Consider the following 72,089-nt stretch of genomic DNA (forward strand, 5'->3'; position numbering starts at 1 on the left):
TTCATGTGGGAGGAAATGAGATTTCTATCAAATGGAGAAGAAAACAAAAACAAAGGGGGATGCATTACATTAACTCCCTTGACTCTTGTTCCATTTCAATTCCTAGTCTTTATGTTTTTAGTTTTTAGTTTTTGGTTTTAAGAAAAAAAAACTTGTAACATGTTAATGGTGGAAACACTTGCTAGTTTCTAATAAAATTTCTTTCTTTCTTAGGTAATCAAGTTGTTTTACATTCCTTTCTTTCTTTCTATCTCTTATTACTTATCTATCTTGTAACTTGAAACAAATCCAAGGATCATGAGTTGAAATCCTCCAAGGTGGAGGATTAATGAAGCTCATGAGAGGATTCGTTAAAATTTCTTAGAAGTAGGATTCACTGCCTAGACTTAAGGGCACATATAGCACACTACCCCAAAATGGTAGTTTCCGGCCAAACTTGAGACCTGGAAATTTGTAAGGACTCGCGTGCGCTTCCCTTTTTATGCCTGGGCTAGCCGCTTGCGCAAGTTATCTATAATCTCTTCTTTTCATAGTTAATAGGATTATGTTATATGAGACCAGGAGTTGAGATGGGATTTCAGAGATGAAATCCCAGTTCAACTTCTTATGCTAGGGAAATGGACTTAGAGATGAGTCCATTTCGCTAGGGATCGACGCTCAAGCCCGTTCGGGTTTGATAATGAACCCTAAACAACTTTTTTTTTTTTTTTTTTTGCTAAAGGTAATTGATTAATTATAAAAGAATAAGAGTTACATGGTACCAATAGGAGCATAATAGAGAAAGAAATATAAATATAGGGTTGCACTAGAATATGATTATCTAGTTAACAAATCGAAAATAGGTAGTATAGTGGTTCTCCATATGAATCATGAAAGAGGGTCGAGAAATCCACCATATACTGTCTCCTTGTGTTAAAGCTGCCCCCTGTCTGGCACAGCTGTCAGCTCCCAAATTAGTCTCTCTCCATGTTGGAGTGACATTTATCCATGCCTCTTTTTCCTTAAGAGATTGCCATATTTCATTAACTCTCCAATGCGTTGTGTTGTTCTGGAAAGCGTGAACAACTGAAGAAGAATCGCATTCCACCCAAATATAGAGCCATCCCAATTCAATCGCCTGCTTAATAGCCTATACAATTGCCATTGTTTCTGCCATGTAGTTTGTGGAGATACCCATTCCGCCAGCAGCAGCTCCCAGAAATTCTCCTTTGTAATTTCTAAATACATAACCCCATCCTGACCTTCCCAACATACTAGACAAGGTAGTAATCCAATTTTAAGAGAAATTAATAAGACCTCACATGAGTAGAATGATCTTCCACCTTTTCATTCCCTTTGAATATCTTAGGAAAAATACTAGGTTTTTACCGTTTTTGTTGTATTTCGCATGTTTAAGGGTCCGTTAGGATTTAAATAACATAACTAATCTTTGCTAGTAATCCAAAATGAATCTTACTCACTAGTTTCCCTACTTAGAGCACAATAAAGTTGTACGTTGTCCTAGTATTTAGGTTGGTTCGAATCCTTTCTCGAATTAGACGCATGAAGACGTGAGTAAGGACTTGAGTCTACACCGAACGAAAACAAGATTTCGTATCTTTAGACCGCAGAAGTGTAGAGATCAAGCAGATAACTCAAACTCCCTCTCAATACCAGCAACAATCTTACCGTAAATCGCTTCCTCCAAAACTTTTGTGGTTTTGAGGGGACAGTAGCATTCACAGCCAAAGAATTAAGGTCAAGATTGGGTAGACAGAGACTCAATGCACTGCTAGCAACATCAAGAATTGCATCAACATGCACTGGCCCACAACTCCTAAGAATGTGGTTCTAAAGCTCAGAAGTTTGACAATGGGAGGCCACGAAAGCAAAAGTAGAGACATCAGAGGCACAATAGATACCTAACCTACCAAGACGTAATGGGAGTGTCGATAAACGCCACTGCAGATCACCGAAGCTAGAACCATTAGAAACCACAATACCCAGGAGAACATTGCGGAGATGCCGATCAAAAGTCTTAGCTACCTCTCTGAAAAGTGATGGTGGACAAGAACGAATCGCAAAGACCAACTTAGAGAGCCCAACACAAGCTCGTAAAAGCGCTAACTCACATTGAGGATCTTCCAAAATAGCTAAACGGTCCATCAAAGTCATAACCTTTGCAACACGCTTTCGAGCAAGGACCCTGACAAAGGATGGATCAGTGCTGACCGCACCTCCAAGCAACCTGACCCCCTGCTAAGGACGGGACAGATTTGAAGGAAAGAGACCGGGAGTGGAGCGACGTGGATCAAGTGATGGCCAAAATACCTCAGTTTTAGCCACATTAAGAACCAACCCATAAGAAGGTCCTTCTTCCTGAATCATACCCAAAGCTGTCGCCACCTGTTTTGTATCTCCGATCCATAGAATCAGAGGATGCAGCACCAGTGCAAAGCGAAGGGGACCCAAAAGGTCGCCTTGCTGGACCCTAGTAGCAAACCATATGTAGCCATCTCCCAAATATAACCTTGCAGGTTGACAATATAAGTACTCGACCTAAGGGGCAATAGCTGGGCACCGGATACGAACCTCTCTTAACATGGTATTCCGATCAACCATGTTAAAGGCATTCTAAAAATATACAAGCAGCATCGAAAGAGAGGTATTGTCCCTATTATCATACACGGTTGACAGCATGCAAAATTCCTTATGCTCCACTAGAAACACCAACCCCATATTGAAAATCTTGTACGTACCCTACCACATCTTTCAAAACTCCTTTCATTGCAATCTTAGAGACCAGACAGTGCCAAACCATGCCCACAGCTATAGGACAAATACTATTATCCGGCTTAAGAAGTGGAGTAAGCGGAGCACTCACAATGAACTCCACTAAGGGCTGTAGACATCGTCCCTGTAACCAAAGATTCACCATAGGGGTCAATGCATCTAGCATATCAGATGATATAGCTACTGCAGCACCACTAATGGCATCCAACAAGTATTGAGCTCGAAGATCATCACGGCCACAAGAAGTACCTTTCAAAAACGACCTAATACATAATAATAGGGCGTCTCTCTCTACCACTAAAGGGGTCTTAGCGAAAGGAATAGTTGGTCTTACAGGTGTTTGTCGCATCAGGTGCTTCTCCTCTAATGCACATATGGTCTATGCAGTATTGGAGGCAACTCCTGATGAAGTCAACACTTTTACTACTGCAGCAAAATATCCATCAACAACTTTCTGCAAGCACCGACGCACATTCTGAATGGGGACAGATCTTTGGGGTGGCTTGGAATGAAGGAGGCTCTATTACAAACTCTAAGAGACGAAACATCCCACCAGGCTCATTCCATGTCGTCAAAGCATGGAGAATCTATTTCTGCTGAAGGTTTTTTCTAGTACCAGAAAGACGTTCCTGTCGATTCTGTGGTTGAAAAACTTGCAGAGTACAGCGCAGCAGAAGAAGGAGACGAACCCAGGGCATAACTGAACCAGGATTAGCCTGTAATATCCCTAGAGAGCAGATTTCAGTGTACCAGAAAAAGTCAAACGACAAGCACGTGGTATAATTTTCACAGTACGAAAAGGTATACGGAATGCACTATCAAGTAACGTCTCATCAAGATGCGAAACATTACCAAGCTGATTAGGGGTATCACCGTCACCCCTGTGTGTTGTGAGTGTAATATCCGTAGTGTTGGTGGTTGAAACAAAATTGGTGATGATGATGTGGTTTGTTGAAGCGATTTATAGTGGTGGATCATTTTTTAGATAAGAATCTAAAAAGTATGGCTCTAATTAATACCAAGTGATGGGGGACAAGAGTGTAGATTTGAAGAAAAGATATGAAAATCCTTGATAGAAGAATAGAATGAAAGAGAATAAGGAATTATATGAATAAAGAATTAAGATTGAAGAAGAGGAAGAAGAAGAATACTTTGGAGAAGAAAAATATTAGGTTTGAGATTATTTTGATAATTGATTTGATTGAATAATTGAATACTTTGAAACAATAAATAATGGTGTCCTTATATAGATAAACCAAACTTGATAATCAAGAAACCTAGAGTTTTAAAAAAAAAACAAAAACAAAAACCTACTAAATCAACTCCTAAAAGTGGATTTCTCATCATGCATCAAAGACACAATGCTTAAAGCAACCATATAAAATCAGTTTCGATAACAATTCAATCCAAGTCCCGGTTTTGACTTTTGGGCATGTGTCGCTTGAAGACCCGCTCTTAACGTCTGCACTCATCTTCAATACCCATCGCATGTGCAGCCAATCTCGACTTTGGTTTTAAACCTACCATCATCGAGGGTCATCGTATTCCAAGAAATGAGGTTCAGCCCCTTGGTTCTAACTCGGTTGAGTATAAACGCCTTCCCATCGACCCATATCACATAACCTCCCTATTATTTAGGTCTCGTTAAATAACCGCCCTATTTTCCAAAAAATAGATAAAATTTGGTCTGTTTTTATTTCCCATTTTATCGTATTTTCTTTTTTACCCTTTTGGGATTGAAAATTTCCCGACTATATGTAAATGTATTTTTACATAGTCATATATATACATAAAACTATATTTGCAGTAATTGGAGCTACAAAAACTTAAATTTACATAGTAACTTTTGGGACTGAAAATTTTCCGACACCTGACAGAATATATGTAAATTTAAGTTCTATTTTCCAAAAAGCAGATAAAATCTGGTCTATTTTTATTTCCCATTTTATCGTATTTTCTTTTTTACCCTTTTGGGATTGAAAATTTCCCGACTATATGTAAATGTATTTTTACATAGTTATATATATACATAAAACTATATTTGCAGTAATTGTAGCTATAAAAACTTAAATTTACATAGTAACTTTTGGGACTGAAAATTTTCCGACACCTGACAGAATATATGTAAATGTATTTTTACATAGTCATATATATGTAAAACTATATTTATATAGTCATTGGAGCTATGAAAACTTAAATTTACATAGTAATTTTTGGGATTGAAAATTTCCGACGACACCAGACAGAATATAAATTTAAATTTTTTTATGAAAAAAAATTTCATATGAAAATTTAAATTTAAATAGGTTGAGAAGACTGTGTAATTTTATATTGTCATATGTAAATACAACTTTACATAGGATGACGTCAGCCCGGTTTGTCCTCAAGCCGAAATTATAAGTAAAGATTGATGACATCAGCCTGGTTTTCACAGGGGTATTTTGGTCTGTTTTGGCTTTGATGCTATGTTTTAAATAATAGGGAGGTTTTATGTATTTGTTCACTTACAGAGGGTTTTTGTGCAACCATTTAAGTACCAGGGAGATTAAATCCATTGTCTGCATCGTATTCTGAATTTCAAGCGTAAGAGGCACCATGTTCCGAATACATTTTATTGTGTTCCTTGGATCTTGATTCTTGACATTAAATCTTGCCTCAAAATGAACTAAAGTTCAGCACCCATAATAGTCATGTTATACCCTGGTTCATCACCAAAATTCTTCAAAATATACAATCATATGTTTCATCCATTCGGACTGATTCTAAAATTGCCATGAGCCTTCACAAAATCGAACGCCAATGCCCAACCATACTTTATTTTTTATTTTATTTTATTGGATGGAATTGATTGATTTAAGGTTATTTACTACTTTCTTAAGTAATAGTTTCAATTTTGTCCTCCTCAGCAGCAATATACATAAGCATTGAGCTTAGAGGATGGAGGAACAAAATATTCAACTACACGATCAGTGGCTATAGAAGAAAGGTTATCATCAGCTCTATTAGCTTCCCCATATACATGAATATACACATGAATTTAGTTGACACTTACATACAATGCAAACTGACTAGGAATCACTTTTATATATCAGCTGTAGTGTCTTAAATACTTGGTACTTCCATGTTGGTCTCTGAATATTCTTCAAGATGGTCCTCGTAAGAGCATTCCAAATGCAGGTGGATATGGTGGGAATGTGACAATATTCACCTTTTTATGGTTCAAAACCTTTGCCCAATGCAAAGGTGAATATGGTGGTGACTATTTTCTCAAGTTAAAATTAGGGTGAAACCTTCAACCGAGATAGTGGCTGAGTTGTGAACTTCGGACGGGATGTTGGATTTCGCCTGGATTACAAAACTCATCAGACGGAATCCAACATCCCGTCTCGCTATATCCACCTGCTGGAAGAAGGTGAAAGTGGGTCGTTTCGAGTCTGTTGATATTAGACTCACCAGACGGGATGTTTCATTCTGTCTCATTATAAAATACAAGACGGGATATTACATTCCGTCTCGATCAGAAAGCCTCCAGACGGAATCCAACATCCCGTCTGAGATTTTTTTTCACCTTTGTATTGGGCAGCCTCACCTTGCTTTCCACCAAAATGGTGGAAAAGAGAGGAAATACTGCGTACGTGGAGGTGAATAATAGTGGCTTGCATTGGGAATGCTCTAAAGAATTAGAAGTAACTTGTACCTTTTGACTTGAATATTTCAGAGACTTTTGCAGGTTACATAGTATCGTTTTTAACTAGTGAAAAAACTCGGATTTTGTCCAACAACCCGCTCCAGTACAAACTAGTAGTACTTCTGCATAAGGAATCTCTAATTATTCCTCCAATTCAACACCCAAAGTTCAAACCTCAAAAATGTGCTACAATGCAACTATGTAAGGCAATGTTTATGTAATTTAATATATAAATAAAGGGTGATCTTGGACACACCCATAAAAACACAAATAATTCTACACTGACACAGAGAATTTGACACAGTTGACCGACAGAGTGGCGTGGCACTGCAACATCAATGTTGCATTATGAAAAACCACCACTACAACATCAATGTTGTATTGAGAAGTACCACTGCAACATCAATGTTGCACTATGAAAATCACTACAACGTGAATGTTGCACCAAGAAATATCACTGCAACATCAATATTGCACTATGAAAACCACTGCAACGTGTATGTTGCACCATGAAAATCACTGCAACATCAATGTTGTACCATGAAAAATCAATGGAATGGATGGTTTGCTATGAAGAAAAGATGAGAATCACAAAATAAGAATGGAAAAATGATAATGGAAAGAGAAGAAGTGTTTTAAAAGAGAGAAAAGAGATTTTTGCTTTTTATTTTCACCACTGCAACATTGATGTTGCAACATGCCACGTCACTGTGTCTTGACTGTGTCATTTTTCTTGTGTCAGTGCAGTATTACTCATAAAAACACTCTCATACTCCAACTTTAAAATAAATAAATAAAATTGTTTTAGACACATTTATGTTTCTAAATTATCATTTTTTTTATTAGGCGTACTCGGCCCAAGACAAAACATTTCATTTATTAGAATATATTAAGGACCCAATATTTAACCGTAGATATTCTAAGTTTTTCACTTATAACTGAAAAAAGAACAAGAACATGTTGTTCTTTTTCTATTAAAAAAAATATTATATTGATTTCTTATCCAATAACCTCTTCTTTAGCAATATTTCTCTCACTAATAGCCATACAAGTACTCATTTTTAATTTGAATCAACCATACCAAAGTAATGGGATGAATACCAACCTAATAAGGATGAAAGAAAAAAAATCGAAATCAAATTTTGACGAATGGGGAAAGAAGAAAATTGCTGAAAAAAGGGTTTATTTTATTTTTTAATTTTTTTTATTATTTTTTTTCCGTATTGGAAATACCTCAAATTAATTTGGGAGATATTATTGGATTGAGGCGGTTGTTGGCATACAACAAAAACGTTAGTTAGTTATGGGGTACGGGAGTATTTTTATGGGTGTGTCAGATCACCCTAAATAAATTGACATAAATATGTTAGTTTTTAAATGTAAATCCAAATTACACTCACAAACCTAGAGGGATAGGTACTCATGAAGGACTCAAAATGTTGCTTCAAACTTAAAAAGAAATGCTGAAATGAACGAAACATTGATCAATTACTTTCAGCAGAAACACAATATATAATACGCACGCAGTTTTAATCAATACAAGATGCATTAGCTGCATCAAATGTAATCTCGAAATGACGAACACAATGTAATTTGTTCCCGAATGAGTTGAAGTAAAGGGTACCCGGCCTAAAGTAAATTAAATACTAAGTTAACAAGAAAACAGAATTTAATAGTTCACTATACAAAACGTTTGTAAAATCCTATCACGTCAGAACTAAGGGTCTCAATAGGTACCCGTTTAACCAGAAGCGTAGAAAAAATCATAGTTTCGGTTCCTATTTTAGGAATCGTTTAAAAATGGCTATATAGAACTAGAATCAAATGGTTCAAAAAAACCGGACCAAAACCAGAATTAGAACCGAACGTTATCATATTTTTAACATAAAAAAATATCGAAATAAAAAATATAAAAACTCAAAACGTTAATTTATATATTACTAAATTTTATTTATTAGTATAATATGTAGTTTTCATAGTATTTAATGTTATAAATAATATAAAAATATAGCTTACAACTTTAAATATATGATATTATTTAACTTATTATTGAATGGACATAATTGTTTATATCTCCTATAACATTATTATTATATTAATAAAATATCTTTATTTGTGTGCAAAAAAAGACATAATTGTTTATATTAATATTTAAAAAACGATGATTTCGTACGGTATTTTGTGTTTTTAGTACATATTTTTTTAATAAGACCAATAAAAAATGTATGTAAATAGTGAACCTCTTAAGAACCGAAATGAAAAATTGGAACAGAAAATACCGTTAGGAACCGATGATGATTATAGATATAGTTCCATAATTTTAAAACCGCAATCAGACCCCAAGCTGTAAAATTAAATAGTTTTTGATTTTTACGACACTAACAACCACTAACAACCGGACCGTTGACACTGTAGTCAGAGCGAACATCAAGAAGTAAAGGTTTTTAAGTTGAGTCTAGAGCTCGTGGTTGCAAAATCATTGAAAATAGGCCTCTTGGTAGTTGAAATTTTCATTTTGTCACTTTCTTCGCCTGGACCAGACAAAATACGGGCACTATTGTGTAGCATATGCTTAACTGTTTCTCGACGCCGAAGAGGTGATGGACTCGCACATCAATTTCAGGACGAACATCGTTGACTGGGCTGTCCTTTCCCAGACAAATGTACTACCCCGCTCTCCTCTTTGTTATTTGCCGCTGTCATTTGTCCGAGAATTGCTAGTGTCCCGCCCTTTTAAAGGTAGGACCTAATAAAAGACAAGAAATGGTGCAAACTACTTGTAAAAGTTTATGAAGTTTTAAAAACTAATTGAACTCAGATTGACTCTTGAGCCTTTATTCCCAATTTCCCTCAAGCACCACTACCACCACCACCGCCACCAACTATCACCGCCCACTATCACCTGTAACCGCTCCGCATCACCGCTGCCACTCTTTCCTCTTTGTTGATATTTCTTTGTCTTCACATTTTCTTTTGCTTTTTCTTCTCCTTCTCAACCCCTCTTCTCTCTCTACACACCACCACCATTTTGATTCCGAAATTGAAAGAAAGTGATGTCTCTTAGAAGTTTGATTGCTCTAAATTTGATGAAGATGTTTTTCTTATTTGTGCTCTTAATATGTTTTGCTTTTGAGATTTAAAACTCACTTAAAATTTTTCAAAAAATAGAGTTTTTACTTATTGTTTTGGGTCAAATATATTGTTTTATTTGGATAAAATATATTGGCTCTTTATTGATTTACATCTCAAATTGGTATGCATCTTTGTTTGATGATATGCTTTTATGTTCTCTTTCTAATTTCACGTCAAAAATGTTGTATGGGGATTATTCTTTTTTTTTAATTGATAAAATAAACAAAGAAATAAATTGCTTGATCTGAATCCGGCGATTGGAGCCGGATAGCAGCGTTGGGGCCTGGTTAGGACTTGGGTTTGGTTGTTGTTTGAAAGATGAGAGAACTGAGTCAACTCAAATTTAATTTTCCTCTTTAGAACTTTCAGACTAGGTAAACAAGTAGCAATTTATTGTTTTTATAGGGTTAGGACGGTCCTTTTAAGATACTGAAGGGGCCCTAATATTAGGATCAAAACACTTGATTAACTAGTATATTGCAAGTCTGCAAAGCGCGAGAGTGAGCAAAGCTGCGGAGTGATCTGAGAGAGAGAGACCAAACAATATTTTGGGCCACATACCCCCTTCTGCCCAGAACATTCGCTCCGCTCACTTGATTAATAATCTCTCACCATTAGTATCTTGTCACATTAAACCTAAAGAACATTGCTAATATGGAAACCCTTGATAAAATGTAATTGAAGTGAAATAGGCCGGTAAACAACCAACAGGAAAATTTGTTTGTATATATGGAAAGACAAACATGAAAGGGAGGGGCGTAAAAAGTGTATTGACTTAAATAAAGGAAGATATATGTCCCTCCAAAAAACCACTATATTTACAAAAAAATTCTTTGAAATCATTAACATAGATCAAAACGGGATCGGCTATATCTGGCCATAGCAAAACCTAGGGCTAGTCATCGAGTCGAGCTGTTCCAGAGTAACTTGAGCTCAGCTCGTCGAAGGCTCGACTCAAACTCGCTCATTCAATAATATGAGTCGAGTTTGAGCACATTTTAAAACTCGAGCTCGAACTCAAGATGCTTGCGAGCTACTCGCAGTTCGTACTTATTTGAGATAATTATTTATGTTAGTGTGTTGGATTATAATTACTTAGCACATATTGATTGTATTTATAATGTGCACACCTTGAAATAGTTGTTTGATAGTGGTTATTGTGATATTAGTAAATTGTAGTTGCATTTTAGTATTTTATTTAGATGAGTTTAACAAGTTATTTTGGTATTAAGGTAAAATTTAGAGTCTATTAGTGCTTAATTATCTCTAGTTTGTGGTTGAAGCCGAGCCTATACATAATACAAGTCAAATCAAACTCTAGAGCCTATGATCGAATTCAAATTTGTAGTCTAGAAGAATAGGAATCTAGACTCATTTAGCTACTCGAATACTCAATGAGTTAAGCTTGAGCAAGAAATAAAGCTTGAACAAAATTTGAACTTGACCCGCGCTTGACTCAAGATATACACGAGCCAAGCTTGAGCACCCTAGTACTCGACACGAGTAGCTTGATGACCAGCCCTAGAGCCTACAAGGTGAATGATGTGCTTTCTGTTGAATATGACCTCACTCCCATGCAATGCCCAAAAAAATTGAAAACTAAAAGCATGATACATTATATTGTACCCCCGTGGCTTCTGGATATATATATCTACATCGGTATATTTAGATGACCAATATTTCTATTTCTAGTCAAAATTGGGAAGAGAAAGGCGGTAAAAGTCAATTTATATATATTTGGAGCTATCTATATAATTATCTCATACCATTTTCTAATATATTGGTGATCCATGATATTTTAAGCCATGACCCCAAAAAGCATTAAAGGCTGTCCTCACAAAAATCTGTTAGGAATATACAACTTAATTGTACTTACTCTTTACCAATTATCAAACTATACAAACCTTTTGTCTTGTAAGTGTCTTGTACTTCTTAATTAAATCCGAGCCTAGTGTAGATACACTATGTCCTTAAGACAGATTTTCCCCCTCACGGTGCTTGAAGGTTGATGGGAAACTATCTCCCAAGATAGAACGGATTTCCTTCTATAGAAAGCTAGCACTTCAATTCTATAGACTCGTGAATAACACAACATAGTATTTGACTAAGAAGGAGGGAGAAGAGAAAGATCAGAACTCTGTGTGATCTCGTGTTTCTTTTTTCTCTCCAAATTCATCCACTATTTATAGGTGAGTGGTGCCTTTTAAAACAACACAGTGACTCTTGGGAAAAAGTAAGCAACTCTTTGAAAATTCACATGTTTGAAAGGACACACCATTTTCGGCATATATCAACTGTTTTGAACCGGTGCCTATTTCGAAAGGTTGCACCTTTTCGGCATGATGCCTTTGTTTCAAACCGGTGCACATTTCGAAAGGTCGCACCTTTTTCGCATAATGCACTCGTTTCAAACAAATGCATCATTTTGAAAAGGTTTTTCTCACATTACGCATCTTGTTTCAAGAAAAACCCATTTCATCTTAAGTGGGGTAACTTGGGAGACAAACTACTCATTCATATTTAAATGGATTTGAGCAAATCATTTTTCTAACAATCCCCACATGAATGAAAATTTGGCTTCTTCTATCATAAACATCGGATTTCGTTCTTTTACAAATGAAAAGATACCGCGATCGTCAAGTAGCATGGGAGGCCTTGAACTTGCCTTAGTGAAAGACGATCGGATTTAATTGGACGATCAGTAGACTTCAATTAATGTCCTTGAACTGTCGCCACCGTTTGTATAAACCTAGACAATCATCTTCACGCCAGCATCGCCTCGTCTCGAATCTTGTTGGTTCTCACGTTTTGTGTTCATTTTGGCCTTGAACACTCTTTGGTTTGAGATAGTGCTTTTGAGACATTTGTCTTTAAAATTCTCATAGAAGCGGCCCCACTTTCGCACTAACATAGGTGATTTCTATAAAGAATATCTTGCAATACTCCACTTGGATAACATAACTTTCCAAGATATAGTAAATCATTAAAAGCTTGACTTATCTTGGTTCTCCATGGCAGATATGCACCGCCTTATATAGGAATGGGTTAGAGTATAATATTACTCTCGGTGCTAACCGAGTCACAAACATAATTCAGTTGGCCCATTGAACCTAGATCTTGGGATCTCCAAATAACTAGGTTGGTTTTTCCATTATGATGACTCTTGGTTGATTATCTCAAAAGCTTTAAGCCCATTCCCCTTGATAATCTTTCTACTTTCTCTCTTGTTAAACCTTTTGTAAGCGGATCCGCAATGTTATCTTTTGACCTTACATAGTCGATTGAGATAACTCCATTTGAGAGCAATTGTCTAACGGTATTATGTCTACGACGTATATATCGAGACTTCCCGTTATACATGCTACTCTGTGCTCTACCAATAGCAGATTGGCTACAACAGTGTATACACACTGCTGGCACAGGTTGAGCCCAGTTTGGAATATCCTCTAAGAAATTTTGAAGTCACTCAGCTTCGTCTACAGCCTCGTCCAACACTATGAATTCTAATTCCATAGTGGACCTTGCTATGCACGTTTGCTATAAGGATTTCTTTGAAATTTATGCATCTCTCCTAGAGCAAAACACCACATTTGATGTATTTTGAGTAATGCTTCAACAAATTTCCAATTTTGAATTGATTAATTCAAGAAGATACATAATCCCCCACATTTTTCCAATTTCTCATGACAAAGTCAATAAATTGGAAAACCATTTAGATATATGTTTTTCAAGTGAGGCTTCTTGTTAAAGAATGTCACATATCATTCATATAGTGTCGAAAACACTTCTAAGACCTCAATTTTGCTTACAAGTATGCTTATAAAACAATATCTTAAGCAATCTTCTTTATTGACACTCTTTGGCACAATAGTAAAACACATACATCTTACAAATAATACAATATTTTTATAACCCTTTTAGCACCCTCCATTCCTAACATCTGGAATGAAGCAAGGATTCTCGGAATCTTGGATCATAATTCCCCCCAAGTGTGGCATTACCACCACCTTGTTTGCTTTCAAGAAGTCCATTCCAAGAATGACTTGAAAATGGTCTAAGCGAAGCTACCATCGGTTTACCTTTCCTCGCCCGGTTATTGCATCTTAATGTCAACTTCAAAAGCGAGTCCTTTCACCGGTTCGGCTTCTTGGTTCAAGCCTCTCATAGAGCCTGTACATTCTGCTAGTTTCAATCAAATAGCCTCGTATACATACTCAGAGATTAACGTATGAGTTGAACCAGTATCTACCATTGCTAGTATACACCCGTAGTTATTGAGTTCCACTTCTACGAACATAAGGTCGTTATCGGGGACCAAAATGTTCATACCATTCAACGAACTAGTAGGTCTAACAAATGAAATAGGAACAACATGAATAGGAGAACCTGGTGGTGTTGTCATTTCTATTCTAAAATAGAAGCACACCTTCGTTATTTCCTTAAACCAAAAAAGAAAAGAAAACAAAAACAAATTCTGTTCGGTAAAGAAGAAGAAGAAAAAGGAAATCTGTCTTAAGTTGTTAGGAATATACAACTTAATTGTACTTACTCTTTACCAATTACCAAACTATACAAACCTTTTGTCTTGTAAGTGTCTTGTACTTCTTAATTAAATCCGAGCCTAGTGTAGATACACTATGTCCTTAAGACAGATTTTCCCCCTCACGGTGCTTGAAGGTTGATGGGAAACTATCTCCCAAGATAGAACGGATTTTCTTCTATAGAAAGCTAGCACTTCAATTCTATAGACTCAAATAACACAACATAGTATTTGACTAAGAACGAGGGAGAAGAGAAAGATCGAACTCGTGGTGATCTCGTGTTTCTTTTTTCTCTCCAAATTCATCCACTATTTATAGGTGAGTGGTGCCTTTTCGAAACAACACAGTGACCCTTGGGAAAAAGTAAGCAACTCTTTGAAAATTCACATGTTTCGAAAGGACACACTATTTCGACATATAGCACTGTTTCGAACCAGTGCCTATTTCGAAAGGTTGCACCTTTTCGCATGATGCACTGTTTCAAACCAAAGGTGCACATTTCGAAGGTCGCGACCTTTTCGCATAATGCACTGTTTCAAACAAATGCATCATTTTGAAAAGGTTTTTCTCACATTACGTACTGTTTCAAGAAAAAACCCATTTCATCTTAAGTGGGGTAACTTGGGAGACAAACTACTCATTCATATTTAAATGGATTTGAGCAAATCATTTTTCTAACAAAATCGACTCATATGATGGATCACAGATTGATAAACGTACAGGTATCCTCCCAAAATCAGCCCTAGCTAGTTCATATGCTCATCGTTTCATCCAATCCTTTAAACAACAGTTCTGTCTTTCAGGAAAGGCTCCATTCCATGGACCTTAACAACAAGATGGAAGAGGGCAGCTCAAAAACTCGATCACTGGTGCATCTCACGTACATTGCGAGAGCCCAATTTTGGTGCGGATGCGGCTGCCAAAAAGGGAGCTACTATGATTATGAGAGAAACAATTTAGAGCACAAGCAGACCCCTATTCATCACCAGTATAGAATGTCCTCACAGGACTTACTATAGATTTGATTATGCTGTTTGTAGTCTTAAGTTTAACCTGTCATGTACTCTCGATGTTACATTAATATATTCTTAAATTCTTATTATTCCCTACTTGTGTGTGAAAAAAAACAAAATGTACTGTAGTTAATAAATCAATCTTATGTAGGTACTTATCATCTCTAATTACATCTACTACTATTAAATCCAAGAGACAAATAAAACTCAAAGGGTAAATGACAAATGAATTTAAATTTACACAAATGAACTAATTAAGGATTTTCCATTGAGATGTTCTGCTCTCCAATGTAATTTCCTTCAACATCCAATACTAGCAAACAACTGGATCAAAAAGGTATTCTCCAGAGAGAGAATAATCCTTTGACGTGTTTATGTCAGGACTTATGACAACAATGTAAGAGAAAGCCATTAACCAATGTAAGCTAACATTCATCAATCAGCAAAGAACTAAAATTGCAGCTCTAGGGGAAACCTAGTTAACTCGACAACTAAGAAACTTAACTGGGTTTTAGTTTAATTAAAAGAACACCTAGGGTTTGTTTTGGGCTTTAAATTGTAGAACCTATTTTAAGGTTGCTTCGGCCCAACGAACTCAATGCAAGGTGCACTAATTTGAACCTCCCATATATGTACATGTGCTCAAGTAGTCAAGTAGCTGACCAGATTTTTTCTTTTTTCTTTTTAATTTTTTTTTTTATTAATAACTGTTAGTACTTTACACTCTCAACCAATCAGTACAAACCACGTGTCCAATATTATATTAATCAAAAGTCTAGTATACGATCTAGAACTACTCCAAGAGGGATATATAGATTGAGCACACGACCTAAACATATCAAGACATACTCATAAACCTATGGATATCTACACCAGTTCGACCATCATTAAATACTCATTAATAGCACAAGGAACCGAACCAATCTCAACTAACAGACAACTCAAAGGCCAAACTTAATGGACGACAATCATTAAAGGAAAGGAGAGCAAGAGTTCAATAGGTCATTACTTTGTAATGACTTCATATAGAAAACGAAGACACAATCCTACAACTATATATAAAAGGGAAGTAGGAACTATGATTGGCTTGATTTGAGTATGGTAGAAGACTTGATAAGTATGCAACTCTTCTCCGAAGGAAGAGTGCATCCACTTTCTTACTATTACAACCTTAGTTTACAAGTAGAGTTTTACTCCTTTACAATAACCATACACAACTACAGTACAAGTATTGGAATAGTTTTCTAAATAATTCTTTTACACCACGTGGGATATAAATAATTCTTAGAAGTACATACTTATTTTAAGTTAAAATAAGTATGCAAATAAAACTTCATCTAGAAAATGAATTCAAACTCAACTTTTTGTGGATATCATCTAATCACCATAAAGACCATCTCTACAAAATTTCAGCTCATTTGGAAATTTCTAACCTAGATAAAAATTATTGTTATCTTTAAAAATAAATCTAACGGTCCAGAAAATAGTGTTTTTGCAATAATCTGTTGCCTAGGTCAGAGATTTCTAAATGAGTTGAAATTTTGTAGAGATGATGTTTATGGTGAGTAGATGATATCCACAAAAAAATAGGATTGAATTAATTTTCTTGGTGAAGTTTTTACTTATCCACATAAAAGATAAAATAAGTATGTACCTCTATATACTTAACCTTCCGTTCTCTCGCTAGGGTTTAAACTAAAAATTCAAACTTTCTATCTTTTCTGATCATGACGAATCCAAATTGGTCACTTATCAACTTTGGAGATCTCTCTTCCCTAGAACTGATCAAAGAGAAATTTCCCATCCCTTCTAATATTGTGCTTGAGTGGGGAAAATTATCTGACGAGTTGGCCTACAAGGAGGTTGCGCTCATCACAATTGGTCAACTTAAGGCTGGTCTCACTCTTTCACTCTTCCTCTCCACCCATTATTGAGGGAGTGTCTGATTTACTTCAATCTTGCCCTTGGTCAAGCAGTGCCCATGTTCTACAAAACTGTCATGTACTCTGCCATACTGGCCAAGAAACATGGATTTGTCTTGAATTGATGGGTGTTTGGGTATTTTTATAAGGTCTGTCCATCGCATTCGGGACCAATCTTACTACTACCTCATTACCAGAGACAAGAATACTCTGATCGACTTCTTCGAGGGGAAACACAATGACAATGGTTGGGCTAATCACCATATTCGGGTGTTAGGTGATGAGTGGGACGTTTGTCCTCTAGATGATGATGGTGAGCCAGTGGGAATTCTTGTTCCCAAAAAACATACTCATGCCCCGACCAGTAAGTATACTTTCTCATGAATTTTACAAATCATCCATAAGTACTCAATTGAGTTCTTTTGTTATTATTCCTTAGATGACTCTTCTCCATGGAACCAACTTATCACAACTGATGCTGCTACTGTGGATTTCATCAACAAGATCTCCAAAGACCAGAGGATGCCCTGGGTGGTAGTTCTTGATCCCACCCGCCTCCTTGAGTATTTCAACATGTTTGGCTGAGGAACTGCTCGCACTTGCCCCCGACTTTTCTCCTTTTGGGATTAATACTGTGAACTCTAGGCGCACATTACTCCCTCCTCCTGTGGATCAAGATGCTAGTCTTCTTCTTCCTCCATTTCAAGATGAATCTTCTCTCAGGTGTTGAAGAAAAGGAAACCGCAAAGAGAGGAGTTATGTCGCAACTTCCAGTGATGTTGCCACATCGGGTATAGTTCAGGAGCTTGATGTCAGGGATGATTGTGTAAACACTGGTGGGAGGGGCCCTGAACTGCCTCACAAACTTCTGGCTGCTAGTAATTTTAAGAGAGAAGTACGCGCGTCTAACTATTCAAAGTCGAAGAGAACTGATCCTGCTCTTGCTCCTGATGCTACACCCTTAAGTAAGAGAACCAAATTTCGTCCTCTATCTATGGATGAAGAAACATCTTTTAAGGTTCCTATGACTATTCCTAGTTTTTGTAAGTTTTTCGAGAAAGTTGTTGCACCCCTACCAGTTCCAGACCCTCCCCTAAGTTCTGAACAGGCTAGTGATCATGTACCATTGACTATTAATCATTCCCTCCCCGATGACTGAAACGGGAAAGGCATCGTTGAGATGACCATTGTAATTGTTGCTCTCCATCCTACTCGATCTGGGGATGGACATAAGAGGAGGAGGAGAGATGATATGCCCTTCTTGCCGCAATCCCCATATTCTCCTAAAAGGGAGATGGTCGTGGAGATGAGGCATTGGGACCGACCTGATGAGCTTCCTGTTACCAATAAACACTCAGTTAATGATGTTGACATCATGCTTGGAGTTCTGGAAGTTGTGCGACTTCCTGTTGATAGAGTTAAAGCAGTATGGCTGGTAGTCTGGATCTGTCATTCCATAGATTTATTGTTTATCTTGCCAAGGTAAGACTTCTTTCTCTGTACAATGTCCTGCTTATCTCATTATGTTGCTTACACGTTCTATATTCTTTTTCAGTTAGTGAATAATTTCTTGGCCATGAAAGAACCAATCTTTATTAAACCCCGATCTGTGCGTGATGACATGGCTCTTGGTGAAATTTGAACTAGGCGAAAGAAATTGCTGAGAAAAGAGCTGAGGAACTGCAAACCCAAGTTAACCAGCTTTTGGCAAAAGAGAAGAAGTAAGATTCTGGTTTCAGGAACATGAGAGAGATGATTGCCAACCTCCGAAACTCTCTAGATAAGGCCCAAAAAGGAGTTGCAGATGTTGCCTCTTGTAAAGTAAAGTTCTTGGAGCTGCGCTCCCAATACACCACACTTCAAGCAAAGAATGACTAACTCCAGGGTGAGCTTAACCATTGGAATGCCTAGTTAAGGACACAAGGCCAGGTCATTACTCATGCTAATGAAACTATGGCAGGTTATGAGAGGGATCTCAAAGAGAAGCGTCTACATTCTGTAAAGAGGGTTGATGATCTCTTGGCAGAGACCTCTGAGTTCAATTCCAAGGTGGTGCAAGAGGTGAAAAGGAGGTCTGCTGACAATGCTATTCGTTTTGCCTTAATTTTGTTTTGGATGGAAATTGAGTAAAGGGTGTTTTTTTTGTTGTTATTCTTGGCAACTTAAAGGACGTCCGATTATACACAAAATCAAACTCTTGGTCTTCATTGCCTTCAACTTCATCTTCAAACTATCGGTAATCAAAACTCCTCTTTTCCATATCAACTCACATATGATTTTCAATTTGGAATTAAGTGCAATATGTTGCATGTGTTGTTTGACGTTGTACGTACCAACAAACTGATTGAAGTTGTAGTTTGATATTTGACGTACGTTAGATTAAAGTTAGTATTTTTTTAAGTTGGGCTTTTGTTTTTTCACTGTTAGTTAATTGAGTTTCATTTGTTTGATTTATTTATATGTGGATGTTGCTATTCTCACTGGTTTAGTTCGGTTTGAGATTTGAGTGCTTGATTTGTTTGTTTATTTTAACTTGTATGATTGATGGTTTACTGATAATTGAAGATGGTACTGTTAGTTTTTGATGAAAATAAGGTTGAAGTTTGTTAAGTTTTGATCATGTTACTGCTTTTGAGTGTTTGCCTTGACTGTTTGTTACATGGATGTTTTATTAGAGAGCAATTTTTTTTCTAACTATATATAGTATTAATATATAACTATTAAATTACTGATTCTTTGTTAGTTTGAAACATATAGATAGAAACATATTTAATTGTTCGCATTATTTTCAACTCAAGAAAGTACGCCTCAGTGCTTATAGGGTTCTCTTGTAGCGTTTTACTTACTACGGAGGTGAATTGTCAAACTATTAAATGTATTTTGTTATTGGTTGTATGAGTGAATAAAACAACTATGTGAAATGGGTTTATTTAATTTTCAATTTAGCTCATTTGGATATGCTCTCTTAATATATTTTTTTTTCTAATCAATGTGACCTCCCTAGATGGCCAAGTTTTAGTTTTCTTAGTTTGAGCATATTGCACACATTTATTTATTTCAAAAATGGATTTACATTGATATTTGTTTGGTTGCTGTCTCTTTTGCTTTATCTATTACAAATATTTTTTTTTCATTACAAATTGCTTAGGTTTTAAATACATATTTATGCGATTTTTGCTAGTCCGGTAAAAATAATTCATTTTTAGAGATTTTGTTAATTTGGTTAGACATTTTTGCTTGAGATGAGGGTTTGGGATAGGTGTATTCATGAATGGATCATGCTATTTATCTTGTATATAGTTTGAAATTTTGAACTTGTGTGATTCTTGTTTATTTGTAGATACGTCATGGAGGGTTTTTCTCCAACTGATAGAAGTAGTTGGGTCATGACACCCACTTTATAAATGGGGTAAACTATTTTATGGACTTTGTTGGAAAAAACTACCATAACAAGCTTTTAATGTCATGTCCTTGTCGTGTGTGTAAAAATGGAGGGAAAGCAAAAACCTACGAACTTATGAGGCATCACATCTATAAAAACCGATTCGACCCAACATATTTAAACTAGATATTTCATGGTGAAGAAAGACATGATCTGAATGTGGAGTCCCATGGGAACTTTAATCTGCATGAGATGAATATAAATGATGCATTTACTATCGTGGTTGAAGAATTTGGTGGTGAAGAGTTAGATTCATTTCTTGGAGGTCTCGAAGTTGATAATGAAGAGGCACCGGGCTTTGATGATGTTGAATCGGTATTGTCAGATAAGAACTTTGAAGAGGCCATGAATGCTTTGTACCCTGGTTGCAAGAATTTCACTGTCTTAAGGTTTGTCATAAAGTTGTTTAGAATCAAAGTTACACGTGGGTGGTCTGACATAAGTTTTACCGAGTTGCTTCAGTTAGTTAAGGCAGTGTTACTGACGGATAATAAAGTTCCGAAAGACACGTATCAATCTGAAAAATTAGTTATGGAGTTGGGGCTAACTTATGAGAAGATCGATGCATGCCCAAATGATTGTATTTTATATTGGGGGAAGAAAAATGAATTGTTGCAAGAATGTCCTACTTGTAAGGTGTCGAGATATAAAATTGCAACAATTGAGGAGAGAAAAAACCGTGTAAGACTACCTGCAAAGCAGTTATGGTACTTTCCAATTGGGGATAGGTTGAAGAGAATGTACGGTGTCGGTTGGGTAGCCAAAGCTATGTGTTGGCATTCCACAAATAGATTGGGGGATGGTGAGTTGGGTCACCCAGTTGACTCATCATCTTGGACACACATTGATAGGACATACCCAAGCTTTTCTTCCGAGCCACGTAATGTTCGATTGGGCCTTGCCACTGATGGGTTCAACCCTTTTGGAATGCAAAGCACATCATATAGTTCTTGGCCAGTGATGTGTGTCACATATAAGCTCCCTCCCTGGCTATGTATGAAACCATAATTCACTATGCTAGCACTGCTCATTGAGGGACGACGACAACCTCAGAATGATATAGATATTTATTTACAGCCGTTGGTCCATGAATTGCAATCCTTGTGGGATAAAGGAGTGCTAGTCAAAGATGCTAATAGGGGTGATGTGTTCAATATGCGTGCAGTTCTGTTATGGACAATTCACAACTTCCCAGCTTTTGGGAACATCTCTGGATGCAGGACTAAGGAGAGATATCTTGTCCCCCTTGTGGTCTAAATACATTTACTGTGAGACTTGTTCATGGGAGAAAAAATGTTTACCTTGGTCATAGACAATTTTTGCCGCAATTAGATCCAAATAGACTTGATGTGAGAGAATCTACTTTCAACAAGGAAGAAGAGCTCAAGTCACAACACCTGCGTTTGTCTGGGGAGAAGGTTAAAAAGTTAACTCAAAATCTCAAAGTGAAATGGGGAAAGTACAAGAAAAGGAAACGGGGAGGTGGTGACTCCGAGGATGAGGAAGATATCGATGGGGAAGATGTGGACAGTGATTCTAGTTTTCTAAAGCAGTCAATATTTTCTAAACTTCTTCCATATTGGGAAGAACTCCCCGTTCCTCATAATATTGATATGATGCACACTGAGAAGAATGTATGTGAAATTCTTATTGCTTTGATGTTGGATATGAAAAAAACCAAAGATGATCTCAATGCACGCAAAGACTTGAAACTTTTGGGGATAAAGAAGAAGTATTGGGTGACAGACAATAATCGTAAAAAGCGTGGAGTGTTCTGTCTTACACCTGTCGAGAAGTCTTTATTTTTTACCACCTTAAGAAACATGCGCGCACCACTACACCAAAACATCTTTTTTGTGACGCCTATTTGGCGTCATAAATAATATTTGTGACGCCAAATAGGCATCACAATTTAGGCGTCTCAATTTGCATCACAAAAATTTATGACGGCATATTGGCGTCAGTAATTTGTGACGGCATTTTGGCGTCAGTAATTTTGTGACGGTATTTTGAATTTGTGACGGCATTTTGGCGTCAGTAATTTTGTGAAGGTATTTTGAATTTGTGACAGCATTTTGGCGTCAGTAATTTTGTGAGGGCATTATGAATTTGTGACGGCATTATGGCGTCACTAATCATATTTTCGTTTTGCTTTTTAAAAAAACATAATAATGCACCTGCTGCCATATATTTAGAAACTACTTGCAAATGCTATAATCACTACTATACAATTGTTTCCATCCACATCTGATTACCACGTCACACAAATAAAAGAATAAATCTTGTATTAAAAATATTTAATATATATAACATTGTATTCTCAACAAACAATATAATTGTAACCTTGCTACATACGTAGTCCCACATAGTAAATTTCATTCAACAATTGTATTAACACGCCTACACTTACAAAGAACCAGTTCTAACATTTACAAAGAACCAGTGGACAACGATTTATAAAACGACAAGAAAGACTAGCCCACCATAGTTTGTCTTCATAGCCTTCCTTTGAACTTCTCTCAGCCAAGCTTAATGTAGGCTCACTGCAGATTCTAACATTGAAGAATTGACTATATACATACTGCCTTGTAACAAACTTGAATTGCAGAAGAAGCTTTACAGATCAAAGCTTCTCTCCTTTACGGTTGAAGACTGCATCAAAATATCAAGCTTTTTCGCATTAGTGGGCAGAGACCAACCGTTTTACCTTATTTGCATCCTAAAGCCCTGGATTTGTAAGACGGGTAATCTGGGTCAAGAGAGAAGAAAGAACAATGAATATGAATAGTAATGAAATGATCAATAAGGGCTAGTACAGAAAAATAGAAAACAGACTTAGTATGAAGCCAACATAAGAATATACCTGATTTTTGAGATCTGAATGGATATCAAATGCAGGCTACAAAACGAAGATGAACAAAAATATTAGTCTTCAAATCTAAATATTTCAAAATTAAAGCATTCTTCTAATGTCAGGAGAAAAGGATTGTTTATAGAATTTGGCAATGACAGCACGTACCTGAGGAAAAACAAAATCATGGTAAGCATCTAGTAAAGATGGTACAAGAACCACTCGAGCAACATAACCCATATATTTAGCATAATCTTGTAACTGAATCAGACAAAAGAATAACGTGAAAGAATGCAAAACAGCTTCCATCCGAGAGTTTAAAAAACTTGTAAGACTTTGTAAGTCTAAACCTACTTTGCCCTAACTAAGGCACAGTACACAATATGATACTTGTAACAAAAAATCTAAACTTTAAGCAACAGTAGCTATTTAATGATAATAAGAGGATTACCATCAAGCCTTTCAACCGCTTTCTGAGAGTCTTCGCTATACTTGTACTGAACAAACGCAAGTCCACGTGAATCTCCAGTCCTAATTCTAATGAAAAACAAAATTAAATTAACAACAAATTTATGGATTAACAACTGCCACGCCCCTACAAGAAGATTAAATTAAAACTCATATTACAGGTTATAAAGTCAACATGTTTAGCAGTTCCATGGTAGCCGCGAGGGCGCAAAAACAACAACACCCAAAGAGCGACGCACGACTCCATCCAACAAAGACCAAACCGTGCTAGAGCAGGCAGCAGTAACACACACTCCATCCAGCAGCAACAACACCACACCGCACATCACCACACTCACAAACTACCACCTGCACACACTCTCACATACACCACACTACCAACACTTGCCAGCACACAATCACACCACATGCCAGCAGCACCACCACACTATGAACACACCACCACAGTATCAGCAAGTTGGTATGGATCCATCTTGTACGAGTGCAAGTCGGTACAAGATCAGATTAAACAAAAAGTTATTATAAAGTATAATAAGCCCTATCCAATTCTACTACTTGACTAGGCATTTGGTAGAGCGTAGTGAGCATTCCTTGGCCTTTCGGAAGTAGTTTAGTAAGCAACGATACACCAAACGGTTAGAATACTCACCAATTTGTTGATCCTGAGTGCTTATGCCTTTTTTTTCGTCGAATGGGCTTGTGTTAACCTAGCAACAATAAAAAAATCGAGAATAGTAAAATCTCTTTTGTAAATAAATTGAAAGGTTACTCAATTGCCTCAAAAAATAAAACACAAAAATCAAAATATCAAGTGATATATGCAGGAGAGACAAATTATAAGTGGTGGACTTATAAACAGCTGCGAGTTTGCGTTGACTACTCTGTCCGCTAGCAAACGTTAACACATGCATGCGGTTCAATTTGCATTGAACAAATAAGCATAACCCAATATATTGAGATCAGACAACTTATCTAGCTTGGTATAAAATGAAGATGAATGTACTAAATCCAAAAATGGAGGGAAAGAAGATACTAATCCATGTTGTCTTAGAAATTCATTGTTGAATCAATATAATTACAGTGTGTGGTGTTCCATACCAACTTACCCTTTACTAGCTACCTGGTGGAAATCAGAACTTAAAACAAGTAATTGACGTAAACATGAAAACAAAATAATCAAAATCATACATTAAAAGATACTTATCTTGTTGATGGTTGCTCTGTAGGAAATAGCTAGGAAAATGAATGTCCATGCGTCCCCACTTCTCTCTTTTGTGACTCAATTAAGATTCCTTCCTACTGAGAATCCCCCACTTCGAGAAAAATGGTAAGCATCCTCTTCAAGATAAATTGTGGCATGTTCAGGGAAGAGGTGGCGTCCCTACTTCTGAAGTCGTTGCTTGTTCGAGAGAACCCAAAAAGGTGCATGCATGCATAGTACAAAATATTAGGATATGGATACTTATCGATATTCAATTTCTGGATATGTATCGTGGATATATCCCCTTCTTTGGGGATATTTGACATTGTTTCACATGCAAATATCCAAAATATCGTGGATATTGTGGATATTTCTTGATATATCATGATACATTATTTATATTTATTTGAAATATAATGGTAAATATTAAATAAAACTGTTATATACACAAAATATCGCCAAATATCACAATTATCGTCGAAATATTACCGACATTTATAGTCATATATATCTTTGAACATATCGTGATATTTATATATCTTTCTCTGAAATCTGGATAGATATCCCCAAATATCGCGATATATGGGGATATTTTGTACTATGCATGTATGAGTACCAATTCTTTGAGAAGTATTTTTCTGTTCGTCCTTTTCCCATCATATTTCCAGGAGTTTCATTCCTTTTAGCCGCCCCCACCATTAATTAAATGTTTGTACAGTGGAGATTGGAATGACATGACATCATTGGTATCGTCCTTTTCTCCCAAGCTAATTTCTCCTTGGCTAGACTTTAAGCTAATTACTTAAATGGTTGACGTTGGAAGGCCCTCCCCTTCTCTCTGCAGCTATAGTAGTGCAAAAAAATGACAAGTCTAACTTTCAACAATGGTAGTGCAGTAAGTCTAACTTGGAAACCAACTATTATAAACAAACTCATTCAGCAAGAAAATTATAAACCCTAGAAAACGAAATCAAGAATTGCAAACCCAAAAACCAAAATCGCGAAAAAAAAAAATAACTAATTTTTATTGAAATTGAACTTAAAAGATCGGAAAGATGGTACCTTTGTTTAAGATGAACAACCTACCTCCTTCAATTCACTTTCATTGAAATTTGGGGAAGATGAACAAAAAAGAGAGTGGAATTCGAATAGATTGAGAAAAGTGGACAAGAGGTTTCTCTCTGCCATGTTGAGAAGAAAAAGAGTTGAGGTCGAGAAGAAATCGCAAAGATTGGAAAGAAGTTGACGCCTCATCTGTGGCATATGCCAAACACGTGACTCTGATCCTTATTGAAGTGATACCTCATTGCCGTCACTATATTTTCAATAACTTTCGTAAATAAAGTAAAACTAATTTTTTGACTTATTGTGACGCCAAACAACATTACTGACGCACTTCGACGTCACAAATTTTCTGACGCCTTTTTGGTGTCACAAATTGAGAAAAGCCCCTGTCACAAAAAAGATGTTATGGTGTAGTGGCGTACTTGTTGGTTTTAGTAGCAATTGGAGGATTATTGTCAAGGAGGGATCCATGGAACTCAAAGGGATGAAGTCTCATAACTATCACATTCTAATGCAACATTTGCTTCTTGTATTGATCCAACACCTATATAAAGATCGGAACGAGGCCCGGGCTGTTATATTGAGTTTTTGTACTTTTTTTCGTGCTTTATGCTTGAGGAGAATTGATGTTGATTCTTTGGTTATACTTGAGATGGGTATGGCTAGAACCTTATGTGAGCTTGAGAAGATGTGTCTTCCGGCGCTTTTTGTCATAATGATGCATCTTCCCATTCATTTAGCCTATGAGGCCCGCGTGTTAGGACTAATGTTCTATCGGTGGATGTATGTCTTTGAAAGGTATACTTAGGTAAAAAACTTTTCACATGATTATTTGGTTTTATTTCTCATACTTTCTATTTAAGTTTTGTTATTTAAAGGTTAATGAAGCAGTACAAGGATTATGTTACGAATAAAGCATGTCTAGAAGGTTGCATTGCTGAGCGATACTTGAAGGAGGAGACAATGATATACTGTGGAGGATACGAAGGAGAGGGTGGCCTCCTTCAAAAGCTAGAAGAGTGCACCAAGGGTTTTGAAGTAACAATGCCTCATGGTTTGCTCAATGAAGTTGACGAAGTAGGTCCTCTTGGTCCATGTAAACGTTATCTTTTAGAGGGTGTTGAGTGGGAGCAAGCACGTAAGTGGATATTGAAAAGTCATCCAAAGTATGAAATGTGGGAGAAGTAAATCTATTGTAGTTTACGTGTATGTATTTTTCAGTTACCAAATAGATATTTTTATATTATTTATTGTGCTTTTATTAATGATATTGAACAGAGAGTACAATAACTTCCTCGAGGTCTGCAAGAGAAACACAGGAAGAAAGTCTGGCCAGTTCAAAGTACCTGAAAAAGAGGAGTTCATGCCATGGTTAAGGAGATAACTTGATGTTCAAAACCTGAAAGATGACGAGCTTATATAAATAGCAAGGGGACCAGCATGTTTTTCCATAACATATGAGAAGTATGCAGTCAATGGTTTTTTATTTGTCACCAAAGATTATGAGTTGACTAGAAGAAACCAAAACAGTGGAGTTTGTACCAAGTGCCCAACTACCTTTGGCTCTAGTGTTATGGATAAAAATCCTATAGAAGCATCTACTGAATACTACGGCGTTCTTAAGAAAATTGGTCAATTGGAGTACCAAAATACTTATTACAAACCAGTGTTATTCAAGTGCAATTGGGTTAAGCTCCCAAACGGTGTGAAGGTGAATAACGAGTTAAAACTGTTGTTGGTCAATCTATCCAATATGCTTGGTTCATCCCAAATGAATGACAAGCCATTGATTCTTACTGAGCATGTATCCTAGGTCTTTTACTCTAAAGACCCAGTGAATCTTGATTGGCATGTGGTTATTGAGGTTCCAAGAAGGGTTTACTCTGATCTCGACTCAACCAGAGTAGTGTCAGAAAATATATCTGTGGATGAATCGTTCGCGAGGCCCATCATTCCAGAATGTATGGAGGATGAGTTGATCTTTAATGAAGAGAATATGGTTTCTGCTATTGAGGTTATCAACCGAGTAAAAAGACCTAGAAAGAAATGACATGTTATTTTATTATATAAAGTCTTTTGTTCCGAGAATTACATATTTAAACATGTTTTGCTGCTTGTTTTGAATTCATATTTAAATTAGTGGTTCATGTTTTTAAATTAGTGTTTCACGTTTTGACTAATTTCTGAATTTATTTTTTGTTATTTGTACATTGATCCTTATTGTATTGATATATTTATGAATTCATTTTTTGTTAACTGTATATGCAAGCTCTTGCTTAATTTGCAGAGTTTAGTTGTCGCTTTGTACCATGGCTAATAGAACATCCCCATATTAAGCTCAACTAGAGGACTCCCCCAACACTAACACTGCTAATTAGTTCATAATTCATGATTATCTGATTAAGTTAATTATTTCCATTTCATCCTTGTATAACATCATCAATTTTTGCATTATCAGGTGGGTCTGCTACTTCACGACCCCGCTCAGATAGCACTAGATGTCTTACTCTACCTATATCTGATCATTTGGAATAGGGGCAGAGAATTGAACTTTGGCTTAATATCTATAACCAACCTGATTTTCCTGAAGAAGGTGTCAGTAGGCTATCTAGTGAAGCTGCTCGCCTTGCGGACCGTGGGATCCCATGCTTCTATAAGGATTGGCCAACTATGATGAAAGTTAGTAAGGGAACTCACTATAACAACATCATTAAAAGCTTGAACAACACTTTTGTATTTGTTAATGGTGATGAAGACAAGGGGGTGGACTGTAAGTATGTTCGGGATAAAGTCATGGCCGCTTGGAGGAGCCACAAGGGTGAACTGAAAAAGAAATATGTTGCTGGTAAGGATCCAGAAATTGTGAAAATGAAGGCACCAGACGAAGTCCCTTTGGAGGATTGGAAAGCTTTTGTGAATCATTGTCATTCAAATGAATTTAAGGAACTATACAGAATGACACTTATACCACTGTTTTTAAGTGTGGTATAAATATATTTACCACTGTTATACAACCGTGACAATAGGTGGTGTGGTATATAATAATAGCAAAACTGTGGTATATATGTTTAACGGATACCACGGTTTTTCAAAGAACCGTGGTTTGTATGCCCATTATATACCACGATTGTCAACAAAACCGTGGCATATAAGCTATTGAAACCTTGGTTTATATTAGTGTATGTGTTATAATACCGTGGTATATAGTTATACTAAACACTACGGTTTATGCCAAACCGTGGTATATATATATATTTTTAATAATAATGCTAGTAATAGTCTTCCACTTAAAAACCAAACCTGCATAACAAAATTTACACAGCCTGCCTACATACAACATTTCCATCTTCCCAACAAATTCCAAAATGTACAATAAACTATCAAACATTGCAAAAAAATATAATAATAATAATAAAAAACTTCCATTAATTTTTTGAGTGCACTAAGAAAACAAACTTCAAATTCCTTTTCATAAATTAAAAAGGTAAGACTCATAAATTAAACTGGAGGGGTCCGAACATAGCTAAAACTCATCCTCATTCGCTTCCGACTGAAACACCCCATTTTCCTGGATGAACTAAATAATATCGAGTCGAACACCGTCAAGTTCATCTTGCGTGTATGTCTCCTTCAGTTCTAAATTTGTTATCTGGATGAGTCAAAGCACAACACTAACAGATTGATTGACCGCATCTTTCTCAGTCTTACACCTGCAGAGTGGAATGCATTAAACAATCAGCAACTACCTAATTCTAAATTGTAATTGTAATCTAAAGGGAACTGGGAAGGAACCAAAAAGATTTAGGAATAAATATTTCAAAAAAAACACATACTTAGAAAGCGTAAAACATACAAAACTATGGCTCAGTCATGCAAAATCACGAACATGATATGATATTGATGGTAAATCTAGAGGTTGATACTGAACCAGAAGTTTAGCTTGACTTTGATTGGAAAAGTAAAGATTTCTTCGGAAAATCTCAATGTATTTTTTTCAGTCAGCAGTATTTTTACGCAACCATAACTTCATCCGCTATATTCATGGTGAGTATATCAGGATGGAGAAGTATATATTTTCACCACGTGGCATGAAATTTGTGTACGCTTATTGGAGCATTTTAAGAAAACTTAGAAGCAGGGGGTTTTCCTTTTTTCAGAAACACAGAGCGACAAAGGACCATAAGTTTTGTCCTTAGCTTACCAAACACAGCCTTACATATCATATATAAGTTAGTAGAGATTCGTCTATGAGTTTGAGAGAACAACACGTAACATTCAACTTTGCTAGAGGCATACATTTTCCCTTGACAAAACCTCAGATAATCATGGAGTCATGGAGAGATGACAGAGTAACTTAGTTGTAGAGACCCAGAGGACAAATAGAGAAGAACGGACACATACCTATTGCACTGCGACCGTGATCAATGCATAGTTGTGGTTGCTGCAGTTTGTGCACATCCAATCTCCATCACGCCATTGCTTTGCTCTCACACAGAGAAAAGATGCATCACAAAATCAAAATTTTGAAATATACATGCCCCGCACATGATTTAGAAATTAAACGTAAAATACCTATCACACTTCTTCTATATGAGTCTACAAACAATACAATTGTGTAAAACTTTAACAAATTGGGAAGGCTGCATAATGGAAATTGTTTTATGCACTGCAACACTGGAGCCTAGGTAATTCAAATGATTGAACGATTATTTTTTAGCCGGTTCGCCAAGACATGTAATAATCAAGCAAGAGATTTAGCTATCAGTAATGTGGTAAGACTATTGATTATTGACAACATTTAGATCCTCTACAGCTAACTTCTTAGGACTCGCGTGTACTTATTTCTTCACATTTGATTGATTTTCTTCTCCTTAATTATGGTGTTGTTTGTGGAACTGTGGTGCTGATAATTGGTAATCCAAGTTAACATAAAGCCAAAAAGTTTCATTGGCGGAGTTTAGAGCAGGTGAGCTAGCGACTCCTTTACAGTACTAAAAGGTGCGAAGTTCTCATATAAGCAAGTGACAAACTAACAACAATTTCAAATAACCTAAGCCCACCTTTCCGATGAAAGAGAACCATCCGAAAATATAGCATTTATCCCTAAAACATAAACCAGTACATATAGTAGCCTTCTAGATGGCTTATTTGGGCGATTGAAGTTCATGATTGCTCCCAGAGAGCCTCACAGACTCACGAGTCATATCCATTCTACTAATGATGTCACCACCTTTTACTACAGCCATTGAATTTGAATAAACTTAATGCAATTAGATATAAAAGCAAAGAAGATAGATGAGCAAAACTTTACGGGGCTCCCACAAACTTAAAAGTTAAAGTATTGATCGAGTTAAAATCTTTATAATTACTCTTTGGATAGCACGTCCAATAAATTGGTCGCAGAAAATAAAAAGTGAAAAAAGAGATTCCTAGATGTTTGTTTCTTTTACTGTGTTGATTGGTAAAAAATGAGTGAAAAGCCAAAAACAAAGAAACGTAAAACCAAGATTACCCTTTTCCAAGAAGTGTAGGCACCGGTGTGAGCTGTGGTAACTGCACTTGACCTTGTGAGTTCCAAGGTGTTATGGAGCTTCCATTGCGGTATGGGTAAGGTCCAGATGTTTGATCATTGCCGGGACGCCCAATATGCTCATAGCCCTAGTATGAAGGCTCTTGATTTGTCTATACTTCCAGAAATAAAGTATGTAAGAGAAACAGTCTAATTCCACAATATATAGTTTAACGTGCATTGGTAAATGATTATCTTGTACACTACATACCAGAAAATGATTGTTTATATCTCCTGCATTCAACCTCTTATTTTCCCATTCACCACAAAATTCCTCTGATGCCAATCGCTTTGTCCCATGACCTTTACAACAGGAAAAAACAATATAAATAAATTCCATGAGAGAATTGTATATTGGAAGTATAGTGGTTTCATTCAGGTATCTACACAACAGTTTTGTGATATAAAACTAGAAATATCATTAAAAAAAAGCGAAGAGACAAAAAAAGAATGGGATGTATTGCACTTACTTGGAAACATTCTGTGGACGGTTGTGTTCACCATGGAAGAGGTTGTACTTGACGGTAAAGAAGCATTGCATTTTTTACACTGGCCAAAATAACAAGATGGTATAAGAAAATATAAATCTGAAGAGAGCATGCATTGTGGAATTTGGTACAACTTGGAATAAGATGAACAAGTGTTGTTTAGAATTCTAATACATTTATGTGGAAAATATTACCTCTCCACGAGAGGAATAGTTGTGGAAACCACAATTGCATATCCAATCGCCAGTTCGCCATCCGCTAGGAATCGCAGTTTAATTAGTATTGTTTATATGAGAAAATCCCGAACCATCTTGCTTCCACCACCTAACGGCCAGGTAGCACCGGTTTGAAGTCCATATCGATCGGCACCTCCAAGCGACCAAGTAGAATTCAATGGAAGTGATTTTTGAAAAAAGAGAATTAGGTGCCATTCCCATATTCATCCTTAATCCTCCCATTGGTGCTCCTTGTGCCCGGCAAAATAATGTGCATAAGATTGAAGAGAAGCTCCGGGCATTGCAATTGCGGGCATTCTTTGCTACCTCCTTGGGTTGACCGCACTTTTGCACTTTTCTCTTGACGATAATTGTTGTTACTGCAACCTATTGATCCCATTAGCAAAAACAAACTCAACAAACATCACATCCGGCCCGAAATACGCACACCCAAACCACAAAAAACACACACACCACTCAACCCAATTGTTTACAAGTTCCCAAAAATTGATAAGTAAAACAACAACAACATGAACTAGACATAGCATCTCATTCGATTATATATTAAGGTAAGGATGAATGATGTGTCACCTGAGCAGATCCAATCACCAATGCGAGGTAGCCATTTCGAATCAGCAGGGGTTTTGTTGTCGACTAGAATTCGAGGTTGCTTACAACGGTTGCAAAAGATCTGAACGCGTAGTTTCTGTTTGTGCAGCTTCCACACTCCCAATCCCCTTCTCTCCCTTCACCCATCTCTCTCTCTCTCTCTCTCTCTTCTTTGCAATTTGAGGTAACACAATTTGAACGAGAGAGGGGAAGACCACGGACGTCTGTAGTGACGGTGGGTTTTCTCACTGTTGCGGGAATCCTAAGAGTCGTAGAACTGTAAAAGTTGTGGGGAGAGACTGAGAGAATAGCGGGAATCCAATTTGAATGAGTTTCGTACTGTGTATTTTTTTTTCCGGATATTTGACTATTTGGCATAAAGTCATAAACCACAGTAGAAAGTGGAAAATTTATATACCACTGTTTATGTTTAAGGTAGTGGGGATGTGGAGTACTCTCATGCTGGAAAAAAAACTAACCATGGTATATGGCCCAACTTATCCCACGGTTTTCATGTAACTGTGGCATATACTAGTAAACCAATGACCAAAGAAATTTCCACCGTGGTATATAAGTATTTCCCACGGTTTTTGGAAGAACCGTGGTATAAACGTTCTTATTGACCGTGGTATATGTGTCATTCTATAGTAATGTATATCTTAGACATTTTTACGATATACTATACAATATGCCCTGTCCTTACTAGCTTATAAGATGCAAAGAAAACTGTAACTTAATTTGTGTATGTTATGTAGGCATTAAGTGTGAGAAATATTCAGAACCGTGCAATACAAATTGAACCAAACTGTGGGGGGAGGACACTAGCACACATTTATCGCCATAAAATTGCAAAGGAACAAGGTGTGTCGGTGGAAGAAGTTGATTAGGGTGATATGTATGTAAAAATGCACACACTTAAAAAATTGGTACACCCCAACGATAGAGTTTGGCAGTAAGTCTTTATTTTATAAGCTCTTTTCTTGGATGCTTAGTCAATGCATCACTTATATATATATTATTTAAAAGTGTATGCTTAGTCAGTGATACATTTGTGTTATCTATATGATTTTAGAATGTTTTTATGTTTTCCATTGAATAGGATAAGATTTCTCAACATTCCCCTTTGAACTCTAACACGACATCTAACTCCAACTTTGAAGCATGCGACAATGATGTTGTGATAGAGTTATGAATTCATACTTTGCTCAATTTTTTTTTATTCCTTGAATTAAAACCTCCAAGTACATAGGTTGTTGGTAAAGACTCAAGAGGGCGCATGCGGGTCATGGGTTCTGGTGTCTCTAAGTCTTCATTTAAGCATTTGGCTCCTTATAGGAAGAGATACTAGAAACAAATTAAGGTCACCGAGGAGTTAAAAGATCACTTTGATAAGAAAATTGATGAGCTGAAGGACTCATTTGATGAAAAAGTAAATCAGATTAATGAAACGGTGCAGAATCTTGTCCGCCAGATGCCACCCACATGTAATTCCCCTGTTGGATCCTCTTCTTATGGATCACATGATATATTCTCTCAGGTACGAATATGTATGACTTTATTTTATTCTCAAAGTAATAGTAAAATTTAATGGTTTGCGTATTTGAACTTTTAACTAATGTTATTTTATTTTATTTTTTATCTAGTTTTGTAGGGACCGGATTACATGAATGGTGAAGTCAATGTGAGAGCCTTTTGGCCCTTGAGAAAGGTTGCATCTTGGAGGGCGAAACAAGTTGATCCAACATTTAACATTGGAGATAGAACTTTGGGGGATGGAAAATTCTTGGTTTACATTGAGGCGATTACTGTAGGTTCTTGTGAATTGCCTGAGCCCTATAATCACTTTTGTACCCTTGGTCAAGTTGGGCAGGGAAATGTTATTTGGCCTAAGGAATTTCTACAGTTTCCCCCCTCATTGTTAAATGCCATTTCTCCTCTTTTAGTAGACACATAGTGTCATTTTCATCTTGGACTTGGAAGTATTTTATTTTGTATTAGTCAAGTCAGGATTTTGGACGTGTTACTTTGCTTTCTGGATACGTTGTTTTGTTATGGAGACTTCCGATGTGTTCTTTTATTTTATGGATATTTTGGTTGTGTTATATGTTGGATGAGCTTGTTTTATAGATATTTTTGTTGTGCTATATGTGGTACTTGCAATTGTGTGGTTGTGTGTTTACTTTTTTAGGTGGCGGGATTCATTGTACTAATCTAACCCTTTTTTAGCTCTGCCAAAGCAAACTAGATATTTGCATTGCTGGTCCCAAGCCCAGATAAAGGAGGAGGGAAAAGGTGGAACTAATTGGTTTTTGCAGGTTATAAAGTGAGAGCAGCCTCACCTATCCCTTGAAGCACAAGAATATGCATATTTAGTTTCCGAGTTGAATAAGATAGTGTCTGCAATTCAAGTGTTTGGTAAGTTATTGCCTATAGCTGTGTTACTTTGACACTTATCCATTTTTTTTCTTCTAACGAACACTGAATTTCTTGAAGGTGAGAATTGTTCGTAGCTTGAGAGGTTTAAGTTTTCTAGAGGTTCTTCTTGGAATCCAGAAAATTATAACCAGTCCGTGATGTGGAGATGGGAATTTTCTGCAGGCCAGTCACTTCATCACTTGTGAGTGGTGCATCTCTTCTGTATGTTTTTCCTTTGAAATTTACTTTAAAGTAGTAACTTTATGGGCAGGTTCCACTGTCTGCTCGGATGCAATCACCATATTTTTTAGATTTGTTCTCTGTGGGTTCATTCTTCTGGAAAGTTGAATTTGGGATTTAACACTTTCTAATTTTCCCCATGGTGTATGTATAGAATGATACTCCAGAATGTGTAAAACCTTTCAAAGCTAATCCTGCAAAGCAAGAAAGGTTTGAGTAGTTTCTTAAGGAGAAGTACCATGGAGGATTTCGCTCTACCAAGTCTGGAAGAAATAGTAAAATGTCAGAATCTGCTCGTGCACGTGAGATTTGGACTTTGAGGTCGCTAATGGTGAGGCAATTGAGAAAGGAAAGCAGGATTCATCAAATGTATTATTTCCTAACCAGGAGTTGGCGGAGATGTTAGCATCTGCAAGTCTGCAATTCACTTCTGGTGGTCTAGAGGTAGGTATTTTGCTATAGGTGTACATTTTACAAAGATTTGCAAGTCCAGACTTTGGATCTTCATTCACTTTTTATCAAAAATTATTGTGTGCAGGAAGAAAAAGTTTCTAAAGTTGAGGAATAGATACGGAGCAAGATGTATCCTAAGCGGGACGAATATCAGTGGAGATCGTCACCCCTTTTATGCAAACGTTTTGATATTGTTGATCCATACATGGGAAAGGTACCAAATGTTGTTTCCTTTCATGAATTTTGGTTCTGTTTCTTTTATGTTAGTTAGTTGTTCAAGAATTGGCGATGTCGGGTTACTTTCGATTCTTAAAGACTTTCTTATAGTAATCTGTTTTCCTTGGTTGATTTATCCAAGACTATGGTGAGGCCGTCAATGAACTGATCTAATCCATAAATTTTAGCTCGAATAGCAGCTGACTAACCATCTAGCTTCAATTCTTTTCATTTTTATTATATTGAAATGTTCATGTCATTTACTTTGAAGTTTGAACAAGTAAGATTGGTTGAAGGAAAACTAAACAAGGTAGACTGTTGCTATGTGTTTTATGCTGATAAAGAAAACAATAAAGAGACAAGGACATAATAACAGGTAATAACCAAGGTGCAGATTAGGTTGTCCTTAAGGAAAGATTTCACCCCTTCCAATGGTGCAGAAAGGCAACAGTGGCATCTTCCTCACAGGATTCAATGGTTAACAGCAGTTTGACTTTGCACTAGAACAAACTACCCTCTAGAACAGCAGTATAACTCTCTCTGGCGGCTGACAGTAAGAAGAGAAGAAGAATAGGATGGGGTCGAGTTCTGTTTCTCTGAAGGTGTGAGTTGCTATTTTCTGGGGATGCTCTATATAGACGTAAGGTCCTGTATTTATAGAGGTAAGGTGGTCGGTTCTAGATAGGATAAGGACTCACACTTCCACTCTAAGTTGGTTTCAAACTCTAAAGAGATAAAGACTCATCCTCAACAGATAAGTAAGAATAAACCAACTAGAGATAGGACACCGAAACTAGTATTAAGAAATACTCTTAGAGATTCCAACAATCCCCCACTATTTCAAAATACTAATAGTCCCCCACTATTATGGAATAGGATATTACAAAAGAAATGGGTTAACGAAGTGCCAGAGAGAAGCGAAAAAACAATGCATAAGATACTAGTGCTTTACGGGCTTGAACCAGTCATAGGATAACATGTCTTATAATACGTGAAAGTGGTGGATTAAAAAATCTTTGAACCAACATTCCCTTGTAGTAAAATAGATCACATGCACCTACACTGCTCTTTCATTATATGCCAGTTCTGCGGTGTTGCGCTTTTTGGCCCCTGCGTTGCCTGTGTTCCATGAATACTCTAGAGTACTTTCCCGAATACTCATAAGAACCGACCCAGTTCTACATTCATGTAGGTGGATATCCATCAAGTGTACATTGCAGTTAAAATATACTATCTCATTATAAAATGGACTATGGATTCCAATAAGAGTAAAATAACTCATCCTTTCTCATTGCAATTCAAGTTATACAAAGTATACAAAAATGCTATCTCGTCATAGGGTGGGACGTCTCAAAGAAAGAAAATAGCATACTAGAGTGATGAGGTAACTTGTTTTTCCCTTTGAACCTACTTCATGAGATCTCCAATCACATAGGTGGGGTTGCCGTCAGTGTTGCCCTCTATTTAAGGCAAAAGTCCCATCCCCCTTGATGTTCCAACCACTTGTCTCCTGTTAAGCGGTTTTGTCAGAGGATCGGCCAAATTTAACTCTGACCTCACATAATCTGGAGCCACAACTCCAGATTCTAGCAGCTGCTTTATAGATTGTAGTCTCAGACGGATATGCCTGCTTTTCCCATTATATAATTTGCTATTTACCTTTGCTATTGCGGCCTGACAGTCACAATGCATAGGTACAGCTGGAGGCGGTTTTGTACCAATAGGAAGATCTGCCAAGAGGTTTCTAAGCCACTCAGCCTAAACACTTGCTTTATCTAAAGCAATAAGCTCGGACTCCATGGTTGAACGAGCTATCAAGGTCTGCTTAAAAGATTTCCAAGCGACTGCAACTCCACCTAGGGTGAAAATATAACCACTAGTGGACTTGATATCATGAGAATCAGATATCCAGTTTGCATCACAATAACCTTCTATCACAGGTGGAGTTTGTCTAAACCGTATGCCATAATTCATTGTTCCTCTCAAGTACTCGGCTAGTCTCTCTAACGCAATCCAATGTTCTTTGCTAGGACAATGAGTGTATCTGCTCAACCTGCTAACTGCATAAGCAATGTCAGGTCTAGTGTAATTCATCAAGTACATGAGACTACCAATAATTTGGGCATATCTAGACTGAAAGACACTATGTTGAGCATTTTTATGAAGTTCACTAGTTGCCTCATAAGGTGTCGACACAGGCTTACTATCATAAAAGTTAAACGTCTTCAAAAATTTCTCAACATAATGCTCTTGTGAAAGCGTATAGCCATCACTGTTTCTGATGATTTTGATTCCAAGAATCACATCAGCTTCTCCCAAATCCTTCATTTCAAATTGGGAGGATAAGAACATCTTGGTGTTTCTCACAACATCAAGGCTAGGACTCATGATTAACATATCATCCACATATAGACAGATAATCACATATGTATTCACTTCAAAAGATTTAAAGTAAATTCATTTATCAGCATCATTTATTTGATATCTATTGGACATCATGACACTGTCAAACTTTTCATACCATTGTTTTGGCGCTTGTTTCAACCCATATAAAGACTTAACTAACTTTCATACCTTTTGCTCATTCCCTAGTACTATAGTACCCTCTGGCTGCATCATATATATTTCTTCATCAAGATCACCATTCAAAAATGCAGTTTTTACATCCATTTGATGAATAAATAAATTATGAATAGCAGCTAGAGCCATTAGAACTCTTATAGAAGAAATCCTAGTTATAGGAGCATAAGTATCAAAATAGTCAAGGCCTTTTTTCTGGGAGAACCCCTTGACTACTAGTCTAGCCTTATATTTATCAATGGAACTATCTAGCTTCAGTTTCTATTTGAAGATCCACTTGTAACGTATAGGTTTTGCCCTAGGAGGTAGATCAACTATCTCCCATGTGTGATTAGATATAATTGAATCTAGTTCTGAATTTATAGCATCTTTCTAGAAAGGTGCATCTCGAGAACTGATTGCCTCATTATACGTCACAGGATCATCATTAAGAAGAAATGTGTAAAAGTCATCACCAAAATTGGTGGATTTTCTGTCTCTTTTACTCTTCCGAATTTCTTGTTCAGAAATTTCAAGATATGTTGATTGTTGTTCACTAGGAGCAACCAACCTCTCAATGCCAATTTTCAAAGGAAACAAATTCTCAAAGAAATCAGTATTTTTACTCTCTATAATAGTGTTACCATCGACAAGGTTATTATCAAATTTTACTACTAAAAATCTATATGCACCACTATTATGAGCATAACCAATGAACATACAATCAACAGTTCTAGGTCCCAATTTTCTCTTTTTAGGTTCGTTCACTAGAATCTTTGCAAGACACCCCCACATTTTGAAGTATTTCAGGTTAGGTACATGACCTTTCCATAATTCATATGGTGTCTTATTACCTGTTTTCTTGTTGGGTATCCTATTATGTATATGGCAAGCAGATAGGATTGCTTCCCCCCACAAGTTCGGTGAAGCTCCATAACTTACAAGCATAACATTCATCATCTCTTTTAGTGTTATGTTTTTCCGTTTGGCTACTCCATTAGACTCAGGAGAGTATGGTGGAGTAGTCTCATGAATAATGTCATTCTTGTCACAAAAGTCCTGGAAGGGGTTAGACTCATATTCTCCACCCCTGTCAGACAGAAGTCTTTTAATCTTACTGTTAAACTGGTTCTCAACTTTAGCTTTGTACTTGAGAAACATCTCACCTACCTCATGCTTGTTTCTAAGTAAATATACCATGGTGTACCTAGAGAAGTCATCTATGAATGTAATATATTAAAACTTCCTCCCTCTAGACATGGTACTTCTAAATTCACCCAAATCCGTATGAATAAGGGTTAGTAATCCAGTTTTATCTCTAGAAACAGTTATGCATGGTTTCTTTGTGGCTTTAGTCTCAACACATATCTCACATTTATCATTAGAAAAATCATAAATATCAGACAATAAACCACATGCTTTCATCCTTTTCATATACTGAACATTCACATGTCCTAGTATACCATGCCATATATTAAAAGAGTCAAGCAAGTAAGCAGAAGCAGATTCATTCTTATTAATAATAATGTTGTCAAGTACATTCAACATGAAAAGACCACTGTTATTACAATAACCTTTCCCAACAAAACCCTCATTCTTCGTCAGAACGAACTTGTCACTCTTAAATGTCACCTTGGCCCTTTTTCCCAAGATGGGACCACGAGAAATCAGATTCTGTCGAATCTCAGGAACATGCAGTACATTACTAAGTGAAAGGGTTTTCCTTGAAGTTAACTTCAAAAGAATCTTGCCTGTTCCCTCAACAGGAACAGACCTTGAGTCACCCATATAGACCTTTTCATCTTTCACTAGTATGTAGTCTGAGAAGGCTTCAACATCACCATAGACGTGGTGGGTGGCACTAGAATCTAGTACCCAGTTCTTCTTCCCAGTGGCCATGAACACTTGTGACACCACAACATCAATAATATCATCTCCCTCAACTATATTAGCATTGGGAGGATCATCAGTGTCTTTCTTGTGCACTTTGAAAAAGCCCTATGTCCAAGTTTACCCACAAACATAACAATTTCCATTGCCGCATTACCACTCCTTTTTAAAAGAAGTGCCTTTGACCTTGAAATTCTTATTTTTGTTGTACTTTACGCTTTTAGAGGTTTAGTTAGATTTGCTGGGATTACCTTCATTGATATTGGCTTTAGAATGGAATTCCTTAGACAATCCATCATCCCGAGTCTTGTTCTTTTCCTCTATGTGAATGTGAATGATCACATCCTCAAGAGTCATCTGCTTGCGCTTATGCTTCATACTATTTTTATAGTGTTTCCAAGACTCGGGGAGTTTCTCAATCAAACATCCAGCAACAAAGGTTTTGGGTAAATTAATACCCTCAGTTTTCAAATCATTAATCAGCACATAATAATCATGGATTTGAGACGTTACATCTCTATCTCTCTCATCTGGAACTTTAGAAAAGTCCCAATAGCATATTTCTGAGTACCAACATCCTCTATTATGTATTTTTTTGTTCAAACTCTCCCATATATCATGTGCATTCTTATTTGAACAATAAATATCAAAAATTTCATTGGACAAGGTACTCAAAATAGCATGACGACATACCTTATTCCCATTAAGCCAAGCAGGTTGATTTCTTTCCAAATCATTAGAACTACCCACGGGTGCTGTATCAGTGAGATACTTTGTAAGTTGAGTACATCTAGGGCTATGAATACTCTTTCTCTCCATCGCTTGAAGTGTGAACCGTTGAAGGATTCAATCTTTGACACATTGGGTAAGTTGCGAGCATTCAATAGAGGTGCATCATCTCTCATAGTCGAAGTAACTTCCATGACTCCAGAATTGGTTTCTTTGATCGGCGTGGTGTCAACTGGTGTAGACATCTTGATCTTAAGGAAAGATTTCGCCCCTTCCAATGGTGCAGAAAGGCAACCGTGGCGTCTTCCTCACAGGATTCAATGGTTAACAGTAGTTTGACTTTGCAATAGAACAAACTACCCTCTAGAACGATAGTATAACTCTCTCTGGTGGCTGACAGTTAGAAGAGTTTTGTTTCTCTGAAGGTGTGAGTTGCTGTTTTCTGGGGATGCTCTATATGGACGCAAGGTCCTGTATTTATAGAGGTAAGGTGGTCGGTTCCAGATAGGATAAGGACTCACACTTCCACTCTAAGTTGGTTTCAAACTCTAAAGAGATAAAGACTCATCCTCAAACTCTAAGTCAATATCAAACTCTAAAGAGATAAATACTCATCCTTAACAAATAAGTAAGAAGAAACCAACTAGAGATAGGACACCGAAACTAGTATTTAGAAATACTCTTAGAGATTCCAACACTATGTGCAGCCACCCCTGCTGCCAAGAGCTAGGAGTCGTATGGATTCTCTAGTCTTTACATCAGACTTTTTCAAAGCAACCAAAAGTGAAGATACTGTTCCTGCAAGTGGAAATTCCATGTTTACTGAAATTGAGATAAACAGTACTAATGTCCCAGAACATTGGTTAAGGAGGACAAGGAGTTTTTAGAGAAGAAAAGGAAGTTGCACGATCTTGAGCAGCAACTTAGCAATGCCTTTAAGCAGGTAGTTTGTCTAATCTTTACAGTTTATCCTTGTTATACATTCCTCCATTTCTATCTTCTCAATCATGTTGCTGAATCTCGTCCAAACTCAGCTATATATTGGAGGAAAAATGGAGAGATAGGGTTGGCACTCATAAACTTCCCTTCAAACAGTAATTATGGTTTCATTTACAATTATAACTTGCTTTATACGCTTTTAGATTTTGTGTGTCTTCTACAGAATGAGGCAAATTTGCAAGATAAGTGATTGACATTATTTTGGTCATGCAGAGTAAAGGGGATTAACTACAGGGTTATTCTACAAAATGAAAATCAGCTAGAGATTTCCTTCACAAGAACATGGAATTTCGCCCATAAAGGCACCCATGTTCCCTTGATTATTGAGTATAGAAAGGATGGGGAGTACAATGATCTGGCGACTATCTTTTTCAATACTCAGGTCTTCATAAGTTTCTAACAACGTTCATTCATATATTCTTTATAGAGAGTTATAGACTACGATTTGCATGCCATTTTTTCGTTAATGGCCTTTGGCTGTTTGCCTCTCTCATACTATATTTCTGAGGGAATATATGTCATTGTTGTAGAATGATGTGATACGTAATCTATTTAGTGCAAAAACATTTCACGAGTACAGTGCCCAAAGCCTACTAACATTTTTGGTATGCATCTGTTTACCCTTCTGTCAGTCTAATTACTTGATATGAGGCATATTTCCTGTGCATGAGTTGATTGATTTTGTTGACTGATAGCTTGTTTCCAGGTTACGTTTTATACTTTGGTAGTAGTAACATTTGGTACAGCTGTTCCAGCTGGTCAGTTTGTTCCCGGAATAATGATAGGGTCAACGTATGGACACCTTGTTGGCATGTTCGTGGTTAACTTTTACAAGACCTCAACATTGAAGAGGGAACATGAGTCGTCATTCTTTAGAATTGTTAGAATGGGATTGATATATTAGTTTCTTACACTCTGGAAGTATGTTAGTGTGAATAGCAATAGAGTTATTGAATCATTAATTCAAAACTAAATTTGTTGGTTATTTTTACGATAGGATAGAGAAGGCTATATAATTAAAGGTGAAAGGGACATATAAATATCATTGTGCACTCAATTGAGATATGCACTCATTAACATGTTCAATTTCTTTTATGGAACTGAGATCTTTGTCCCATTCAGGCCAGCATGACGTTATCGTTGTGCTTGCGTCTCAACATTTATATTGTATGCTATGATCAATTTGCAACCAAAATATGGGCGAATCTATATCCACTGCAGGGTATATCTGGTTTGGTCTGCTGGTTTAGGATGGTATCTGGTTTATCCATCTGTTGATTGGGGTTTAGTTGAGCCACATTTTACCTAGGTTTTTATCCTTTCATCAACAATAACTGAAAGTCAAACATCCTACTTACACACATAAACTGTCAGATCTTTAGGTTATAATGTGGTAGCTAGTAAGTTACTTTTTGTTTCGTTTATTTTTAACTTCACTGGGTGATAATCCCTTATATCATTTGGAAATGTTAAAGTTAAGTGCAGATATTATATATCGGTCTTCTTTCATCTGAAGTATTTTACATATGGCTAAAACTGTTCAAACTTACAGGTATGATTTACTTGGTGCTGCTTCTTTTCTTGGGGGTTCAATGAGGATGACAGTACGTGTTACTTTGTGTCATTATGGTTGAAATCACAAATAACTTGAAACTACTTCCTCTTATCATGCTTGTTCTTCTTATATCGAAGGTACAACTGACTAATCTACATAATCTTCCATTGTTACTTATTAGTCATTACTAGCAAATGCCATAATAAAATGTGCTATATCTTTTACTGCAACAGGCCATTGGCGATGCTTTTATCGAAGTTTATATGAAGAACATGCCCACTTGAGGGGCATACCATTGCTCGAGTCTCAACCTAAATACCACATGCAAAAAATGACAGCCAAGGAAGCATGCAAGAGACAAAAGGTTGATCCACTCTCATTTCAGACTGCATCTATTACGTCTTTCTTACTTTGTTGAATGTACTTGTATATCTTACTTTGGATATATTTTCCATGTTGAAAAGGTAGTCTCTTTTCCTCGTGTTGTTAAAGTTGTGGATTTGGTTTCTATTTTGCGGAACAACAAGCACAATGGTTTCCCGGTGAGTTTCGCATCCTCCCTTGTTTCACATCACAAAAAGACTTCCTTCGTGCTTTTCTGTAACGCATGTTTCATGTTTGCTTGCTTCCGGCTGGTAGATTATGGACAAAACGGAGAGGCACTCGTAATTGGACTCATTCTTCGGAGGTAGAACATCTTTAATTACGTTTCCTTGTTCCGCATTCAATTTGCATTTTAACCAAAAAAATGCATGAACTATATTATATTGTTTGACTAGGTGTAACCCGTGCCTTCGGCATGGAGTAATATAGTCATTTGTAGTATATCAATTTCAATTAAAGAATTTGCACTAAATAAGTTAGTGGATATAGTTAATTGACTGTGAGATAGTTAAATTAGTCAAAATTAATTTGTTGTAAAGTTGTTAGAGACAAACTATACGTTGAAATTAGTCAATTTGTTGAGATTATAGAACACGATGTTAAGCAAGACAAAATTGTTTAAAGTGATGAACTCAGTAGGATGAGAGAAGGCTTTAAGACATTTTGAAGTTTTGAGTATAAAGAAGTTTCCTATTTTTTTCTCGTTTGAAATGTATGTTTTGTGGATCATTCGAGATTTCGTTGAACTTGTGTAGTATTAACGAAACAATGCTTGGTAGACATTTCTTTTTTATATTTTTTAATGGAGGTTACACAATGTTGGATGTATAGTTAGATGAACCTATTGTTAGGAGTATATTAATTCTCTTGGAAGATGTGGATCTTGTCCATGGCTGAATGCAGGTGTTTCTAAGTCTGGGACAACGTATTGGGCCAACTGTATTTGGGAGTTTTTCTTTGTCATAAAGGTACCCAAAGGAAAACAGAAATTAAAAGTCCCATTCGAGTTGAAAAGGCCACAACAATATTGGAAAAACAATAAAATTATATTCCTTTGTTTTTTGGAAAAAACGAAACTAAAATGTATAGCTGGGTAGATATTGCATAAGATTTATTGAAATTCAGTGTTGGTGCTTATGTAATGAGGCTATATGGAGTAAAAATCAGTTTGATAACCGGGTTGCTTACCATTTATGGTCGTTAATGTGAAGGTTAGTAACAGCTTTAATTGAATGAGGTACAATAAAAGTATGATGATCAAGAGTTTTTTGAAGTGTACAATGAGGAAACAATATTTTGTGCTAGAGAGGCCTTCAAGATCCATTTCAATTGTAGTAGTTTAAAAATAATTTGAATGAGAATATGTGAGTTATTTTTTGAAATTTTTTTGTGGTAGTTATTTTTTGAAATAATTTTCGTACACAATTCTTTGAAATTTTTTTAGTTTCTAAACCAAACAATCACTGTTAGAAACAAACAAGGGTGGGTGGGTTTAATGGGACTTTGGGAAGACTAACAATACTAATGAAAACAATTCTAAACGGAACTAAGAGGGCAGCAGCGCCATTTGATAATTCATGTGCGCTGAGTCCCCAGCAGCGGCGCCATTTGATAAAAGGTAAAAAAAATACCAAAACCATATAAATAATAGTCTAGGAAGTCTCGGGAATCTGACTTTAAAAGACCCACGTTTAAAACAAATTTTTTAAACTCTGTTCTATAAAATTTGTTTGGGGGTGGGGTGTTGGTTTTTCCATCTTTGATTGCTAAACTTTCCATTTTTGTTGCTTATGCCGTTTAATCATATTTAGATTCGGGTTGACATTATCTATGAATTTAGATTTCATTTGTGCGCATAACTTATGTTATTCATGCACTTTGAGGTGTTTTCCATCTTTTTATATATCACCCACGGTTAGAATAGAGTGTTTTATGGATCATTGGATTGGAAATTCTCTCCTGATCGTTTCCATATCTCATTCGCAAAAATCGGACCGGTAATGAATCGGCAATTTTAGTTTGAAGTTGCGCGCATAAAATCGAAAATTTTCAAGATTTCGAATTGGGCTTGGGCCCAAATACCGCACGCACGTGCGCGACACGTGCGTCTCCTTCCTCACAACAAAAATAGATCGCGAGTTTTTGTTCCCAATTCCGCCATTACCAAATTTTAAACCCTAACCAAAATAAAAAATAAAAAAAGAAAACCTAAATACCACCACGCCAAAAGTTTTAACCCACTCCAAATCACGAGTCCTACTCTACACCATTATCAACACCAACTTACCCACCGAAAAACCAAACAAAATTACCAAAATAATAAATTTTCACAACCACCACCGCCACCACTCCAAGTTTGTAAGTGAATCCCATTCAAACTTGTTCCCTACATTGTCTTCATCCTACAAATCATTTCAAAACTTCAATGGCTCCAAGACGAAGAATTTTGCCGGAACAAACTTTTACTGCCGACCACTTTGCACTATTTTACAGTGACGAGATGATTCGTAGGGATTGGACGCATTTGTGGTATCCGACGAACGACTTTTATCACGACAATTTGGTCCAAAAATTCTATAAGACGAGGGAGTTGGATGGTAATAAATTTTTTGTGAAGGTGAATAAATCAAGGAGAGAAGTGGATAGAAATGTGTTGGCTCGTATTTTCGACATGGAGGAAGGACGCAATCTAGTAGCCACATTGCAGGAATCCCAAATTGGTGGGATCGAGCCTTTGATGAAAGAAACGGTCTTGGAGGGAAATTACAATGCGAGTTCGCATTTTGTTCGCCAGTAGTCCCTGTGAACCAACCAGTTGGTTGTAGCTCAGTGGATTGGGAAGAATGTCATTGGAAAAGAGAAAGTCAGTTACATCAGTCTGAATTGTCTTCACATTCTATGGATACTCCAGGAGATGAAGTATGAATTCTGTATCCTCGAGATTTTGATAAATATGATTAGAGGAGTTGGGAAGAGTATTGCACCTCTCCCTTTGTTGATAACAAAGATCATGATGAGTTTGAGAGATACTCTGAAATCTGATCGGATTATACTGAACTCGCATTCAAATGCAAGTATTTACACGCAATGTATCCAGAAGACTTGGAGGTTGCTGGCTGATAGGGTTGTTAGTTTGGATGATGAGGAGGATGACATGGGATGTTTTGAGGCCGATGCCTTGTAGAAGTGTACTTTTGATGTAGAACGTTTGTCAGTGCTTCATCGTGGCATGCGTTCTCTTAATACTATTTGTGAAGATCTCCGGACTCGGCATACTACCATACATCAGAATTATGAGACTCGTGCCTAGCGCGAGGATGAGTGTTGGGAATCACAAGTTCCGAGTAGAAATGCTAGGAATGCTTGCCACCCCAGGGGGGTTCTTCTGAGGAGGAGGCGACTATGGGCATGAGCGTCGTCGAAGAAGGACGACTGACTTTGGCCCTTATTCGTCTCAGGGCCCATCTTCATCTCATGGCTAGTCGTTTAGGAGCATTTATTGTTTCGATGTTGTTTTTATTTATTTTTATTGTTTTTATTAGTTTGGATGTTAAGTTATTGAATTCAGTAGCTAAATTTGAATTCGGTAGTTAATTGTATTTTGAATTTCGATTTTAATTTAATGTGGTTCTTTTCTACGCATATGATGTTTTTTGTGTTAATCCCACCTTCTAGAATTGTTTGGGGGTGGTATTATTTCTTATAGCATTGTTTTTTATATAATCCACAATTTTAGAAGTAATCTTGCAATGATTGTTTTGAATGTTGTCGATATTGGCATGACTATGATTAGATATTGTGGTAGGATGAAATTTCAATGAGTTAGGAAGTTACTATTCTAAATTAAACCTAAAAGATATTAGGTTTGTTTTGGAATAAGAAATATGGGTTGTTTCCGTTTTAGGTTTTGGAAATATTTTGTTTCCGGTAATTGCCTTAAATTTTTTTGGCAACTTGTTGATTCGTTTTAGAAACTAAAAACCCTATATATACTTGATTCATTCTCCACACATCTCACTTTCATCTCTCACCTCAAACCTCCAATTTTTCCTTTTATTTTTCACTTCATCTTGCTCAGCACACACGGAGCGCGACCAGCGCCCTACCAGGACCAATTATGAGCGCGCCTAGCACCGACACGCCTGTAACTCCAATTTGACTTGAGGGCGACCCGCGCCCTACCAACGCTATTTCTGAGCGCGACCCGCGCCCTGACCTTCATAGCCACGAAAAATTCCGATTTTTTGTGGGTTGTTCCATGGTCGTTTGCAGCTCTTCTAGAGAGTAGTTTTAAGATGACATCTCCTACAATCATACCAGAGCAGTCCTTTGAAGACTTGTTCCAAAGTGAAACCTATGGTGCGTGGTTTCGCGAGGTGATCATACAAGCAGGCTGAGAACCGCTAATGGTAAGTCCTGATGAACTTTATTCTCCTGTACTTACATCTTATTTTTATGATACTTGTAAGTTCTTTGATAGACTGGATGGAGAACAAGTGTTCTCCATCACCATTGAGGATAAACTGATGGAAATTACCAGGTTCTTGTTAGCCTTTGCTCCCGGCCTTGCTATGCCCGCCGAATTTCAACACTCATGGGCATATTTGGTAGATAATATGTACCTCTATAACTATGAGAATTTGCATTAGGATTACGGGGCAGGAATCTTTAGGATAGAGGACCAAGGGGAATATAACGTTGCCCTTAGTAGCCTGTCCATGAACGTGGGCACTGTTATATTTTGGATCATGCTAAACATTAGAGGGGAATGGCATTATTCTTCTGTGAATGACGAAACTTGTGATATTTTCCTTGATTTAGCTGGGGGACGTGTGCTCTATGATATTCCCCAGACCTTAATGTCTAGTTTAGCATGAGCCCATAGCCTGAGGCATAAGTACCTTCTTATGCCTGTTTTAGTTTGCCATATTATGCTATGTTTCTTTCCTGTTTTTTGTGCCCGTTTCACGGATTGGGTTGGGGTCGACATTGTGTGACCCACTGATGTATTATTCGTTCTTTTCATGCAATGACTTGACCGGGGTGGAGGCTACAACCTCAATTGGTTGCGCCCTACACCCCATCCGACCATGTGGCGCTAAACAGGTTAGCGATTGTAGATGATAAATGGCGTGAAGCCTGGAAAATCATCATGGCGTGGCAGGATGTGAAGAAACCTCATTTCTTTATAGAAGAGGTTGACAACGTCTAAATGTTGGATAAGAGGTAAGTTTTTATTTCAGTTAGTGTCTGCTTATGTCCCAAGCAAATTACTTCTTATAACCCCATAACGGGTGGAACACATATAGAGTTGCGTCTGTTTTTATTTTTCTATACTAGTATGTTTTAATCTTGTTTTGTAGGTGTTCCAAAAATTTCACGCATTTCCATGGTATTTTTCTACCCTTTTTATTTCAATACTTTGAGGACAAAACATGCTTCTTGTTTGGGGGTGGCATATAAACACGCGTAATTTAAGGCATCTGTTAGGATATAGATATGTATACTATGCACTTGTTTTCTAGTAAAAATTTCAAAATTTCAAAAATATAAATAAAAAGTTTATGTTATACACTTAGGAATATTGGTATTGTTTTTTTTTTCTCTATGCTCTTATTGATCTAGAAGTTTAACGTTAGCTTTTGCGTTAGAATAGTTTTTAGAAACTTAAGTTAATATGTAGGTAATAATCTTTGCATCTTTCTATAAATATATTACATGAGTATCTATAATTGTTTGGTAGTAAGTTTCTGAAATCTAGGCTATCCCTAGAGTACTTATTATACAAATCCTGTGAGAATATAACCTAAAGCCTTATATGAGTGAAATATTTGAGAAATGACACAAAGGAGAAGTAAATTCCGGATAGAGAAATCACACGTCCATTTGCTTGATCACTATACTATATCCTAAGCCAGAATTTAGGCCCTCTTTGGATCGATATAGCCAAAAATTCAAACCTATGAATTATTTTCCGTTAGTCGCCCCTCTGAGCTTTTCTTTAGCCTTTCATAAACCACAATTTCTTTACCTTTTACAAAAACAAAACAAAATAAAAAATCAACCTACCTATTTTAGAACGAGTCTGAGAATAGGATGAGTGAAGAAAAGAAAAGAGAAAAACTTGTGTAAACAAAATTAGTTAGTTGCTTCCGAAAAGAAAAAGAAAAGAAGTTTCCATCCAAAGAAAAGAAAAAAAAGAAAAGAAAAGAAAAATAAAAATAGAAACAAAATAAAGACTTCAAAAATAGAATAAAATGAGTCAAAAAGCCAAAATAAAAAGGCTAAGGATGGAAACAAAGTGTAGAAGCAAAAGAACAAGGTTTTCTCTAGTTACATAATATGAAAACTCTATTATCTCAGACTGGTTCTTTTTGAATATCTATTTCCTTCATTCTTAAACCATCACCTAATCCCCGCAATACCTAAATAAGGCCTCTAGCTCAATTAGGAATAGGTTAGTGTGATAGTAAGTGGCAGATGTGTTTGATCGACTTTGGCTTCCTTATGTGTCATTGAGATTGTAAGGTAAAGTGTGCCCACTGCACACTGGAGTAGCGAAACTTGAGCGGAAAAATCAGAGTGTTTTTGTCTTGACATTTATGTGAGGACCTACTTAAGGACGTTATTCCAAAGTTTCAGAAATGGACCTGCTAGTGCATTTCATAGTATTACTCATTGTATATATATTTATTCGTAGATTATTGATTATTATGCATATATTAGCTTAGGTTTCGACTTGATTATTCTGTATTCATTGCTAGTGAGATATATAGATAATTGAGACATAAATAATGAAACAATAGTTATATTTCTTAGTCGTTGTAGTATAGATAAAATTTGTGAGTACCTTCACTGGAAAACTCTCACGATGCTATAACTCGTCCACTAGGGAATTCCTAGTGGTTCAAGGCCTTGTTGCATATGGTCAATGCAATTGCACTCGGCGAAACGAGATTAGTTAGAACTCCATTTTTGGTCACTTATTCTAATTTCTCATATTTGGTTGAGGGCATACAAAATGCAGTTTGGGGGTGGTTTGATAATAGCCCAAAATTGTAGTTTTAACCCCTTAACAATAATACTTTTAGACTAATTATGCGAGTAAGAAATAAGAGTTAATGTTGATTACGTGCTTTTATGGATTTCAGGCATTGGAGTCAATTATGTGCAGAAATGTATCACTTTTACGAGATAAAGGAGCAAGGGTTGGTTGCTAAGAAGTTCTTTGATTGAAGGCCAAGATTAAAGGAGAAAAAGCCTTTTTAAAGCCCGGTCAAAGCTGAAAAGTTAAAGTCAACCTTGGCGAAAAACAAATGCACAAAAAAAGTGAGAACTTCAAGACCGTATCTTTGGACTTAGACCTTAGAATTGGGTTTACCTTACGTCAAAACGACCGGCTTGGAAAGAGCTTTCCAATGGTCCAAATCTTGGGTAGTGGAGAAGAAGTGGATGAAAAGGCTGTTAAAGTTGAATCTAGCTGAAAAGGCCTCTGTGGACTGCAGGAATTGGGTTTTGGGCTCGATTTTTCAGCCCAAAACATGGCTCCAGGACCATGCACGAAATTGGGGATCTCTTTCTCTTATTGAAAAGAAGAAAGGAGCAGACTCATTAGCTAGACCTAGATTAGAAAATAAATTAGCTTAGACTCCATTAATTAGTTTTATTTACTTGTTTTTAATTTAGTTTATTGAATCATTGATAATTCTTCATTAGATTAATAAAAGTAGTTAGTTATTCATAAATTTAGTTTTGGTTTATTAAATTACTTTGATCTAAATTCAGTTATTAGTTGTTAATCATTTCTTAATTGTTAATTCAGTTGTGAATCCTTGATTAGAGCAATATAGTAAATTTATAATCTTTATATCATGTCTTGCTTAAATTCATATAGAAATGATAGTTTAATGACTTAAGGCTAAAACTTCCATTAGAGGGGTTTGAGGAAGCCTTGATCAAAACTTAATTTTGTTAGCTTAGAAATCGTCGTGATAATCTATTCAATTCTAGAAAGTAATTAGTTCACCATGAGAATGGGTTTGATTGCTTCGCATGCTAGTTATTATTTAGTAGAGATTGTCATGAATAATTAGGGATTAGAAATACCAGTTTTTTATGCGAAAGCAATGAAATTTGGATTATGACATTTCTTTATTAGTTGATTAAGTTGAATCAAGGTGGAATCGAATTCCCCTAATTCATTCTCTACTGTCAACTTAGTATTTGAATTCCTTCATTTTGTTATTTGCATATTGATTAGTAGTTTCCCATCGTAGTATATTTCTGTCGTTACTCTCATTAACTTTGATAGACTGATAATCATAGTTAACTTGGAATTCTAAAGAACTAGGAGTGGAACGAATCTTCTATTCCAACTATATTGCAATAGCATCGAGAGTAGAAAACTTTGATAATATAAGCACAAAATAGTTTAGTTTTACTTGTGTTGAGTCTCGTAGCTTATGCGTAGGTAAAACTATCATTTTACATTTTATCAGGCAACGTCTGAATTATAGTGTAGATTATATTATACCTAAGACATCAAGTATCAAAACCTTCTGAAAAGAATCACTTTAAAAATCAGTGGGAACTCGATGTCATAACACTTTTTGTTTAATAAGAATATGAAGACCACCTCAAGAGCACTCTAAATAACACCTTATAAGGGAGTAAATAGTTGTGGTTGGGTTTTTTGCTGCCTTTGAATAGATATTAAGTAAGCTTGAAATGGATGTTTGGGATTGCAGAGCGCAGACGGAATACAACAACTAAGTTGTCTATTTTTTTTGTTATATCTCAAGTTCTTTTTTATAAGTGATGACTATTTGTCGGAGCTTGCTACTTATACATTTATGTAAGTAAACCTTTACTACTTACACTGGTGATACTTATAAATAGTAAACATCTATCATAAAAAGGGGCTGCCACATACTTATAAGTTATTGGAAAAAAAAACCCAAAAATAGATGTCAACCACTTACAGTTAGGATAAGTAATCAGCACTGACAAAATTCAAAAATCAAAGATGCCCTAATCGTGCATGTCCTAACCTATAGTCTATTAAACTGGAGTTGTTATATTTAATATAAAGATGTTTTGGAACAAATTCAATAATGACTCGTAATTTCATCAGTTTACATGCTGAGAAAAATGGGTGAACATAATAGTAACGTAGATTTTACAACAACAATAATGTAAGATGCAGGATTAGTTGTCACTTATTTTTCACCTTTTCTTTTTGTTATTATACATCCATACTTTGAAAACATGTTTCTTAACTCCAATTTCCCAACAAAACTTACTAAGAGCAGTATCATCACGCTTATGTGTTCTCCAACCTAATATATCAGCAAACTGTATCATTTTATTCTGCTGCATCTTTGTGAACTTTGTTATAAACCTTTTTCTCTTCACACTATTATAATCACCACTCCCACCGAATTCTTCTAACATTTCATCATCAGGTTCTTCTAAAAGTGGTGCTTGATTACTTCCAACTGGACCAGAGAGTTCTTGACGGTGAAAATTCCTATGGCACCCACACGCGGCACATTTAAGATAAAAATCTCTATTCTCAACAATACGACCACCATGACTTATAGGTATGTAGTGACCACATCCATCTTTAGCATGCCCGCCAATTGAAGTAGCATGTTTTCTCATGCACTCTTTATAACTCACAACCTTGTGTTCTGATGTAACGACGATCCACTGTTGTTTGCCGTAGTTGTTGTATTCGTGAACATAACTACGCTTAATTCTAGAACCCCCTCTTTCATGATCTTCAAAGATAAATGAAAATTTTCTATTGGGAAAAAAAAAATGACTATGATGAAATGAAATATCCTCATTTTATAGCCGAAACGTGATAGGGTTTTAAAAGTTGAACCCACATTACTTTATTATAGTGATATATCTACCAACAATTCTAATTATTTGTATACATCAATGATCTAATTTTTTTAACATAGAAACGTCAATCTGTCAAACAAATATTTTATTTTCATAGGGCACATAAAGGGAAACTTCTGTCTATAGCCTTTAAGTGCTATGTATGGGTCATACTTTGTTAATTGCTGGAGGAAAAAACTTCATTTAGTGCTAAACTTTTTCCCTTATATGGGCCCCATTGTACCCTTACTCGAGCCCAACGCAATCCTAACTCTAGTCGATTAGAATGAAGCTGAATTTCTTTCATTCCGTCAAATAACATTGAAACCCAAATTTCAAATAATGAAATATGTATTATTGTTTAAGTAAATTATGTTAACTTAACATTACATGAGAAAAGTAAATAATAATTAATAGTTAGTAGTAATTAAATATTAACAAAATAAAATATCCTCTTCATTATGACATGTTTTTTTGGGTTGGTTTAATTAGAATTTGGATGTAGAGAATTGAATGTGTGCATCTGTTAAAAAATGTTATGGATCAGAGACTCACGGTTCCATTTTATTAAATTATTTTGGTCTCTCGGGGTGACATAGTGGTCATAGGTATTAAATGCACTTTGACGCCGCAACCTTCTTAAATTCTACCAAAGGCATTCAACATTCTTCTCACCTTAAAAACAACTCTTCTACTCTAGCATCTGCCGAGTTCCATCTATTAGAACAATATTTTCTTCTAACTATTCTACATAATTAAGTGTTTTTTTTTAATTCTTTTGATAATCGAAAAAATTAGCTGTTTTTATATTTTGTTTTCAAAGTCTTAATACAAGAGATGGGATGATACACTATTTTGAAATGCTACTGTGAAATTGGCTAAGTTTAGTCAAACATGGTATATATCAATGTGTGGAGAAAAATGATATAGCTATTCTGATTGAGCCGCGCCAATATCTTGGTAATCTTTCTTAACAAACTTTTTTTTTTCTTCGAAATGTAATTTGGAAAATAGAACGCGATAATTTGTAAGTTAGTTGAAAGTTGAATCACATTGACATAGAAATATGAGGTGGTTTTATAGTAAATAACACGTATGATTCCCTGCGAACTCTAATTATTTCTAACATGCGCTGAAGGAATGGATGTTAACATGTAAGTTTTAAAGAGGCTTTTTACAATAGTTGGAATAAGTTAGTAAGTAAAATGTTTATATCAACAGAATAATATAAGAAAATTTTCAATATTAAAAAAAAGATTTTTAACTAAATCAATTAACATGATACAATTTATATATTTTAAACAAATTAAAACAAAAAACACGTTTGTTGAACATTCACATACATTTATTTAGGTCTAAACACCTAATGCTACCACCCATAATAGTAAAAGAACACAAATAAATATAGTTATTATGACGACCCTTTTTGCACCTTCGATCTCCTTTGCAAAAATATCAACTTAGTAGCACATGGTTGACGTTAACTGTTTATTTAAACAAATAGTTACCAATATAATATCATTAATGTGTCTAATTGTTCACATTAAAAAAAACAAATAAAAAAATAAAAAAGCACACAATAGAACAAATAAAGGAACAACATAATAATCTTGTATAATAAGCACTCAGGATTGTAATCAAAGGAATCACTTTAAACAATTGGGCGAAAAAATAAAACAACTTATTCATTCTTTTTTTAGCAACTATCAAGACCTACAATATCCAAATTTGTTATATATATACTAGAGGTCTCTGAAAAATGATATATACCAGAAATTTTGTTTTTTATTGGAAATATCCATATTTATTGGTTACCAATGCAGATATATTTTTGCACTGACATTTATTAGAAGATATTTTATATATTGCAACATTATATTGTCATAGTCCAAAATTATCATAAATACTCAAGACAAAAAAAACTTTAAAAAACAGTGCAAGTAAAATGGTATATATTGAAAAGTCGGTATATATAATAGATTTGAAATGATTTAATATTCGACACTGATTTAATGCATTTATTCATATTAGGTAGATGATTTTCCTATATATGCTCAGTATATTAATAAGCAGTTAAAGAAACTACATTAAATATTTGGATCAAACTAAGACATACGACTCATTATTACTATTGTTTTTCATTTGTTTGTTTTGGTTTTTTTTAAAAAAAAAAAAAATTGTTGTTGTAACTATAAAGGCTTAAAATATCCAAGTTCAAATTGGGCCGAAATGGGAAACATATAAATAAGACAAATGAGCGATAAGAATGATGAATAAATTGAGAAAAATTAGATCATGAAGGGGAAGTAAACAATAACCTGATGGGGATGATGGTTGCTTGTAGTCGAGGAGATGCGAGAAATAAACCTAGTTGTTCAGAAGCTTTTGAAGAGAATAAAAAATTAGAGAGTATCTGAGCAGAGATGGGAGGGAGAGAACAGGCGTAGAAGACAAAGCAGATAATATATTTTTCTTTGGGGTGTTATTGGGCCTTCTTATGTTCTGCCTATAATTAACTTAAATATTTCAGATTTAACTTTTGCAATTATACACTACAAGAAAAAAAGCTTTATATCACTGTTAAAAATAGTCACAAAAAGTCTTTTGTCACTGTTTTTTTTTTTCCCAAAACCGTGACGGAGTGAGAGTCATTTATTTTTTTTCCAAAACCGTCACAAATATTTGTTCTAGACTAGCCTCTCTCTACCATAAAAAATGGTAACAACTGCTCAAAAACTGTCACAACAAATCATATCATTTGTGACGGTTTTAAATAAACGGTTATGGATTCATCCTTTTTAACGGTCATAAAAAGTACCATTAGTCATGACGGTTTGGATAAAACAGTGATATGTATATATTATTTTTTTATTAAAAAAGAAAAAAAAAAATGTGAATATATATAAAAACCCCCAAAATTAGGGACCTGTAATAAACTACACACCTGAATAAACTACATATCTAAATATGATCCATTAAATTTCAAGTAGCACTCATATATATTGCTAATTTCATTGAAACATTCCAATCCCATTAGATAACCAATATATATTTGTACTTAATCGTAAAACGTAATGAAATAAATAACACATTTCCAATCTAATTCATATAAATATAATCAACCTTATCCAAATCCAAATCCAAATCCAAATGAAAAAAATAACCTAATCTCGTCAAAGTCGGTCACCCACATATATGTCTTCAACCTTATAGTTCATCTTCGTCTTGAGGATAGTTCATAATGCATTCTTAGATGAACATAACAAAATCCATTCGAACTTCATTTATCTCTTTATCGGTGAAAGCCTTTTTATGGCTAAGATTTTTTAGCTGGAATATAAGAAACAACAAGTTTAATATTTTGCAAAATAAAGAAAAAAAAAAGTAAAAAACACAGTTGTTAAATATATCAAGCATAAATTAAATTAAAATATGAGAGAGATTTTATTTACTTTCAATGGCAAAGGAGAAGGATCGCTCATTATGTCTCGCATGAAGCACATTGCATGAATACCACATTGTTTACCATCTGGTTGCCTAGGGCCCTGCAAAAATATGAAATTGAATTAGCGATGTTATACATCAAGTACATACATATATAGTAACGATGTCGTTTATCCTTAAAGTATACTCAATTGTTGTCCTTCTTATTTTGAGACCCCTGTTTCCTTTGCAAACCCATGAAAAATGCACAATGCGGGGACTGTTTGGAAGTGTCTACATACTAACTAGGGTATGGATGACACTGCAACATCCCATTTGTGTCTCGTTCAATATGAAAATTATCAAATGGAATGCATAGGAGATAGGGAAACGTGTAAAATTACACAAGCATAAAATCTAAAACTTTAATTTAAAATAGCATGTTACTATAAGTTAGTAAGTAATTTCTTTTTCTTCTAACAGGCACAAACTTTACTATCAAAGTCATTTTGCCTCAATAGGGATTCAACCGACCCTTCCAAGAAAGTAAATCATCACCATCATCCGCAACAGTGTCAACCTGCAAATAATTTTTGTATGTTTGAAGAAAAGGTGCGGTTCAAACAAAGCTCTCCATTGGGCCTTATTAAGCTCAATATCACGAAGATGGGAAAATATATAAAAAAAAAAAATCGAGAGAATCAAAGAAAGAAAATTGACCGTAAAAACTCGCCCGACATTCTACCTCACAAATCTTATTTCCGTTCGAATTGCTCCATCATAACCCGACCCGATTACAAGTTGAGACATTTACTAGTAACAGAGAATAGACCTTCTATCGTCCACACCTTGGTCCTATGTTTTTGGTTCGGATGGAAGCATAGAGATATTTGACCATAACCTCCACCCAAAAGTGCAAAACCATCAAGTATGAGAAGTCACGAACATTTCTAGAAACCTCGCCCACCCTAACTTAAAGAGCATACCTTTGTGATATGTAAGTCCCTTTGAGGAAGGTCGTGTTAAATAAGGATCTGCACGCAAAGGAAAATCCGGAAGAAATGGTAATAATGGTATTTAGAAATTCTATTGCGGGTTTCACTTTCTACAAAGGGGATTGCGTCCGAACAACATATTTGAACCGAACTTCGTAGTTATTATATAACTAAATAAACAAAGAAAGAAAGTTGATACTTACCAAGATCACCTTGAAGGAGAATCTCAAGGGCTTCTACATCTTTGCAAGTCAACACTCACACGTTAAAATCACTAAATAACATCTTGCAAGAACCAACAACTACTACTGAAATCAAACTAGTAAAACTAATTTTGCTCGGTAATAAAATTTAACAAGAAGAAATATGATAAACTTAAAATTACACCTGTGTCTCTATAATTCCTTCAATGGAACACTCCATGCGGCTCTCCATTGTTCTACTTCACACTCTGCAAAAAAAAGAATATTTGAAAATAAATGATCTGAAGAGAAACAATTGGGTAAATTTTGTTAAAAGTAAAACACATTTCAGTAATTAATGACGTGGACGCGAGGAGAGTAAATATTTTGCTAGTGTCAAAACATTTGAGTATAAGTTTAATTTAATTTTACATGGTGCTTGCCGAAAATGTTTAAGGAGTGAGAGGACCAGAAATTATACCAAAAGCGAAGGATATAAAAGTGTAATTAAGAGTCCGCGTAGGGAATAACCGAGCCCTACGTTTCTGGAGGTGTTGGAAGGATGGGAAACCGAGCCCTAGGTTTCTAACTACTTTTATTTAGTGGGCTCTTGCAGTTGGGGGAGCGAAAAATACCTGAGTATTCAGGACTTTCACATAAAGTCAGGAATATGTAAGCTTTTTTTTTTTTAAGACCGGTGACAAATTATACTCCACAACCTAGAAAAACCATTTGTCACACTTACGGATATATGATCACAAATAGTTCTCCACACATATACACCTTTTTAAAAAAAAAAAACCATTTGTGACCGTTTCAAAAAGCATACGTCACAAAAAACTTCTTAAAACAGTCACAAAAACCCTTTTCTGCCATTTGTGACCGTTTCGAACAGAACAGTCACAAATAACATTTTAAAACAGTCACAAAAAGCCTTTTTTCTACTAGTGTTAGCTTAACCATTTAAGAGTTTAAGCTACATTTTATTTTGAACCAAAAATATATATATATTTGTAATCATTGACTGTTAAATTCAATAAATATATGAAATGTTAGATGTATCTCATTGCATCGAAATTTTCTTAACATTAAGGTATATATATGTTAGAATATGAGTACGATGGTTACATATACGATCTTGTATTCTTCTCCAAGATAGAGGCAATATATAGAGGGATTACAATCATATACAGGAGAAAAGAATCTTACAAAGAAGGAAACTAAATCATCCTATATACTAATATTTACAGCTCATGCTGATACTCCCCCTCAAGTTGAGGCATAGATGTCTATCATGCCTGTTGTTTCTTGATCACTATTAAACTCACTATTCACCAGACTTTCGCACTATTACAACTTCTAGCACTATTTTTCTCTTTTTCTTCTTTCCAAGCCGCCTCTCTCTCTCTCTCTCTTCGACCCCCCTTTTGTTTTCCTCCCCTCTTCTCTTTTATATCACCTCTCCCCCTTCCTAGCCCTCCATCTGTCCCCCCATCTTACGACCCTCTTCATTCCACGCGTAAGGTTTCTGTATAGTGACCACGTGCCTTTGCTCCAATCCTGTGCACCATGGTTAAGTGCCATAAGCTGACCTGGGCGCATCCGCCTGCTGATCTCCTTGATCCCTTATCCTACCACCACAGATGCCCCCTCTCGAGTCTGCGATCCTCCTGCGATCGGGGGGTCGAGAGTCCGGCTCATTCTATCTTTCTGTCGTGGATTTCCACCTCCCTTACATCGCTGGATTCACGCCCTCCCCACGTGCCTACTGCCTGCGTCCCTTCGATTCTTGTGCCTCCATGCATCATCCCCTGGCTGGTCCCTTTTGGTGTCTCCTCGATTTTAGCTCATTTCAAATTACGATTTTACCCTTCCCTCTTATAAAAGCCTGCTCGATTCTTCCTTCTTCCTCATTTTTCCTTCTACTCTCCTCTAGATTTATTTTCACCACCACTCACTCACCTTCTCTTTTTTGGTTACTCCGATCCAGTGCTGGGTGGTGCCCTGCATTTTCCTTCTGCTAAAGCTCCCGTATTAGCCACTCTCTCCCTTCCCCAGGTTGGTTTTCTTCTCTCTCTATTTCCTTTCTCTTTTTGTACTGTGCATTACTCTTTTAAACTACGATTCTCCTTTCCCCATCTCTGTCCTATTGTGACCGTGCGTCTTCTTCCTTGAAATCTTCCACTAATATCGAATTCTAGATCCGACGCCTCTTCCTTCTCCCTTTCTCGCAGCGTTGCCTCTCCTCCTCTTTTTGATCTAACCGAGGCTCCATCCACTTTCGGGCAACCCTTTGCCCTTCCGTCGCCTCCACCCCATAGCCGTAGACCTAATCTAGAGGCGGTCAAGGCTGCCTACAGTATTCTTGCTGACATCACCTTATAACATGTTCCTGACCTAGCTTACTTTCCCCATTTGGTCCTTTACAAACCGGGGTGTCTCGTGGCCACGGTAGGGCAAATCGTTGTCGGCCTCTGCTTACCCCTCACCCGCCTTGATGTCGAGGTATGCAATCATTTTAACATCCCCCCTTGCCAAGGCATTGGCAACTTCTGGAGGGTTATGTATGCCGCAAACCACTACAACGAATCTTGGATACCCAAGATAACGGTTCGCGACATGACCGCTCATTATTACATAAAAAAGAGCACCAAGGACGTCAGTGTGGGATATCATTCCTTCTGCGTCCCGCCCTAGAAAACAATCCTTTATCGTCTGTGTCACCTCTTCAGATAAAGTATGGCATCATTATCCGCTGTACGTCTCAGGAAACTTCATATCCGCAGATCTTCCTCCTGAACTGACCCTTAATCATCTAGCCTTCCTCCCCAGTGGTGAGTCCCCTTTTTATTTACCATTCAATATGTGTGTACTGTGGTCTCCCATCTGATTTTGTAAGTCTTTTCTACAGGTTGGCGACCAGACTCGAAGTCGTGACCTTACGACCATATCTCCTCCACTATTTTCCAGAAGATCCGCGACCTGGGCCCCTCCCAATCTGCAGTTCTTGGAATTGATCCCACTACCGCCACTCTGTTACTGTCAGACCCCCAACTGAAGACTATTGGAGGGTATAGTGCCCCCTTTTTCCGCCCCCCTCCACCCAAGGAAAGAAAAACTCGAAACTCACCGCCTCCCCCAAAAAGATGCCACCCCAAGAAGTCCCAACACCCCCCAGTAACTACCCACCAACCCCCACCTTATTCCTCCAACTCCCCTTCCCCTTCAGCAGCTCATCCCTCTTACAAATCCCTGACCACTTGGGAAGATCAATATCTGTCCCCTCATTCTCCCTTTGCGGCTTCCCCCCACTCTGACATGGGAGCTAACAAGAGGAAGCTATTTGACAGCGACTCGGACGAGGATGTCGTCACCGAGGTTGCCCCCACCACTGTCGTCTGCTCATCTCCTGGCCCGGCTTCTAAGCATCCGCGGCATTCTGCATCTGATGAGCCCCACGGCAATCTACATACTTCAACATCTGCTGCACCCACCCGCGTCGAGCGGCTGGTAAGGAGGCGGCTTCGGATCCGGCAAAGGATGGCGACCACATACCGCGCTTTACGCCTACCTTCAAGGTCCACAATCGCATCGTAAATGTTAATGATTTGGCCTTGGAGAACCCTGCGGTGGCCTCCTCCCTGTTCTATTGGTCTCACCTTCCCAAAGATCTTGCTTACGCAGAAGGGGGCTTATTTGATCATCACAGAACATCGTTCTACACCGACTGGGAGAAGGTACCTTTTCCTCCCATTAAGTAGTTTTCTTCCTCTATTCTAGATAGCCTGACCCTTGCTATCTCTTCCAGATGAGCTTGGATATCTCCTACATGATCCACGGCCTCTTCGGTGCTAGGTCCAAAGTTGAATTACTGGAAAAAGAAGTCTCCCATCTTGAATAGCTGAATGAGGCCGTAAAACTGGCTAAGCTCAGAGCCCAGGACGAGCTCAAGTCTGCTAAGGCCTCCCACCTAGCATATATGGATAAGGTTAACGACCGCCTGAGCCACCAGCGTGAAACCCTACTCTCATAGCATACCGCAACCACCTCAGCTCTTTCCCAGAAGTACCAAGAGGACACATCGACCCTTCTCAAACAGCATGAATCTGACATGGATGAACTTCAGGATCATTTTCGGGCACTGGACGACAAGAGGGTGGCCAAGAAGATCAAGGAAGAGTATGACCGGCTTATCAAGGAAGGCCGGCTCCTTCCAGAAGCCCCTGTACCGGCTCCTGGATCCGAGGTCGCTGTGGTACCCGTGGATCTTGCTTCCTCTACTACGGTCATCACTCCTGAGGTAGCGGAGTTGGTGGCTGGCGCCATTGATGAGGCTGCGGATGCTGTTATTGAGGAGGCTGCTGATGACGTGGTTCGCGAAGATGTTTAGATGCCCTTTTTGTTTTGAGCATAGTTTCTGTGTGCCCTGTTGCTCTTATTGTCGTTGTCTTTTGCTACACTAGTTACTCTACACTTTTATTCTCTTTTATTCTCCCTAATGATCGTTGATGAGGATTGATCTCCTCCTTTTGATTGTGATTGTGTGTTAATTGCCTTGCAAAATCTATTTTGTCTACACTTTGTCTCTTTGTGGGCCCAATATAATGCAATGCACTTCTCGTAATGAAACTCTTGTTCCCACATTTACTCCCCCCTATTGAGAGCAACTCAATTTGCCTTCACTCTTTTAGCTTAATCACTTGATTGCTCCTGACTGTGCCGGGGCACCTCACCCTCTCCCCCCCTCGGGTTGGACATCTTGTCCGCGGCATGGGGCAACTCACTTGCCTTGGATTTCATGTCTGCCAGCCGGGTCAACTCACTTTGCCCCGGTTTGGTTGGGACCTCATATCCACGATGGGGCAGCTCATTTTTGCCCCAGTTTATTTCGGACCTCTCATCCGTGAACGGCTTATCCCCTCCACCGCCTTCACTCTGAAGGGCAAGCGAAAGTTAATGCAACATTGTCCATCCCAAAAGTGCTATGGTTTTATATATTTACAAAGAGCTCATGCAGCTGAAGACCTCTCCTATTACATTTACTCATGAAACCTTTTCAACAATCTCACATTTAAAGGTCTCTCTACCATTTTTCCCTCCATGGTTTGTAACTTGTAAGTACCTGTCCCTCCAACGTCAACCACGGTATAGGGCCCCTCCCAATTAGGTCCCAATTTCCCCTCACTTGCTTTCTTTGTGCTGGGGTCACTCTGCGAAGCACCAGGTCTCCTACTTTGAATCTCCTCAGTCTCACCCTCTTGTTGTATTGCCTTTGGAGGCGGCGATGATACTCTTCCATCCTTATGCGCGCTGTGTCCCTTCTTTCTTCAGCCAAGTTCATGTCCCTAGACAGGATGCCCCAGTTTGATCCATCCTCGACAGCTTGGGTTCGGGTGGTAGCCGCCACCATTTCTGATGGTATCACGGCCTCTATGCCATATGCCAGTGAGAAAAGAGTCTCCTTTGTGGTTTTCTGTGGTGTAGTTCGATACGCCCACAACACATGGTTTAATTCGTCGATCCAAGCCCCTTTTTTATCCTCCAATTTCCTCTTGAGATTGTTGAGTATGGTTTTGTTGGAAGACTCAGCCTGTCCATTGCCCTCGGGATTGTATGGGGTCGAGAATCCCTGTTTCACATGATAGGCTTGTAAAAATTTCTTCACTTTAGAGCAGGTGAACTGGGTTCCGTTGTCCGTGATAATAGCGTAGGGCAGCCCGAACCGACATATTATGTTCTCTCATAAGAATTTGACCATTTGCACCTCTTTCACCTGCTGCAGTGGCACGACCTCAATCCATTTGGTAAAGTAGTCGGTAGCATCCAACATGAATCTCCTCTTACCACTAGCCATGGGCAGTGGCCCCACTATATCGAGGGCCCACATCGCGAATGGATAGGGACTAGACACATTGTGCAGCGGCTCAGCTGGGGCGAATATCAACTGAGAAAACCTCTGACATTTCTCACACTTTTTGGCAAATTCCACAGCGTCTCTCTTCATGTGAGGCCAAAAGTATCCTTGCATTAACAGCCGGTAGGTCGTTGTCTTGCCCGTTGAATGGCTCCCACAATCTCCCCCATGTAACTCCGTGAGCACCTCTTGCGCCAGCCTCGACCCCAGACACTTCAATAAAGGCCGTTGAAGTTCTTCTGTATAATTCTCCTCCCATCAGCGTGTACCTCTAGGACATTTGTTCCAGTCTTCTTTTCTCTCTCTTATCAATCACCTCGCTGTCACACCCCGAATTTCGACAGTATTCGGAAAAAACATTATTTGTCCCCGACCCTTCGATCTCCGAGGTGTGACGCACTCTCCACTCCCAAAAGCCCATAAGCGGTTTTAAAATATCGCGGATAATTAAAAGCCAATAAAAATTTTAACTTAAAACAACGGTCATCTTCATTATAAAACAATTTACAAATGAAAAGGCAAATAATATTATCTCAACTGAAAATCTATATCACCTCAAGGGAAAACAAAACACAACTCGAGATGCAATGCTAACGCAAAACCACAAGCAACTGAACCAATCTTCTTTCATCACCTAACTTTTGTCAAGACTTATCAACTATGTTCATTTAATGAACACACCCGATAAGCAAACATGCAAATCGGAGATTGACATTATAAACAATCTTTGGTGTGAGTAGCCCTAAAATACAACATATAATATACATATATATACACAATCCATATGGCAGTTAGTTCTCCACCGAGTAGCCTTTACTTTCAACGACTAATACAACATCCTTAAGTTCAATAACTGGGGTAGTTTCCTCGGCCACCTTTAACTTCCCACTAACCCACACAACAAACTATACTCATAATAAATAAGGCATGTAGTTCCTCCATTAAGCTTTAGGTTCTAACTAAACTATAACCGACCAACCATATACAAATCATCTATCTAGAGATATATCATTTACCAACATATTACCATAATTAGATTATTTGGGCTTTCTTTGTGTCCCTAAAATCCGTCGTATCTATGTCTTACCTAGTTTCCCGGCTACCACAATCACAACCCAACGCCGAACATGTACATCCACATGCCTCTCTTACATAATGAGCCACTCGTGCGGTAACCACCCTGGCGGGATGCGCGACACCGTAAATCCTCACGGAAGCCAAATCTATGTAAGACCTTTGCCACTATTAGGCATAAAATATTAGCATCATCGTTCTATTTTGTGAAGCGGAATAATCAAGCCACTATTAACTCTCGCCGGAGGGCCATTCGACTTTCTTGAACGCCGGAAATAAGCGCCGAAGGCCATTGGTATTGAAGCGCCCGGAAGGGCCAATCACATGAGTTGTGGTAGTCGGTTCTAGGATTTTCGTTATGTAATTTATTCGGTGTGTCATACATTAATGACTCATAAACATTTCTACTATATCCAATGCAAGGTCAATTACCTTATTGCACTAAGCCATAATATCTAGAAACATCTCAATTATATCTCATAGTCACTTTCGTTCTTTTACGTGCCAATATATTATTGCAGACTACACCACACTCCCAATGGGCAAATATTCACCGATACTATATTAGCATCTCACATATAAAATAATGGAGTGTATATACATTTCTCCAAGATATTGCATTAATATAACTATCAAGCATATTATATCATGTCACAATGCTTCAACGTGATCGCATACATTTTTATTATAGCATTATTAGGAATATAATATCTCCTAACATCTCAATATCGTCACGTGTCAAAAATACACCACATCAAGGTCAAATCTTTCTTAGATAATGACCACCAAATTATACAAGCTTCCACAGCATTTTATTACTATATGTGTCCATATAATATACACATAAAACGTAGCACAAATAAACAGTCAAAAGTCCACAATCAAAGTCCAATATATATATACTTTACACCCTACTCACGTCAAATCTAAATTAGATAATGACTAACCAAGTTATACCATATCGACAATATTTTATTACTATATTTGTCCATATAAACAAACATGTGAAAACTGGAAAAGTCAACATTCGCGGTCGGCCGGTCAAAGTCAAGCGGTCAAATGTCAAAGTTAGCGATTCGACGGTCAAAGTCAAAAGTCAACACATCATGGTCAAAGTCACGAATCAACACATCATGGTCAAAGTCAACGATCATGGTCAAAATCAAAGTCAACCCATCATGGTCAAAGTCAACACATCATGGTCAAAATCAAAGTCAACCCATCATGGTCAAAGTCAACACATCATGGTCAACGTCAAAATCAACCGCGTCATGGTTGAAGTCAATTTGTCATTGCCAAAGTCAAACCCGTTTTCGGTGTTCGACGGAGGTTTGGTCATAGCCATGGTTCATGGCTAAGGTCAAAGTGTATGGCTCGTGGGCTCATGACCAAAGGTAATGGTTCGGACCAACAAAGCGGAGCCCAAACCTTAGAACCCGAAGTCAAAGCGATTGAAAGACCCCATGTAGATCTATTTTAAGTCAATGGACTGGTTCATGCAATATTAGATACGGCCCAAAAAACGATATCTTGAATCGCCCAAAAACACAACCGAAGTTCGCCCAAAACAAACAAAGAAAACTGTCCCAAAACTTAACTTAAACTGGGCCCAAACTAGACTTAATTAAACTGGTCCAAAGATACTTAAAATCGGGGCCCAACCAAATAAATAGAACCGCCCCATAAAATTAGAGCTTTTGGCCCAACCCAGCGACTAAGGCCCGAATAAACCAACCTGTGCCCAAGCTCAAATCGGCGAATCGACGATGTGTTCATCATCTTCTTCCCTAACCACCACACCAAGAAGAACCAAAAACCGCCGCCACCATTCCCTCTTCCATCAAACCGAAAATGAAGAGAAGGAAAACCAAAACCACTTTACTAAACACAAAAACTTCAAATGTTTAAATTTCGATTTCACCAAAACTAGATCTCGAGATAAATCGGCCACCATTAAAGCTTGGTTCAAGCTTAAATCGATAAAAGCACTACTATCAAGCCCCCACTCACCCAAACACCCACAACTAACAATAGACCAACCCACCATCACTCAACCAAGAGAAACCAACCGAAAATCAGCCCGAACACGGTTCGCCACCGCCATTAATTAACGCTGGATTCGAGGCTCCATTCCGCCTAATCGTCAAGCCCCCACTCAACAGCCCCACACACACAACCAATACACCACAACAACGAAGTTCAACCCGCCACCAACCAAAACCCAAACAACAACCACAAACATATAAAACCTTCAAGAGCAAGACGTATTTGAGGCGCATTGGCGCATTATTCAAGGCTTCACTTTGCCCAATCGACTAAAAGCAGTTCCAACTCACAACCACTAGTCCAGTTCACAAAAAAAACAATATAAACATAACGATTTATTGATTTCACTTAAGCCGCTTATTAACGCCTGGCCGAGCTTCGGATTTAATACAAATCCGAATTTAACAAAGTTTAGTAAAACCAATGGCACAAAGTCCAACACAATAGGAAAAATGAGCAAGATGAAAAGCGAAATAGTATCGCCCGATATATGTAAACTACAAACCGTGAAATAGCAAAATAGCTACTCACCGTGCGAGCACTCTACTCTGAATTCCCCGAAGTCCGAAGCCGTGGCTCCACCCTCCTCCGAAATTCAGCTTTCATCTGCGCTTCCATTTTTTAATATTTTTATTATCTTCGAACCCTATTTTCTAGAAAAAGTGTTTATATACTTGGGTCGAAACCCAAGCCTCCAACGACTTCGGGCCCAAAAACCCGGGCCCACGTATCCCCGAGTCCAATCCGGCCGAATTTTGAAAATAATTAATTAAATTAATTAATAAATAATTAGAAAAATACGTATCTAAAAATACGGGCGTTACACTCGCCCTCAGATAAAAATTGCTTAATAGGCCCCATCCATCCTTCATCCTTTTCTGCAGCATTCAGTATCTCCGGCGGCTCCTCGGCACTTGGTCTGTCTAATTTTCTTACTTTGATAATCCTCTCCTCTAACCCTAGCATGGCTGCGGCTACATAGGCCAGAGCATTAGCATGGCGGTTCTCCCCACAGTTTAAGAGTACAAATCGGATTCGTGTGAACTTTGTCGCCCACCTATGTAAGATTTCCAAATATTTCGCCATTCGGGGGTATCTCGCCGCGAACCCGCCATTCGCTTAACATACCACCAGATTCAAGTCTGAGTATACGGTAAGTTCCTTCACGCCCAAACTCTCTGCCATCCTCAAGCCCGCAATCACTGCCTCATATTCTGACTTATTATTCGAAGCCGTAAATCCTAACCTCATTGTTTGTTCCAGTCTATTGTTTTCCAGCGTAACCAGTACCACCCCTATTCCGCTGCTTGCATCTGTTGCCGATCCATCCGCGAATATCCTCCAACCACTCCTCTCATCCCATGGGTTCAAGTGATCTTATTCCTCTTCTCGTTCGGGCTCTAAGACCATCTCTTCCCCCCACGTGGGATCTTCCGCAGGAAACTCTGCCACTGCCTGAGCTTTCTCCGCCGTCCTGATTTGATATTGGATCTCATATGAACTCAGCATCGACGGCCCATTTCAGCATCCTTCCTAATTTTTCAGCTCTCAGAGCTTGTTTGAGGGGCAAATTCGTCACCACGATCATTATATGAGCTTCGAAATACGGTTTCAACTTCAGGGCTGAGAATATTAAGGCAAGAGCATACTTTTCCACTCGGCTGTACCTAGTCTCCGCATCTAACAAAGTCTTACTCTAGAAATACACCGGCTTTTCCATTTTATCCACAACGCGAATGAGGACCGAGCTAATCGCATACTCTGTGACCCCTAGGTACAAATACAACTTCTCTCCCATTTCAGGCCGCAACAACAGAGGTGTTTCACCCAGATATCTTTTTAACTCTTGAAACGCTTGCTCACACTATGCCATCCATGCAAAATCTGTAGAGTTTCTCAACAACCTATACAGCGGTCTACATTTGTCAGATGATTTTGAAATGAATCTGTTAAGGGCCGCGACTCTCCTTGCTAATCGCTGCACTTCTTTCGCCATTTGAGGTGACGACATTTCCACCAATGACCTTATCTATTCGGGGTGAGCCACTATTCCCCGCTGTGTCACAATATACCCGAGAAATTTCCTAGTGGTGACTACGAATGTGCATTTCTCTGGGTTGAGTTTCAAATTATGCATTCGCAGTATCCTGAATGTCTCCCTCAAGCCCTCCAAGTGCTCTTTCTCTGACATGCTTTTCTCTACCATATTGTCTATGTATATCTCGATTCCATTTCGAATTTTGCTATCGAACATTTTCTCCCCTAACCGTTGGAAAGTGGCTCCTGCGTTTTTTAACCCAAATGACATTCTCGTATAGCAGTAAGTACCCCCTTCCACCACGAAGGACGTCTTTTCCTGGTCCGGTCCATACATCGCAACCTGATTGTATCCCATGGATGCATCCATAAATGAAAACATTTTGAACCCTGCAGTTCTGTCCACCAACTCATCTACTCGTGGCATGGGATAACTGTCCTTGGGGCACTCCAAGTTTACGTCCGTAAAGTCAACACACATTCGCACCTTGCCATTTTTCTTTGGGACCACAACTATATTGGACAGCCAGTCCGTGAACTCCACCTCCCTTATGATTCCCGCTCCTTTCAGTCTGGCAACCTCCTCCCGTATTCCTTCCACGTACTTAGGTCTCACACTCCTCATCTTCTGTCTTATTGGTTTCGCATCCTCCCTCATGTGCAGTCGGTGACATGCAAAATCAGGGTCCAAACCGGTGATATCCTCTATCCCCCATGCAAACACATCCTTGTTCTCTGACAAGCATTGTACCAGCTTACTTTTCCACTCTTCCGACAGATTCGATCCTATTGATGTAAATTTCTCTTCTTCGCCTGCCCCCAGATTCACTACCTCCACCTCATCTAAAGTCTTCGGACCCATCACGACCTCCTCCTCCCCCTCCACTGCCCCGTACTAAAATTTCTATGCCTGCCTTTTCCTGGGCTTCAATGACTCTACTCCCGGTCTGCGAACCATCCTTTTAACGGTATCCTGATGACTGTTCTTCGAAGCCACCTGATCGCCGCGGACTTCATACATTCCCATCGAAGTGGGGAATCGAATAACTTGGTAATAGGTCGAAGGCACTGCTTTCATTTCGTGGATCCACCTCCTCCCTAGGATCACATTGTATTGGGAGTTGGAATTGACAAACATAAATCTTGAAAACACAGTCACAGGCCCTGTCGTCACTGGTAGCAAAAGTTCTCCCATAGGCTCCGTGACACTCCCATTAAACCTATACAAACTGGACCGCGGCGGCCTTAGTTGTCTCGGATCGATCCTCATTTCATCTAACGCTCCTCGAAATAGCAAGTCCACTGCACTACCACAATCAATCAGTACCCTTTTGACCATGTAATTGCCTATCGCCACCGTAATGACTAACGCATCTTCATGTGGAGTATCGACAGCTCGGAGATCTGCTCTGGAAAATATAATCTTATCTTCCCCGTTCATTGTCCCTGCACTATATCGCGGTCCTATGGTCGACTCATTGACCTGCTGAATACTTGTTGTCCTTCTTAACCTATCTCTGTGGGCATTGTGACTCAGAACTTCTCCACTAAAAATAACATTAATGGTTCCCAATATTCTCCCTGGAGCTGGCACTAGCTCCACATTCGGGGCCTCTGCTATAAATTCTCTCATTATTCCCTTCTCTATCAACTTCTAGACTAACCATTTCAACGCAGAACAATCATTAGTTTCATGATTGCGTACCTGGTGGTATGCACAGTACGACTTGTTTGTCATTTTGGCAGGGACGGTTCGCAGTCCCTCTTACCCTTGCATGTTCTTGATCAATGGCAATATCTCACTCAGCGGCCTATTTAAAGGTGTATGTTCTATCTCACAATAGGGCTTCCTTTCCCTCTATTCCCTTCGCGCTATCTCCTACTCCTTTTCGGACGCGATGGCTATCCGCGATATCGTTCATTACTTCTGTCTGCCGACTCTGTCTTTCTGCGATTCCCTTCTTTCTCTATCGATGATATTGCCTTTGCCACCCTCTTAGAGTCCTTCTGCTTTGTGTCCTTGTATCGAATATACTTCTTTACCCGCGGATATAACTCGTGCAAGGTCGCTGATCTCATTCTTTGCAACGGACTGATGGACCCCTGTTCCA

The 72,089-nt window shown here is 37.5% G+C and overlaps 3 protein-coding genes, 2 long non-coding RNA genes and 2 pseudogenes across 5 annotated transcripts; 2 read left to right on the top strand and 5 right to left on the bottom strand.

Annotated features, from left to right (window-relative positions):
- The first annotated feature begins 20,702 nt into the window (after positions 1 to 20,702).
- On the top strand, positions 20,703 to 22,617 carry LOC147508493 (uncharacterized). The gene is made up of 3 exons (XM_086597165.1): positions 20,703 to 21,504; positions 21,843 to 22,249; positions 22,582 to 22,617. Exons 1-3 carry the CDS (start codon positions 20,703 to 20,705, stop codon positions 22,615 to 22,617), a joined length of 1,245 nt encoding a protein of 414 aa, XP_086453291.1.
- Positions 22,618 to 29,498: 6,881 nt separating this feature from the next.
- LOC147508494 (uncharacterized) lies at positions 29,499 to 31,760 on the bottom strand. The gene is made up of 3 exons (XR_015216374.1): positions 31,608 to 31,760; positions 30,497 to 30,581; positions 29,499 to 29,805 (listed from the first exon to the last, which is right to left on the bottom strand). It is a non-coding gene; the product is annotated as an uncharacterized LOC147508494 (long non-coding RNA).
- A 17-nt stretch (positions 31,761 to 31,777) lies between these two features.
- Positions 31,778 to 33,183, bottom strand: LOC147508495 (uncharacterized; annotated as a pseudogene).
- Positions 33,184 to 42,823: 9,640 nt separating this feature from the next.
- Positions 42,824 to 43,313, top strand: LOC147508496 (uncharacterized). Its single transcript, XR_015216375.1, has 3 exons — positions 42,824 to 42,859; positions 43,008 to 43,082; positions 43,184 to 43,313. It is a non-coding gene; the product is annotated as an uncharacterized LOC147508496 (long non-coding RNA).
- Positions 43,314 to 53,641: 10,328 nt separating this feature from the next.
- LOC147508497 (zinc-finger homeodomain protein 2 pseudogene) lies at positions 53,642 to 54,079 on the bottom strand (annotated as a pseudogene).
- A 9,520-nt stretch (positions 54,080 to 63,599) lies between these two features.
- On the bottom strand, positions 63,600 to 64,911 carry LOC147508498 (uncharacterized). Its single transcript, XM_086597174.1, has 3 exons — positions 64,672 to 64,911; positions 64,030 to 64,536; positions 63,600 to 63,842 (listed from the first exon to the last, which is right to left on the bottom strand). The coding sequence occupies exons 1-3, from the start codon at positions 64,909 to 64,911 to the stop codon at positions 63,600 to 63,602; spliced, it is 990 nt and encodes a 329-aa protein (XP_086453300.1).
- A 5,971-nt stretch (positions 64,912 to 70,882) lies between these two features.
- On the bottom strand, positions 70,883 to 71,611 carry LOC147508499 (uncharacterized). Its single transcript, XM_086597175.1, has one exon. It carries the CDS (start codon positions 71,609 to 71,611, stop codon positions 70,883 to 70,885), a length of 729 nt encoding a protein of 242 aa, XP_086453301.1.
- Between the last annotated feature and the right edge of the window lie 478 nt (positions 71,612 to 72,089).

Source organism: Coptis chinensis, chromosome 3, assembly GCF_015680905.1.
Source record: "Coptis chinensis isolate HL-2020 chromosome 3, ASM1568090v1, whole genome shotgun sequence".
In the NCBI taxonomy this organism is placed as follows: domain Eukaryota; kingdom Viridiplantae; phylum Streptophyta; class Magnoliopsida; order Ranunculales; family Ranunculaceae; genus Coptis; species Coptis chinensis.

Coding starts and splice junctions, on each gene's coding strand:
- LOC147508493 (XM_086597165.1), top strand. CDS start 20,703: ATGAATATAAATGATGCATTTACTATCGTGGTTGAAGAATTTGGTGGT. Junction 21,505..21,842: donor TAAGCTCCCTCCCTGGCTAT/GTATGAAACCAT, acceptor TGCCGCAATTAG/ATCCAAATAGACTTGATGTG. Junction 22,250..22,581: donor GGATAAAGAAGAAGTATTGG/GTGACAGACAAT, acceptor AATTTGTGACAG/CATTTTGGCGTCAGTAATTT.
- LOC147508498 (XM_086597174.1), bottom strand. CDS start 64,911: ATGAAGAGAGACGCTGTGGAATTTGCCAAAAAGTGTGAGAAATGTCAG. Junction 64,537..64,671: donor CACTGCAGCAGGTGAAAGAG/GTGCAAATGGTC, acceptor CATGTGAAACAG/GGATTCTCGACCCCATACAA. Junction 63,843..64,029: donor GGTTGACGTTGGAGGGACAG/GTACTTACAAGT, acceptor CTTGCCCTTCAG/AGTGAAGGCGGTGGAGGGGA.
- LOC147508499 (XM_086597175.1), bottom strand. CDS start 71,611: ATGAGAGAATTTATAGCAGAGGCCCCGAATGTGGAGCTAGTGCCAGCT.